Source organism: Prunus dulcis, chromosome 2 (genome assembly GCF_902201215.1).
Source record: "Prunus dulcis chromosome 2, ALMONDv2, whole genome shotgun sequence".
Taxonomy (NCBI): domain Eukaryota; kingdom Viridiplantae; phylum Streptophyta; class Magnoliopsida; order Rosales; family Rosaceae; genus Prunus; species Prunus dulcis.
The window spans coordinates 4,278,433-4,349,691 of NC_047651.1; the positions used below are offsets into that span (position 1 = coordinate 4,278,433).

Below are 71,259 nucleotides of genomic sequence, written 5' to 3' on the forward strand. Positions count from 1 at the left end.
TGGGACATGTGATACACTCTGCCGATGGCTCTGGCACGTCCACCTCGTCCCTGCTGCTGACTGCCACCTCTACTGGCAACACTGGTCTGGGCCCCACCACTAGACGAGGCTACTCTAAACTGGGTTCTGCCCTGTGTGCCTACCTCTCGAGGTGATGCAACTGTTGCTTCACCACCATGAAGCAACACCGGGCACTCTCGCAAGAAATGTCAAGGCTGACCATAGTGAAAACATCCTGTAGTACCCTGTCAGCAGGTCCTGGTGTGATATCTACCGCAAACTGTACACTGTGGGCTCCTCATCCTGCCAGCTACTGATGGTGGCTGCCTACCAGAACCTCTGACTGAACTGCTCGCAGGTCGGCCCCCCGAACTACCACTCTGGTTGGAGCTTCCACTCGAACTAATTCCTGGTCGAAAGCCTCCATAACTACGACCACTAGATGAACCAGAACTGTAGCTACCTCTCTTGGATGTCCCCTGACTGGGACCACCCATCTCAAACTGTCTTCTAAGAGGTTCACCTCGGGCTCTGACCATCATCTGACTGCTTTCTATCAGCGAGGCTGACATCACCAAGTCTCCGAAATTAGTCAGCCGCTGACTAATCACAATGTCTCTGATGGAGGCCTTCAATCCTCTAGTAAACAGCTGGCACTTCGTACTTTCATCCTCTACCAGTGGAATGCAATACTTTGACAACTCGTTGAACTTCTTCTCATATTCCAGTACTGTCATCGACCCCTGTTCCAACTGCAAGAACTCTTTCATCTTCAAATTCTGATACGCCTGGGGGTAGTACTGGCTGTTAAATGCTGCTCGAAAAACTGGCATCGTGATGGCTGATGGATCTCGAAAAACTGGCATCGTGATGGCTAAAGTTACTCTGCGATCTTGTGGAACGGCCATCACCTCCATGATCCGTTCCATCCTCTCTATCCATTCTTCGGCCACTGCTGGATCACCATCTTTTTTAAAATTTGTGGCCCCTATTCTCTTTGCCTGGTCGGCATATCCCAGAGACGGGTCTCTGGACTGCCCCGTCCGGGATAGGGCCTGTGTAAACAACTCCAGGGTCTACTGAAGGTTAGGATCTCCCATCATCGTGGGCATGGGAGGTGCGGGCCCTGAGGGGCCTCCAACGAATGACTGCTCAACCGGTTCCTACACCGGTTCAGGGATGGGAAAGTCCTCTGGTTCGGGAGAGGGATTCTGTCCCCTTACTCGGGACGACTGTCTCGTCCCTCTACGGAAACCACCACGTTTCGGGCCCATAATCAACTGTAACAAGAAATAAGGGTTCAGTAACAGGAAATAGGGTCTACAGGAAGTGAAACCTATGCTCTGATACCAAGTTGACAGGACCCGATCCAAATTTCGCTTTGGAATTCGAGCCAAGTCCTGTGCGTGTCCGACACCTGGCAAATGTCGGGCACAAATGACCTTTTTACCATTCTCACTTCAATTTTTTTTTTTCAAATTTCCCTTGGACTTCTGCCGAAAATTCGGCAGAGTCTCCCCTGTATTTTGACCAAACCCAAAATCTTCCACCTGTTAAACAATCAAATAAAATCCACATCAACTGCCAGAATATCTCAGTCAAACACTATTCAACTCGGTATCTCAGTTTCAACTAGATATCAGAGCGTTTTCTACCAATTCACAGAACTTTAAGAAATTTACATTGACGTCCTACACTTTGTGGTGGTGTTGCAGAAGATGGGAAGATGGCCCGAGTGGTTTCCTTCGTACTTCTAAGGCCTGGGGGCGAAAAACAGGTTAAAGTTGTGAGTGGACAAAAATAATGTTCTTAAAAGCAATTTAGAACCTAATAACCCCCGTTTTGAAATAAATAGGGATAGAAAATCTATGGTTCGATTATAATTCAACTCGAGATATTCAAATAAACATAAATAAATATATTTATATAAATGCTCGTATAACTGAACAAAGATATATGGGTATAACACATGCATGAGTATCGAAGAAACTGATATAAAATGAGTGAAAAGAACAACTGCATTAAAGAGCTTAAAAATCCTTTAAAACTACTACCTAATTGTACCCCTTGTAAAATCCGTCAAATCCCCTGGCAGGTCTCGGCGACACAAAGTCTAACCGAGCCGCAAACTGGTGGAATCAGGGGACTATGGTCAGCCTGATCCGCTGGCAGGTCCCGATGACACCAAGTCGACTCGAGCCGCTCTGGCAAGATACAGGGGACCGTAGTCAGCCTGATCCGCAATCTTGGCAGGTCTCGGGGACACAGAGTCAGCCGAGCCGCAATCCTGGCAGGTCTCGGGACACCAAGTCCGCCGAGCCGCAAATCCTGGCACTCACGGTCCGAGCGTCCCCGAAACTCGTGAGGCAAAGTCAAGTGCACTGACGTAACTGAAATCAGACCGGATGTCCGTAGACATCGGTCCAACTGTGGGTAATCACCAAAAATAAGTGGGTACACGGTGGTTCTAGAATAACTATCTTTGATAAAATCTGATAATCTTCTGTATTCTGGTAAATCTGAGCTAAATTACTATTTCTGTATCAAAAATCTCAATCTGTTGCTCGTCTAAGTTTTATAAAAATAAAGATATTTCACAATATAATTCATGCTATAACACTTATTCAAGATCAAATATAAAATATAATTATAAAATCTTTTAGAAAAGAAAGGTCCACTCACTGATGGTCCGAGTTAGATGGGCCCTTCGAAGGTCCTTCCTGTGGGTCGACCGGACCTCTGGTGTCTGATTAACCATAAATAATAAATTAATAAACTGCTGAATAAAAGAATTAAATTAAACACCCTGTCCCTGGCTCCTAGAAGTGCGTGCACTCATTTCAAGTCACTCCTATGCCCACATTAGCCTTTCAGAAAAATAGAACGATCTTGGAAGACCCGACGCTTAACTAAGCGATAAGCTGCCAGATTGGCCGATCTGGGACCCGTGGGGTCCACGATCTCCGATGGCCAATCTGGGCTTCTCTGAAGGTTCCTCATAGAGAAGGAACCATGTTCCGCGAATTTGGTCCGAAACGGACGGTCGGATTAGCCAAAATCGCGTTATCGCTTAAAATCCAAACCCTAGCCCCGGGGTTCGCGATTTCGGAGTATCCGGGACTCCGATTCGCAATCCGTCGAATCCTACACGATCCTGAAATCATGTAGTACGACATATCCAAAATTGAGTGCGATCCAACGATTCGACGACACTGCACCCAAGGTTCGTGCAATATGGAAAATCCGTTCGGGGCTCAAACGGACTCCGAATCGAGATCCGTGAAATCTTACGCGCTCCTGACAGCACAAGGATCACAAAACTACACAGAGTCACTTCACCACTCTCGCCCACGCGCCACCACACGCGCGGGCAGATTGGGTGTCCAAAGCGATTATGGGTTGCCGGAAAATCTCGGAACCAAGACTCCAAACTCCTATCCTAGGTAAAACACCCCATTTGGAGTCACTTTTGTTCTTGGACATACCCCAAAAAGTGGCCAAAAATGGCCGATCACGGCGGCCGAAGTTTGGCCAAATTTTCAAGTTGAAAATCGAGTGTTCTAGAGCCCAAATCGATCGAAACCCATACATCCATGAGTTAGAACAGGAAAAATAGCTGAGAAAACATACCTTACTCGATCGATTTGGTGGAGAATTGAGGGAGAACGAAGAGCTCAAAGTTTGAACTGAAAAACGGCGGAAAATGGCGGATTCCGGCGAGTTCCAGCCACGGCAAAGGCTGCGAAGGCACGAGGAAGGACGGCGGGTGAGTGGAGGTCAGTTTGGCACCGGTGTCGGAGATCGGCTCGGCCTGTGGTGGCTGGGGCGACGTCGAGAAGGGAGGGAGGTCGGGCGCTGGCGCGATCGGGAGGAGAGAGAGAGAGGAGAAAGAAATGAGGAGAGAGAAGGGAGAAAAGGGATAAAATCTGACTTTTTGTCCAAATTACCATTTTACCCTTCGCGATATTTTGATCGTATTTTCTTTGTTACAACTCTGATTCGGGTCTACTCCGTGTCTACGGACTCGTTTCGCCGTGCTCTACGCAACAATACAAGCGGAATTGCCAAATTCTTTCTCGATCAAAAAGTCAACTTTTTCCCTATTAAAATATGTGAGGGCAAAATTGTCTTTTGGATAGAATAAAGAAATCCTAATTTCTAGATATTTTGGTTTGGGTCCTTACATATATAGCTTGAGGCAGTATATATCCAAAGATTTGATTTCTTTTTCTTGAGAGATAGAGGGATACCTTCTTGAAAATGCAATGGAGGATGGATGAATGACCTACATTTAGAGAAGAGGATGACATGGCTTTGTTGAGGTTCTCATGACTAAGGAAAATTTGTGTATATAATGGGAAATTTGACTTGTTCTTTGTTAAACTATAATATAATGTAAGAATGTCCTTAAAAAAACTTCCAATATGTGCAGGTAGCACAAATAGTACTCCCCCTTGGTATCCAAGTTAAATATTCCATTAACATCAAAAATCTAGTTAATGATATTTTTCTTCTCAATATCGGAAGATTTTATAATTTGAATAGTTTATAATTTGAATCTCTCCTCTCCATTGGCTAAAAATATAAATTTTTTTTATTTAAGTTCCCTTCTATTGAGGGACACCCTTTGAAGCCCACTACAAATTTTATTTCAACGACATGAACAGTCTATTGTTCTAGTCTTCATTCATAGATATTCCTTGCAAAAATTAAACAAATCGAATATCATTAAGACATCTAATTGTGACCAACCAAATAGACGAACATAGTGTTTTAAGAAAGCACTAAAATGACAATCATTAATTGATCGGTCAAATGAATTTAAATTTAAGTTATTTTTTGCATAAATGATCTTTAAACGAATATCTACAAGATAGATGGTTTAGATTATTGAAATACAATGTGAGTGGGCCCTACAAAGGTGTATCTCAAATAAGGCATGCCGTTGTGGTATAACTCAGTTGGTTGAGCTCTCACCTCCACCCATTTGGGCAGAGGTTTGAAACCCCAGACACCCAATAAATATTTATGTAAACTCCACCTCCAATCGCTTGTCCAAAAAAAAAAAAAAAAAAGGCCTTGAAGTACATAAACAACCTCCAAGTTTTCTCTATAGGCCACCAAAGAAGCAAAAACCTAATGGTGATGTTGGACTTTCTAGTACTAATCGAGCATGATTTCTATTATATTAGTACCCAAAAAAGTGATAAAAGTCTTTGAGTTGATTTAGTAGCACAAAGAATGCAAAAAACAAAACAAAACAAAAAAACTTAGACCAGACATTAGAAAAAACCCCATTTAGTAACAAATTTCATTTCATATTCTATTGTATCTATTTATCTTTTTTGTTTTTATGTATTTTTGAGGAGGTGACAGAGGGCTAGGCGAATGTTTAGAATTTTTTAATTAAAAAAATTAATATAAGAATAGAATGAGAACTTTGAAATATGGGATACGCTCTCTGAAAAAAATTTAAGAGATGCATGTTGTAAACACGAAAATTCATGCGACAAATGAGACTAGAATACGTGTATAAAATAAATATTTGTATTGATTGAATTTTAAAGTTACAATCTATAGGGGTATTTTTTTACAAAGAAAATCATTTGATTTGATTTCCAAGAGTGTATGATTCAAGGGTGGCAAGCCACTTGATCTTTAATCAGAATTTGAGATTGGGTTGAGGGCAGTGCAGCTTGATCTCGAGTACGTCAGGACCACGATTAGTGTTACGTGGTGGATAGCCTTCGACTTTGGCGGTGAATGAACGATCACATGAATTCACTGGTTATAAGGTTGGATTTGCTGGTCATTAGGTCAAGCCTAGGGATCATCAAGTCAAGTTAGAGTTGGGTTGGGTCTGGTGATCGCTAGGTCAGATCAGGGGGTCACTAGGTTGGCCCAAAATGTCACTCTTTTGGCCTCATGGTTATGACGGAGTCTGAGGCCTTGGGAGCACGAATTCATGTCCTAGTGTTAGCGTGAGAAAGTCTAGTAGTTAGAGCAACTCCACCCATTTACCCTTAGCCATGGCAAGGGTGGAGCTAGGGCAGCCACTATTCACGTGAATAGTGGTTGCCCTTGCAAATAGTATTTTGTGTTTCCACCCATTGCCATGGCTAAGGACAAAAGCAAATAGTATTTTGTGTTTCCACCCATTGCCATGGCTAAGGGCAATTACTATTCATTTTTTTGTTTTTCCCCCTATTTTTTAATGAAAATAATTAATTTGGGTAATATTTTCAGATAAGATTTCCGGGTTCCTACGTGTCAAGACTATTCATAATCAGATAAAATTTTCGGATAAGATTTTTGGATTCAAATTTCGGATGAATTTCAAAGTTCAAATTTCAGATAAATTTTTGGGTTCAAATTTCGAATGAATTTGGGTTCAAATTTCAGATAAATTTGGGTTCAAATTTCAGATAAATTTGGGTTCAAATTTCGGATGAATTTCAAAATTCAAATTTCATACAAATTAGGGTTCAAATTTGGGATGAATTTCAAATTTCAGATAAGATTTTCATCCAATAAAATCAAGCCACGTGGCATGTCTATCTTGCCAAATTTTTCTATAAAACCAGAGGCTCAGCTCATACCTCTCACACCACATCTTTCTATATTTTCATTTATCAGAGTTTAGAATTCATACTTTATTCATTCTCAATGGAAGAATTTAGGAGATGCTTGGAGAGGCAAGAGCGAGAAACAAATGAGAGAAACCGTAGAGCAGATGAAATCAATGAGTTGCAGAGACAAGTCGATGAGCAAGTTCTCATAGCAGTGGCTTTGCAAGATGAAGAGAACCAAGGTCGCCGCCGTGGTTCACAAGTCGGCCGCCGCCGGAATGTGAAAAGACATAGGCATTCTTGGGGTAAGAATCTTTTGGAAGATTATTTTATCCCAACTTCTTTGTATTATGATGTTGATTTTCGAAGGCGATTTAGAATGCAACCTCATTTGTTCAATAAAGTCATGCATGATATTTGCAATTATGATGCATACTTTGTTCAAAAGTGTGATGCTATTGGGGTTTTGGGGTTTCTTCCGGAGCAAAAGCTTACAGCTGTTATACGAATGTTGGCGTATGGAGCATCTGCTGATCAGGTGGATGAGATTGCCCGGATGGGGAAGTCCACTACGTTGGAGGCTTTGGTAAGATTTTGTCAAGCAGTTGAAACTCTGTACACTAGGGACTACCTGCGTAGACCTACTCCTAGGGACCTCCAACGGCTTCTACAAAAAGCTGAAGCTCGAGGATTTCCAGGAATGATTGGTAGCATCGACTGCATGCACTGGCAATGGAAGAATTGCCCAACTGCCTGGCAAGGTGATTATGGAAATAGAAAAGGCCAAAAAAGTATCATTCTTAAAGCCGTTGCTGGCTTCGACACATGGGTTTGGCATGCCTTCTTTGGAGTTGCAGGATCACAAAATGACCTCAACGTGCAAGTCAATTGACAGGACCCGATCCCAATTCCATTTTGGAATTCGAACCAAGCCCTGTGCGTGTCCGACACCTAGCAACTGTCGGGCACAAATGACAATTTTACCCTTCCTGCTACGGTTATTCTTAAAATTTTCTTTGGACTCCTGCCGAAAATTCGGCAGAGTCTCCCCTGTATTTTGACCAAACCCAAATTCTTCCACCTGTTAAACAAACAAATAACTCCTCACCAACTGCCAGAATAGTCAATCTCACATTCACCAGTTCAAGTTTTCCACTAAAATTAGATATCAGAGCATTTTCTACTACTTTACAAGATTTCAAGAACTTTTACGATAAAATCCTACGTTTCTTGGCGGTGCGGAAGCTGGGAGTGGCCCGGTGGTGGATGCCTGCACGCTTCTACAGCCTGGGGGCGAAAAACAAGTCGAAAATGTGAGTGGACAAAAATAATGTTCTCAAACCAGTTTATAAACATAATAACCCCCGTAGTCAAAATAATTATGTATGTAAACCTAAAGTTCATCGGTAGTCAAATATATAAAGCATGTAAATCAACAGGTATATGTATATGTATATATATATATACAGATATGAAACGGGCACGAACATCAAGAAAACTGATATAAAATTTTCTGAAAACAATAATTTCATAAAACACTGAAATTCCTTTAAAATTACCACCTAGAAGTACCCCTGTAATCCGTCAATTCCCCTGGCAGGTCTCGGGCGACACGCAGTCTATCCGAGCCGCAAACTGGCAGGATACAGGGGACTATGGTCAGCCTGATCTGCCGGCATGTCTCGATGACACCAAGTCAGCTCGAGCCGCTCTGGCAGAATGCAGGGGACCGTAGTCAGCCTGATCCGCAATCCTGGCAGGTCTCGGGGACACAGAGTCAGCCGAGCAGCAAATCCTGGCAGGTCTCGGGACACCAAGTCTGCCGAGCAGCAAATCCTGGCACTCACGGTCCGAGCGTCCCCGAAACTCGTGAGGCAAAGTCAAGTGCACTGACTGAACTGTAAACAGACTGGATGTCCGTAGACATCGGTCCGTCTGAGGGTAATCACCAAATAAAAATGGGTACGTGGTGGTTCTAAAATAAAATACTATCAGAAAAGTCTAATCAATAACTGCAGTCTAGAATCAAGCTGCTATCTCATCTGACATAAGCCTCAAACTCTGTTTTTCTATATCTGTTATGTGTAACTAAGCAGCAGAAACTTATAGAAATGTTACTGTACTAATCATGCTAGGAAAGCATTCCATAAAACTTATTCAAAATCAAATAATGAAATTTGCTCATATAAACTCATTTATAAAACTTAATTATATAAAATCAATATGCAAACTCATTTATATAAATCTTTTATATAATTCATTTATATAAAATCATTTATGAAAGAAAGTCCACTCACTGTTGGTCCGAGATAGCTGGACCCTTCGAAGGTCCCTCCTGTGGGTCGACTGGACCTCTGGTGCCTGATTATCCATCAATAATAAATTAATAAACTGCTGAATAAAAGAATTACATTAAACACCCTGCCCCCGGCTCCTAGACATACGTGCACTCGTTTTAAAGTTACTCCTATGCCCACATTAGGTTTTCAGACACTTAGATCGGTTTTGGAAGACCCGAAGCTTACTAAGCGATAAACCACCAGACCGGCCGATCCGGGACTCGTGGGGTCCACGATCTCCGATGGCCAATCTGGGCTTCCCTGAAGGTTTCTCATAGAGAAGGAACCATGTTCCGCGAATTTGGTCCGAAACGGACGGTCGGATTGGCCAAAATCACGTTATCGCTTAAAATCCAAACTCTAGCCCCAGGGTTCACGATTTCGGAGTATCCGGGACTCCGATTCGCAATCCGTCAAATCCTACACGATCCTGAGATCATGTAGAACGACATATCCAAAATTGAGTGCGATCCAACGATTTTACGACAATGCACCCAAGGATTGCGCGATATGAAAAATCCGTTCGGGGCCCAAACGGACTCCGAATCGAGATCCGCGAAATCCTACGCGCTCGTGACGACACGAGGATCGCAAAACTACACAGAATCAGTCCAGCACCCTTGCCCACGGGCCACCACACGCACGGGCAGATTTGGGTGTCCAAAGCAATTATGGGTTGCCGGAAAAACTCGAAACCAAGACTCCAAATTCCTATCCTAGGTAAAACACCCCATTTGGAGTCACTTTTGTTCTTGGACATACCCCAAAAAGTGGCCAGAAATGGCCGATCACGGCTGCCGAAGTTTCGGCCAATTTTCAAGTTGAAATCGAACGTTCTAGAGCCAAAATCGATCGAAACCCATACATCCATCAGTTAGAACACGAAAAATAACTGAGAAACCATACCTTACTCGATCGATTTGGTGGAGAATTGAGGGAGAACAAGGAGCTCAAAGTTCGAACTGGAAAATCGGCAAAAATGGCAGATTCCGGCGAGCTCCGGCCACGGCAAGGGCTGCGACGGGTCGGGGAAGGACGGCGGTTGAGTGGTGGTCAGTTTGGTACCAACGGCGGAGATCGGCTCGACCTGTGGCGGCCGGGGCGACGTCGAGAAGGAGGAGAGGTCGGGCTGGAGCGCGCGATCGGGAGGAGAGAGAGAGGAGAGAGAAATGAGGAGAGAGAAGGGAGAAAGAGATAAAAATCTGACTTTTTAACCAAATTACCATTTTGCCCTTCGCGGTATTTTGATCGTATTTTCTTCGTTACAACTCTGATTCTGGTCTACTCCGTGTATACGGACTCGTTTCGTCGTGCTCTACGCAACGGCGCAAGTGGAATTGCCAAATTCTTTCCCGATCAAAAAGTCAACTTTTCTCTATTAAATAATGTGAGGGCAAAATTGTCTTTTTGCTAGAAGATATTAATCATTCTTTTGAGATATTTTGTTACTTTTTAGATATTTTGTTTTGGGTTATTACATCAATCTCCTGTCTTCAACGATGTATTGAGTGGCCAGGGCCCCAATGTCACCTATCAAGTCAACAATACAATATACCAGACGGGATATTATCCAGCTGACGGCATCTGCCCGAGGTGGACAACTTTTGTCAAATCCATTCCGAATCCCCGATCCCAGAAGCAAAAATTATTTACTACCTATCAAGAGGGATACAGAAAAGATGTCGAAAGGTGTTTTGGCATCATTCAAGCTCGGTGGTTGATTATTCGAGGTGCGGCCCGTATGTTTGATGAGGAGATCCTCAGAAGCATTATGATGACTTGCATCATCCTCCATAATATGATTGTGGAGGATGAGTACGATTATGATGCTTTAGAGGTCTACGAACCGGATCCAATGAACACGGCCTTGACACGGATATATGAAAGACCCATGGGGCCAAGTGGAGAACCGTTTGAGCTGGAACCGTTGGTGAGGGATGGTCATTTGATGACCCGAATGATAGATCGATATACAGAGATGCAATCTTCGTATATTCATGAAATGCGTCAAGTTCACTTGATGGAGCATCTATGGGCAGTGAAAGGCAATGAAGATGAACGATGGAGCATAGATGCTTTGGTTATGTTTTATTTAGTTTTGGTTAGGTTGTGTTGTATTTTTATTTATTATGGTTTGGTTGTGGTTTGTTATTATTATTGTGCCTTGTTTGTATTTTTTTTTATTTTAATTTTGTTTTGTTTGAAGTATGGAATATGTTGAATAAAAAGGTAATTTATTGAATGCTTTGTTTATTAAATAAAGAAATCTAATACAAGTCATTAAAAATTACTACTACTAAAATAAAATACATGAATTACAACAACTTTAATAGAAAACATGAAAAATACAAATACATAAAAGGTATGCTAACTAATTTAATGGTTTCCATCATTTAACCAATCCGTGTTGCTAGGCCCATCATCCCGGAAAAGTCTTCTTCTCATAACATCCCTTCGTTCTAGCTTCCAAAATTGTTTTGTTTCAGGGGACATATGACTTGTATCCATCGCCATGGTTTCCCGATCCGTCTTGTCCATATCTTTTTTGCTCAAATACTCCCTTTCTCGTGCATACTCAGCTTGAAGGGCCAACTCGTTATCTTGGCGTTTTTGCTCCATTTCTATTCTTATGTCGTTTTGCCTTCCAATTTCCTCCAAAAATTGTGAATTATTATTGCTTGATTTACCCGCTTTCTTTGCCTTTGCGGCCTTTCGGCCAATGAGCATCGGCTCCTTTTCGATGGGTGAGTCTTGACTCATAGGAGAATCGAGAAGTGAATCCGATGTCATTGAATCATGGAGTGGCGTCTCGTTTAACACAACCTCCAGACCCGTCGGAATAATTATGAAGCGTTTGCAATATTTTACCACCTCCCAACATTCATGATGGTTGAAACTTTTTTTGCCACCCCCGGTTGCACCGAACCACATTTGTGTTTGAATCATCTATTTAAAAATTTGGAAATGCAATAAATAGTTAAAATATATTGGATATGCAAGTAACAAAAAAATAATAATAGAAATGCAATTAACCTTACAAATAAATTAGAAGTGCAAGAAAATTAAGAAACAAGTGGAAATGCAAGAAATATTAACAACATATTGAAAATGCAAGAAATATTAACAAAATATTGAAAATGCAAGAAATATTAACAAAATATTTAAATTGCAAGAAATATTAACAAAATATTGAAAATGCAAGCAATATTAACAAAATATATATATTAGGAGATTAAACTTAATAAAACAAAAATTATAAAATACTTACCTCGTTAGTACGATTTTCCCCGCTTCTATAGTTGTCCATCGCTTTTGCTAGGGCAGCTCTCCATTTTTCCAACTCTTTATTGAGAATTTTCCACCTACTGGATAATGCCATCTCCGTACGAGTAGACCCCGGAATTTTTTCACAAAATTCGGCATGAATTTTTTTCCACATATGAAAAAATTTCATCTCATTGCCGGACACGGGACAATGACAAATTTGGAGCCAAGCCTCACACAAGGAAACATCTTCCATGGTGCTCCAAGCCCCTCCGGTTTCGATAGAAGAAGCCATAAAAATATGAAATCAAAATACTAGATGAAAAAGAGGAAAATGTTGAGTAAATAGTGAATAATAGTAGAAGTATAATGAAATGTATGAGGATTGGTGTTGAAAGTGAAGGGTATTTATAGGTATTTATAGAAAAAAAAATCAGAATTTTTTAGAATTTTAAAAAAAAATTTACGATTTTTTTTCATATTTTTATTGCCCAAAAAAACTCAGCCGTAGGATGGATTCGGAAATGCTGATCGGAGGGCTTGGGAGGCGACACGTGGCTTCTTCCCGTTGGAGCTGACGTCAGCGATCGATGACTGGAGCTCGGGCTCGTCTCGCCTTCGGGCTGGCCCTAGTTGGTGGGTCCCACACCCCCCCGGGCCTGAGCTACGTGGTGGAACGCCATTTTTTTTTTTCCCCTCGCCTCGGGCTGGGCCCTTCCGCTAGACCTGCTCTTATTAAGGGGTGGAGGGGAAACAAGTGGGTTATGTTGCTCAAGTGGCGAATTCGAGATCATAATTTCAATTTTGACTTAGTTAAATTATAATAGAAATTTGAAGTAACACCTATTTATGAGAAGTTCAGAAGTACGATTTTTCTTAGAGTCAAATTATGAATATGCTAACAAGATTTATTATTTGTTAAAAAAAATGCCAATAACTTTATTTGAAGAGATTTAAATACAATTGAAGCTTTTAAAAAAATTATTATTTTATTTATAGAGTAAAAATTAAATTTTAATATACATTATTAGAAAAAAAAATTACTTGAATTTAAGATATAAATATAAAAATATTATGTATTATTTTTCTTTGAAACAAATATAATTTAATAGATGAGCTTAAAACGGGCAAACCTTTTAGACTTTGGGCCCGCATGGCCCACGACGATTATCGTGCCATCTTAGCCTATTGGACTGAATTATCTCATTTCCGCCGGTCCAAATATGCGGGTCGCACCGTGTTGAGCCTTCCTTTCTTAGCCCGGTCCGTTTGACTCTCCCAAGTGTGATGCATTGTGGTGACGCAAGATTGGTAAAGGACAGCTGAAATTTGATTGTTAGAGTTATTGTTTTATTTAAAAACATTCAAAAACCCATTTTATCATTCTTAGGGTTTAAAGGGTTTAAGGCTGCTTCAAAGTGACGAAACGCATTTCAGTCCCGCCTTTCTCTCAAGTTACTCCATGGCAAAGAACGGTACCGAATACGAACCCACATTCACAGATGACGATGATGAAGAATCCGAAGAGCTCCAAGACTGGAACGATTGGGATGCAAAAGAAGAAGAAGAAGAAGAGGGCCCAGACTTCCTGTGTTTCTTCTGTGACTTCAGGTACAGTTCGTGCGATGACTTCTTCGACCACTGCAGTTCGACCCACCATTTCGATTTTCGCGCCATTCGGAAAGCGCTGGGTCTGAATTTCTACGGCTCCTTCAAGCTCATTAACTTCGTTCGCTCTCAGGTCAGTGACTGAGCTGAGATATAAAGAAAGGAAATGAAAAAGAGATCAAATTTCAATAGAAAAATGGAGTGTTTTTTTTACTGTAATTTCATATGGAAGTGGTGATGGGATGAGAGTTGTTTGAGTAATTCTTTTCTCTTTCGTTTTCTTTTTTCGTCAGAAAGTTTTTTAGAATTCAATTTCATCATATAGTTTCTTCGGCTGAAAATGCTAAGAAATGTCCAAAATGGAAAATTTGGTACTTTATCTACAATAAAATAATTTAAATGATTTCGGTTGTTAGGATATGAATTAAAAACGGGTGAGAAAGAACAATCTTTGAATCCTTATTCTCTACAGTGATGGCTTAAGAGGATCGGCAACACGAAATGCCCAAACAAATAGTAGTAGTTTGCTGAGTTTGTATTGATTGTTGCGTTTAATATATTATCTTAAAAGAATTTTTATTCTTTTGTTAAGTTTATTATTTTTCTTTCATTTGTTGCTATGTGGTGTCTACTTTTTGTTTTCCGGCTGCATGATGGCTTATTGTTCTGTCTTAGGAATTTGAATGTTAATTTGCAGAGCAAAATGTTTTCCTTCATGTTATAGTTTTGGAGTTATTAGTTTCTTATTTTCTGTTGATAATTTAGGAAACACAAATGACAAGAGATAGAGAGCTTTTGTTGAACTGAAGTAAATTCTCATTGACTGAAACACAGCTTAAATAACAGGTACAAAATAATTGACTCAGATAAAGAAGGAACAACTAAACATCCCACTACTACCAATACTAACAGAGGTCTCCCACTACTACCAATACTAACAGACTTATCCCACAACTAGAACACCCCTATTGAATAGGTAGAACCCAACTGATTTCCTAAAACATAGGAACCAACGTTTATTGAATTACAAATAACATAAATAATTTCTAACATTTCCGCTTGTTTAATTTGTTTCCAGGTTGTGGAAAATAGATGTTGGAGTTGCGGGCTAACTTGTCAGTCCAACCAAGATCTACAGAATCATTTGCATGAAACAGTCAATTTCAAAGACGTTACACCTCTGTGGGATAATGATGAATATCTTAAACCTTTCTTGCAAGATGATTCGGTATTGTATAGTTTTGGTGAAGATGAAGAAGGTGAAGATGACTACACTGCAGTAGTTGACAAGGAGGAACTTATGAGTGATTTGAGGCATTTTGAAGAGATATGCATTGATCATGATATTCACGTGGAAAAGATTGCGATTGATTTTGATACCTCTTATGAAAGTGGGAAAAGCAATGTTGCTTCATCATCCAATGGCTACTCAAACAATGAGGATTCTCCCGGGAAGGTGACTATCAATGGTATGGATTCAGGAGAACATGTTGAGTCAGCTGGCAGAAAGACAAAAGAAAATAAACTAAGAGCATATATTCCAAATCATGGTTCAAAGGATGTCAAGAATATCAATGATGATTATTTTGGCGCTTACAGTTCATTTGGCATTCACAGAGAGATGATCAGTGATAAGGTATTCAATTAATCTTGAGGTTATTGGCAGAAGAAAGTTTGAACTGAAAACGTGTAACTATTTTGGTATTTTGTTGTTATTTAGACTCGTGTATTGTCATTGTGCAGGTAAGAATGGATGCTTATAGACAAGCTATTTTAAAGAATCCCTCTCTCCTAAAGAGTGCTGTCGTGATGGATGTAGGTTGTGGCACAGGTATACTAAGGTGAGACCACATGCTAGTTGCTTTCTTATGAAAGTAACAATTACTTGGTTCTTTGTGATTCTTTACTTATTATGGATCTGATCCCAGTGCCAATTGACAATATTGTGAAAAACACTCTGATGTTCACTTCCTGTATCCATGTTGTAACATTTCTAGTAGTTTTACTTTTCGAAATTGTTGTTATTGTTGAGCTTGGAATGTTCACTTTGTATGTTCGTGTGTGCACGGATCATGTGAAAACCTTTTGATAATTTCATCATGATATTAATTGGAGTACCATGGGAATGTTAGCAAGAAAGAGGGATGACTTTGGTTGGAAGGTACTTATTAATTCATGGAAAATGAGGACCTTGTCCCGTGTAAGGGGAAAGCATGTCTTTGTATTTGTTAATACTTCTGTAATTTGGTAGAACATTATAATTTTATATTGGATTCATTTAAAAGCAAAAAGAAAATTGACATGAGATTATTCCTTAAAGCTTGTTTTGTCACTAGGGATGTTATGGATTTTTATTAATGCTCTGTCTTTGTTTGTTCTATTGAGGTGATAATGTTTCTTGATTTACTGTATTGCTCATGAATCTTGTTAATGATATGATTTTTTGTTGCATTTGAACACTAGTAATGACTGGAAACTCTAACTTCTTTGATTTGGTCAGTTGAACATGTACTTTAGGAAAAACTTTAACATGGAATAATAATTGCTAGGACCGTCTCCTTAGGCAATATTTAAAAAGTGAAGGAAAGAAGAAAAGGGGCAGAAACCTTGGAAAAGGAAAAAGTTTTGTGGCCCTGTCAATAACATATGTAAGTTTGACTTTGTAGGATACTTTTTTTTTTATCGTATGTGTTTATCTAATGAAAATGGGTTGCAGAGCCCTGTATTGGCTTGGCTCTTGCAGCTGATGTAGAGATTGTTTTAAATGTTCCCAGGATCCAATCTAAAGTATCTCTGGAGACAGATTATATTAGAAGGTTTTTGCATTTTAATGTATATGAATACTATGGTTTCAGTTTAAACACTTCAAATTATTGAGTAGTTGAAAGATGCTAGTGACTGTATGGCTTGTTAACTAGCTACTGTTACTTTGTATTATCAATCAATTCAACATTGATGTGGTTGAGCCATTTACTTGTTGTCTTGCATACTTGCATAGAATTGCCAACTTTTCCTAAGGAAAAATACGACTGTCAGTCAATAGCCAGCCTACAGATATTAATTTCAGCCTTCAAATATTAATCTGTAAAAGCTGTAATTATGATGTTTATTATCAATGTTGCATTACTGGACAACGTATAATGCTTCTCTAATTTTTTTTCTTCTTCTCCTGATAGTCTCTTTGCAGCCCAAGCAGGGGCTTCAAAAGTATTTGCTGTTGAAGCAAGCGAGAAGATGGCTGCTGTGGCAACTCAGGTAAATTTTGCCCTCTTAAATCTGCTTCTACATGTCCTATCAGAGTTTGTTGCAAGTACATCATTGGTATATTTAATTGCAGATAGCGAAAGATAATGGTCTTTTGTGGAGTAACAGCCCTGGTGATAGTACTAACCATGGCACTGGGGTAATAGAAGTGGTTCAAGGTATGGTTGAGGAGCTTGATAAATCCAGACTAATTCAACCTCATAGCGTTGATGTGTTAGTGAGTGAATGGATGGGGTATTGCCTACTTTATGAGACAATGCTCAGTTCAGTGCTTTTTGCACGGGATCAGTGGTTGAAACCTGGTGGTGCCATTCTCCCTGACACAGCAACTATTGTGAGTTCTCTCTAGCCTCCTGTCTCTGAAGTCCTTCTCATTCTTCTTCAAATGTGGCTCTTAGGGTTGCTTTTTCCTTTTGTTTTCCTTTACATTGCTTTTAATCTTTTCCTTTTTTTTTGGGTTAGTTTGTTGCAGGATTTGGAAAAGGAGCTACTAGTCTTCCATTTTGGGAAAATGTGTATGGTTTCAACATGTCCTGTGTTGGCAAGGAGCTTTTTGAAGGTGCTTCCAAAATCCCTTTTGTAGATTCCGTGGATGATCATGGTTTAGTGACCAGTGCTGCTGTTCTCCAGGTTGGTGTTATGCTGTTATTAAATTTTGAGATATGCACATAATCTATTGGGTCTTCAATTGGTGTTGGATACATGACTTTGTGATGGGGATCAGTCCCTCTTTGTGTGCTCCACCCACTCCATGATACTCAATTTTTCTTCGTGCTCATCTTTTTTGTCGTGTTCATTATATTCATGTCTGTTGTATGATGAAGCATCTTTTGATAAGGAAAGGAAGGTTTGATGCCTATAATAAGATACCAAAACTAGAAAGAGAATCTGACTACTTATTCAAAGACAACCATAAATAATTGATAAATCACATTGGAACTCCATGTTCTAAGTTTGGATTATTTTCTGGATCTGAATTATTTATTATTTTTTTGCAATTTCAAATTATTCTCAATTGGTTGGCATTCTTAGTTTTCGTTTTAAATTTGTGCACTGTTGTCTGCGACAAATTACTAGCTTTTATCTTGTCACACATTGTTAGTATGACTATAAATGAAGAAAGAAAATGCAGAATATGGCAGTGGCTAGCACCCAAGCCTTGATGATAATCATAGATCAAAACTTAAGTATACAAGATTTAGGATAAACATAGGTAAGAGGGAAAAATCCACCTAAAGATTTAGTTTTTATTTATGCTGAATATTTAATCTAGAGAAATCTTTGCTCTTGTGATTTTTTTTAGCATCCAAATTTGGATCATCTCATGAATGTACAAGGCTGAGATATTATTATTATTTTTTTAATTTGAGCTTCAATTTTTGGGAATATATGAAGTTAAAGATTTTACGTCAAATAGAATGTGGTGTGGACTGTATAAGAATACCAGTGACTCAATCACATGGACAATGATTTTCCTCGCTTTTGTTTCGCAGAGCTTTGACTTGGTGACAATGAAGCCGGATGAAGTCGATTTTACTGCAAATGTTGAGTTGGAACCAAACTTGGGTGGTGCAGCCGGCAGCTTAACTGATTTGAAATCTGAAACAACCTGGTGTTTTGGAGTTGTGTTGTGGTTTGAGACTGGTTTTACCAGCAGGTTCTGCAAAGAAATGCCAGCTGTTCTGTCCACATCCCCATATACTCCCAAAACGCACTGGTTGCAAACAATCTTGACATTCAAGGAACCAATTGCTGTGACATCAGGAAAATCTAACATTGACAAATCAGCAGCGGTTGGCACTGAAGCTTGTCCTGCTGTGAGGATTCCTCTGCGCATAAGCATTGCTCGGGCTTCTCAACATCGTAACATTGACATTTCCTTAGAAACTGCTGGAGTTGATGCTCACAGTCGGAAACGAAACTGGCCTGTGCAAATTTTTAATCTAGGTTAGCGTAATGATCAAAATTTGGAATCCTGATTGCCCGTGCTGGAGTTGATCCTGATTGTGGGAAACACAGTTGGCCTGTGCAACATAGTAGTCGACATTAGTCTAATGATCCAGACCTATGATCAGCCCACTTGAAATCTTCCGTTTTGGCTGCTATGGTGGATTAGGTTTCCATCATTGGATTGTTTAACTTTGATTTTTCTTCTGGAGATTTTTGTAGCTTGTATTATGGTTTGCATATCTTGTTCAATAGTGTAAAACAGACAATCAGTTATGCCTTAACATTTGAGCTCTTCTAAAGGGATACGGTTTCAATTCGCTTCAGTGTATCCTGCCTGCAGCCTTGCTGTTGGTTTTATGTTGTAGTGAACTTCGTTAGCAGTTAACTAGAATATTTAGGATAATTCCTTGATTTATAATCTATAATCTATTTTCAATGTAATAAGTGCCAGTTTGGCATTACTTATTTGGGGTGATAAGTGATTTTTAAAAAATTTTGATAAGCCCAACCCGTTTGGTAAATTGTGAGAAAATCATTTATTATTAAAAATTGCTGTGAGAGAAAGCTATAAGGGAAAACAGCTAATGATGTGCTTTCATTTTCTGATTATGCAGGAATCAGTTTTGAAGAGGCGCTGAGTTTAATGATTATGCCGCAATCATTTTCTAATTACACGTAAAATCAATACCAACAACACTTTTGATAAAAATTTTACCAAACCCCAAACCGCTTTCTCTCACAGTTGATTTCTCTCACAGCAAATCTGACAGCGATTATTTTCACAGCACAGCAATGCCAAACTGGCCCTAAGTATGAAACAATTTAGCAAACACTTTTATGGAAAGAGTTACCTCGAGTCAAAAGCCTTGAAAGTTCTCTGCCGCCGGAGTTCCCAATGATTAAGAGCTTCTTTAATGAGTTGTAAATGAGTTTTTTTAGCAAATATTTAGAGGGAAGTTAAGAAATAGCAAGAAGGCATTTTTTGTTTCGGTAATTTACCACTTTTATCCTCCATGTAGTTTGAATTCCAAGTAATTCAAGGACATTCCTCAATTTCTGTTTACATGAAGGAGCATTTCAGTCCAATCTTACAATCCCTCCCAACCACTCCACAACCACATTCTCCCATCCCTCTTTCCCCTCCCGACCCAACACACTCCCCACCCTATAGCCACCCCCCAACCACCTTCTCCCCTCCAACCTCCCCTTCCCAACCCAACATTTTGCTCCCTCGCTCCACAACCACCTTTTCCCCTATCTCTTTCTATTATCAAACTCCTACCCCAATTCCATGCATTGCCCAAACCTCTTCTCATGAACCCAAATTCCCAAAAACAGAAGGCAAGAGATTAAGACTAAAAAGTCGCACAACTTTTTATTCAAGATTGGAGGTTAGGAACTTTGAGACTTGAAAGTAGAAAATTTGATCAAATGAAAACTACAGAAACCTTAAGACCCCGTTTGGTTCATGGGAAAGGAGGCTTGGGAATGGGAATTCAATTGCTTTCCCATATTTGGTAAGTCCATGCATAGGAAATGGTTGTCTGACACATGGGAAAGTAAGAGGGAAAGTGAAGCCTTCCTCTTAACTTGGGTTTTGTTTTCCCTCATCATGGGAAAGTTTGGGAAAACGAGCCAACATTAATGCACAATTTTCATGACTATTTTGTCCCTATGAACAATTTATAATTACAACGTATCATTAAATGCATTCTTTTTTTATTTGATTTAATATGGGTATAATTGGAAAATTATACAAACTTCATTTTCCATTTCTACTCAAAACAAACATGAGAAATGAAACAAAGTGAAATCTCCTGGTTACTTTCCCGACATTACCAAACGTGGGAAAGGAATCTTTCATTCCCATTCCTTGGGAAATGACATGGAAAATGATTTCCTCTCAAATCCATTCGGTGAACCAAACAGGATGGTAAAGTACAGGGACAAAAATGACTTTTAACCTTGAGAAAACTTAACTTCAATATACAACTCCTAAAATAAAAAGGGTTTTATGTGCTCTAGTATAAATTAGAAAGAAACATGTCTTGACATAAATTTTTTCAAGTGGGTGGGTTGTTGGAAGAAGAGTGGGTTGTGGGAAGAGGTGAGCGTTTGAGTATAATTAAAAACTTAATAAAACAAATAAAATAAATAAACTTATTATTGTGTAAACATTACACTTAGTTTTGGGACACACACCACAAATGAATGGGCCTCTTTAAGAAAAAAATTGGATTCTAACAATAGTTTTTCTACAATTCTAATAGTATTTTTAATTTTTTTTTTCTCAATATATGTATTGACCAATCTAATTTCTTGACAAATGATTATGAACTAATTGGGAAGCGACTTTGAGATTGGTTAGATTTCCTCATCCAAACACACGATAAAGTATTTTATTTTTTTTCTTCTAAGATTTGGCAGAGTATTCCAGGATTTATTTTATAATTTTGGACTGGAAGAGCTAGTTATTTATTTATATTTTCTGTTGAAGTAAAATATAGTTTATTTAAATGCAACTTTGGAGGATGAAATGAAACTGCCACATAGAAACTGGTTTATCTAAAAGAGGTCCCACCTTAAATACCCAAAGATTTTCAAGTAAGTCATTGTCAAGCAATCCACATGGCCTCAGAAAAGTAAGCAAATCCAACGGTGGAGAACCCCACTCAACTCTGATTTTTCCTCTGCTGTGCACTCACACAAAATATCTAGGGGCGCGCCAAACACCTAACGGACCTCACTGCAGATAACACGTGGCACCTTCTGATGCAATGCGTTTGTCAGTCGTTTCTTACTTACGTGGGGCCCAATCCTCCCCTCAATACTTTCCGTCTTCACAACTGCGCCCAAGTATTATATAAAAGACCACCTTATTTTTCACAACTCCACCTTCTCGCTCTCTCTCTAATCTAACCAGGTCCTATTTCTCTCTCGATTTTTTATTTTTATTTTTATTTTTTGGGTGAATTTGTTTTTGGGTTTGATTGAATATGTTTTTGGGGTTATTTTAATTGTTGTTTTAATTGTATATTGGGGGTGTGATATGTGCAGGTGGGAATTGTAGAGGAAGATCTGATGTACTTACTGGGGGATCTCAACTATACAAAAGATCATGATGGCCCTTGAACAAACAGGTTCGATATTTTTTGTTCAAAGGGAAAATTGATTAAACTTGTACTCTTTGCAAAATTTGATCTCACAGTTACTGGTTTAATTCACAGTAAGATTGTTATGGTCGGTTTCTTTTGGATGGCGAATTATGTTATAAGTTTTTATTTTATGTTGGGTTTTAATCTTTTTGTATTTTTTGAGTGTTTGGGAGCAGTATGTTTGGTGTTATGTAATGTAATTTAGCTCGATTAGATGCAATAGGGGTGCAAGAGGGTAAAGGAGAAGTCTTTTGATGATGAGGTATGCTATCTGTTGGGACCGTGTAGATGATTGTAGCCTCTATATCCATTGGGAGATGAATGTGGTAGCAGATTGTGTAGGGGATGTGGGTTTTTGATTGCAGTGTAGAATTGAGATGCCAAGGCTGTGCTGTGCTTGAAAAAAATTTAGGATCAAAGAAACCGGAAACTTTTCATCTTATCTTTCATATATGAAAAAGAAATCTTTAGGTGTAGGTTTCTTCAATTTCAGTTGTAATTGTACAATTCAGTTGTCTATCTTAAATTCCAATGTGGGGGAGAATTTTGAGTTAAAGCCTTTAATACATTAAAGTGTAACTGTACTATCTTACAGAGGATCCTGCCATTTATTTATTTGATATTTTCAGTGTATTAAGATTGTTTATTAAAGAATGAGCAGTATAACTGGTGACTCTACAAAATAACTTGAAACTTCATTGATCCCTCGAAGCTCCTGTACATGTTGAATGTGAACTACTTTCTTTTGAAAGTATTTTGAAAGTTTGAAGATAAGGTGGAAATTGCTAAATTCTGATTACAATCAGTTAATGCTCATTAGAAGAAGTAGCTGATGTCCTCCAATAGCAGAAAATTAACCATGGTCCTATATGCTGCAATGTGTTGTCCAACTAGCCAATGGGAAAACAGGCCTTTACTGTTTCTGTTTAGGACTAGAAATCCCACCAACTGCAGCTAAGGTCCTGTTTTGGAGTGCTTTTGAAAGGGCTTTAGCGCTTTTTGACAAACAAAAACCGCTTCTGACTGCATTTGGTAGAACAATTTAAAAGTGATTGTGGGTTATAAAAGCACTTTTTGGAGAAGCACTTGAATTTTTAGCAAAATTTTTGATGTTCTTCTAACAAAAGCGCTTCTAACAATAATGCTTATGAGCAGATTACTTTCTATAGAAGCAGTCCCAAACGGGCCCTCGTAGCATCTTATTATTAGCATGTGTCCTGTTGTGCATTAGTTTGTTTACTTAGATTCTGTAATCAAATTGCACCCATTTTTAGTTACACCATCTTAAAGTTATATGATATTAGTGGGGGAAGGTGGAGATCAACATGGAGAAATATTGCATACATAGGGAGATTTTCTCTTGCCAAACTTTTTGGCATGTTTTTCAATCTTTACCATTAATCAGGTAGAGTCTTGTTTAAATGTGCTGTCCAAATTGGCATTCTGGTAACATGGTATGCCATGTATTTTGCTAGAAAATATTACTATATATGTTATAATTTGCTCCTGGCCATTTATTTTCATCTATACATTTTACTGAAAATTTGTATCTAGCTTAGGAAGTACTCACTACTTTTCTTCTATCTTTCTCTTGACCAATGTGTAGTAGCCACCCAGGCCTTGCCTTTCAAGATTTTAATAACCATTTCACTTTTCCCTATATTTGGGCCAGTTGGTTTTGACATAGTCCTTTTTCAGCCCTGTTAAGTGAAAGTTCAGTAACTCAGAAAAAAGAATTGCAGCCGAAATACCCAGGAAGTGGTTGAGAGATTCCTTATAGCAAATGTTGCTTATTCCCTTTATTGAACAGAAGTGTGATAATCCTATGGGTGGGTTCATGAGGACGGGAAAGAGAAGCCTCCATCATTTAGCTGCTTACTATTAATTTAAAAACACAAAAGGAAATGGATGCAAATTGATTTTTAATCTTTTTTTTTTTTTTTTTTTTTCCCTTCTCTTTTTTTTGAAAAATCCAGGAACTGCAATTTAGAGACTTAGAGAAACCATGGAATATAGTGCCCTGAGAAGTCCCACTCTCAATATGATCGCTCCAATTGATTGCTTCCCTCAGGTGTGGGTTCCACCATGCAGTCGATGTACGATTTATTTATAAAAAATAAAAAAAAAATAAAAAAAGATAAACAGAAATGAAAGAAAATTAATGTTTATGCCCTTTCTTTAGTTTAATTAAGAAACCTAGGGTTCAGGGTTTAGGGATTTAGAAAGCTTTGTATATCCCTGAGTCCTGCCCAATATGATCACTCCGATAGATTGCTTTATGCTCTGCCTTCATGTGTTTTTTTTCCCTTCATTTTTCTACTTTATTTTGTTCAAGTTCTCCACAACAAACAAAATTTGCCATTGTAGAACACTCCAGTTTCTATGAAAACCAAACTCCTTTGATGGGCAAATTTTTTCTGTAGAAGTATACCCGGCCAGAAAATTTAATACTGAAACTAGGTGTAACATAGGAAATACCAAGGAGCAAGAAAAGGAAAGGGTAGACTTCATGGGAGATTGAGTTGTTTTTTCCAAACACAATCCCCCTCCCTTTCCCTTATCTGTTTTCCAGACATTGAAAGTTGGAAGTTAGCGAACCTAATTTTCTCCTTTTTTCCTGCAACTTGTGCAGTTTGAATTCTTCTCATTTTGTCAGGCAATGAGTAAAAGTTGTTCTTGGCATTTGCCAAAGGTAGCTCAAAATTTTACAGTTTCCGTCTAAAATGAAAAGGCAAAGGAGTTTGAGGCAATGAGGTATAACATGTTCTATGTTCTAATTGAAGATTTAGCATTTGATAGAGTGGATCAAAACTCATAAGAATAGGTTTCTCACGGCCTTATTCCAACATATTGGACATTCTGTTCTTGGGTTTGTTGATGGTGATTGGTCACCAAATTAACCTATTGCATCAAACACATGATTTGCAATTTCTCCTTTTTTTTTTGGGATTTAAAAATAAAATAAAATACTAGAGTCACTTTGTATTGGACTTATACATCATTTCTACCACTTATGTGCACAAAAATGTATAACATGTCTAATTTACATTATATATGCTTTAATTCTGTGGGTAATGCACGTTCTTCTGGAAACTCTTAAAAACTCTTGTTTATTCTTTGGTGTTTGATCTATCATGGTTTATGCCAGTGTGGAATGTTCAATAACTTGGTATTTGTGTTTCTTCTAAGTTTATTTCTTTCCTGTTGCAGAAAATATGCAAAGGAACTGCGAGGCTTCCTTAAAATGCCTCCACAACAAGGGATTCCCTTACAACCTCCAATGTAATGGGAATCCCATTGAAGGATTTGCAGAGCATAAAGATGATATTAGTACTCACCCAGGTGGGGATGTTGCTGAGCCAGACCGTCCTGTGGGCGGTGAATTTCTTGAACCTCCAACTGAATGTCACAACAAACCTACCTACCATCATGATTTTGGATACTGGTCAACCTTCCATTTTGACTCCCAAAAGGTGCAACAGTGCCAGATAAATGCTTTTGAGAGCCAGTTTCATCCCTTTCCTGTGGAAAATCGATTTAACTATGTCCCACTCAATATGTTTGCTCAAAGTTACCCAAATGAGTTCCAGTTCCAAGATTTTCAGTATTTTGTGGTAATAGACTTTGAGGCTACCTGCGATAAGGATAGAAATCCCCATCCTCAAGAGATAATCGAGTTTCCATCTGTGATAGTGAGTAGTGTGACAGGCCAACTGGAAGCATGTTTTCAGACTTATGTGCGGCCAACCTGCAACCAGCTCCTGAGTGATTTCTGCAAGGATCTGACAGGAATCCAGCAAATTCAGGTTCGTCCTACACTTGACTTGCTTTTATTCATCCTTTGGAAGGAAACACTTTGTAGATTGCTTAGTATACTCAATGTTGCTACATTTGTGACTGTCAAAAATGGAAATGTTGGTTGAGTATTTTTATGGCCTTTTGTCGGTTCAATAAGTACTGTAAAACTGTAGTTCCATCTATGCTTGGTAGAACTGTTATTGTCCTTAATTTCAACCTCAGTTGGGGTACTTAATGACATGCGCTATGATCCTTCTCCAGTTTTTTGGTTTAATGTTGTGGGTTGTACAATGTAGAAGGTTGGTGGCTCTTTATAATATTATATGCTACGGGCACGGCATGATTTTGCTTAATATTGGTTGAGATGGATTTTCCTGTTTTCATGCCAATTTGTTTTGTTCTGTTTTGTTTGTTTCTTTTTTTGGTATTTAGTTACACATACAAGTTCAAGCCTGGAAGAAGTTGGGTCATAACAAATTGCTGATTACTTTGAACCTTATAGTCATTGTGAAGATAAATCCTATAGGTTCATCTACTGCATAAGTGTTGGATCATCTAATTGGTGATAGAGGATAGATTGTAGTTCTCACCGTAGCTGCATGGCCAGATTATATGCAACGATGTTTGGAAATGTGCATCCTTTAGCTGCAAAAGACTTGAGCACATGTGTCTGTAGGTACTGCGTGGTTGGGGACTGAAACAGAGTAACTGGCATGGAGGGTACATGGAGATTTACAAAAAATGTGATGAGCGTTATGTTCTACAGCTTAATTGGGTTTAAATATAACTAGAAGGGCTAAGGGTTGTCTTCTTGTTATTGGTGGTCTTTCTAGAGGTGCTGGGAAAGTTGAATTTTGCTGATAAAGTTCACGTAAGAAAAACAAAAATAGTAAATTTGTGTCTTTTTTAGTAGCTCGTGTGGAGTAAATGGTTCAAAATCAAAATGAGTGAATTTTTTATATATTTTATATATACAGCCAAAACACACCTTAAATCTATTATTGGTTTCAAATTTGATTTTCTATCCAAAAAGCTGTGATAAACAGCTTGTAAGAAGGATTGTATCTTTCTGCTTCCTGATTGCTGTCTCTAGCTGAAGATTCTTCTCTTCAGAATAACAAGACAGGAAGGGGAAGCTGCTTTTTCTCATAGGATTTGGGACTACTCTTCTGAAGTCATTTGTAATCCTATTCAGCATGACAATAAAAACCTATGTATTAATTTTTATTTAGGTAGGGGTCCATTGGTTGGTGCAAAGTACAATAGCATATTGTAACACAGGACTCTAGCTTCATCTAGTCACTTAAAAAAAAAAAAAAAAAAAAACTATAGAAAGGATACAGATCACTTCTCTTTAGACCTACTTCACTCTGACTAGCACCGGTCTTGTTTGTTGGTTCTTTATGCATATTGTAGCTTAATTAATATTTTGAATCGCTCTTCTTGGACCATGTTTTAGTGTGTCTAGCATTGGGCTATGGGTTTTGAGTTTTTAATTTTTGTGCAAGTGTACATCATTTTTACTCTCCCACCCAACAGTGTGCGAGCCTTGACATAATGGTACAATTGCTCCATTGGGTTCTGTAAGGGAAATAGTCTCCAGAAGTGGGGTATGGAGGGTTCGCATGGAGTCTCATTAACTGGGCTACATTTTTTTCTTACCCAACGAAACTGGAAAATGTCTTGTGTACTTGCCTTTCTCTTTCTTCTTTTGTTAATTTGTAGTTTCGTACGATTTCCCGAGTTTTCAGCTTTTGATTACTCCATTGACTTGAGCTTTTTGTTATCGCTTCTCATCTTAAATTTTGTGGAGGAGCTGTTCTTTCAGTTTATAGAAGAATATTTCTTTGACTGTGACATGTTTAATTAAATTTTTGTGAAAAAGGCATGCTTTATCTCTTGCTTGGGTGCACCGTGCACTTATGGTTTTACTGGTGCTTATACCAGAAAGTGAATTTGGTGATGTCCTGGATGAGATTGGAAAATGGTCAGGTGGTAGGAAAAAAGTATATTCCTTAGACCATTCTGAAAAACTTGACATGATATGTTAGTTGATGTGGTATTAAGACCGGTGGTTAATTATAGATTCTGTGGTATTAAGACCTGTGGAACTAAGCACATTTTCTCATTTTCAGTGTTAAAGGATGCGGGGGTTTCCATTTTAAAGATAATAATAAATAAATGGTTTCACGTTAATTTTGAGGATTTCTTATGTTTCTCCCTCCCAAAGGTAAAATGCAGGAATACCCCTCCAGCATAGAGATTTTGTGGGTTTGGTTCTGAAAGTGAAGTTTGTATGAAGTTATAGTTAGTTATTGTTCAGGACAATTGTGGTTTATATTTTCATTTGTACAAGTGTATTGTACTGGCACAGTATGTGTGTAAAGTAGTGCCAGTACAACACACTTGTACAACACATATTACTGAGTGAATCAAGTGTTGTACTGGCAGGTTAATCACTAGTCTTTGAATGCTGGATGTAATGCTATGAAAATTTGCAACTTTATTTGGTGATAGAACAGAACAAGATTAGATTGTGTTGTTCATGTACACTTTATATGTGTCTACGAATGGTTTCTGGTGTTCTTTCTCTCTCAGTAATATGAATCTTGCTCTTTCTTTATTTATTGTGAGCCTTTAAATTCATTTGTTGCTGAATTGGGTATTATTGGCAGGTGGATAGAGGAGTTACCTTAAGCGAGGCCCTTCTTAGGCATGACAAATGGCTTGAGAAGAAGGGAATAAAGAACACCAACTTTGCTGTTGTGACATGGTCAAACTGGGACTGTCGGGTTATGTTGGAATCTGAGTGTCGATTCAAGAAAATTCGAAAGCCTCCTTATTTTAACAGGTGAGAAATGCACAGATAAAATAAGCTATTGTTCGTTGGACTTAATTGTGTAATAAATAGAATACTACATTTATTTAGGATATGATTTCCCCACTCCCCTTTTATCCACTTACACTCCCTTTTTCTTTTTAATACTTTTTAATCAATTTTGTTCCTTCTCTTTCCTATTCTACTCTTACCCTACATTAATTTCTTTTTACTTCACTTTTATTTTAGTTATTTTTCTTTATACTTAATTTTCCAACTTGCACTCCATTTTCAGTATTTTTTTTTTTCCATTAATCGAGTAAGAAATTAAGTTTTGTTTTCCCCTTTAATACTGAAAATGGATTGTAAGTTAGAAAATTAAGTATAAAGAAAAAGAAATAATATAAAACTGGAGTAAAAAAGAAATTAATGTAGGGTAAGGATAGAATAGGAAGGAGAAAGAACAAAATTGATTAAAAGGTATTAAAAAGCAAAAGGGAGTGTAAGTGGAGAAAATGGGAGTGGAGAATTCAGCTCCCCTTTAACATATACGGAAATCATATCATATAAATGTTCTCATATTGTCCTCATATTGTCCTCTTGATCTTCTCTTGATAGATGGATCAACCTAAAGGTTCCTTTCCGGGAGGTTTTCGGTGGTGTTAGGTGCAACCTGAAGGAGGCAGTTCAAATGGCAGGCTTGGCATGGCAGGGCCGTGCTCACTGTGGCCTGGATGATGCGAAAAACACTGCTCGCCTACTCTCTCTGCTTATGCGTAGGGGCTTCAGATTCGCCATTACAAACTCTTTGGTGTGGCAGACTGCTGATCGCCCATTGACATTGAAGCAATCCTCAGAGCACCTGTCACTGCCACATCACCCCCTGAAACTGAAGGATATGAGTATTCCTCTGTTCCAGTATCATCACCCAATCTGTTTCTGTGGGGTGAAGAGCAGCAGAGGTATGGTTCGGAAGCCAGGTCCAAAGCAAGGGAGCTTCTTCTTTGGCTGTGGGAACTGGACCGCCACTAGAGGTGCCCGCTGCCATTACTTTGAATGGTCTTCTCCATGATTGAAAGTAAGAAAGGATTCACGATCTTTCAAGATCTTATCCTAAGCTTTTTCTAAAAATATCTTCTGTAAAAAAGAGAAAAAGGAAAAAAAGAGAAAGGATGGAAGTAGGGATTGTCTCCTAGCGGAAGCAAACATGCTTTTAGCTGCTTGGTGAGGTTTCTGTTTCAACCCTGAATAGATATAAATAGTTGGCTCAATTGCTAAATTATGTCTGCCAAACATTTAAGTACTCTGAAGGGAGAGCTTCAACCTGTAAAGCTGACTTGATGTTGACAGGAGAACAATTTGGGAGTGAGGAATTGGGTAGTCATTTAGGAGGATGATGCTTCTGCATGCTTAGAGGTCAAGGCATGCTAAATTATCTTAAATAAACTATGAAATAGGGAGACTTGGTTTTCTTAATGAAATTTCTAATGGGAATCAGTAGAGTTGATGTGCCCAGTTTGCTTGCTATTCTTAATTCCGAATGGTTTTGAATTGCCCATGGATTGATTGGCATAGTTGATGTAAAATCCAAAGAAACTTGGCCATTCCCTTGCAACTTACGTTTGGTTTCTCTCTTTTCTTTTCGACATTATTACGTGCATTGAATTATTTTTTTTATTTTTTTTATTTTTTATGAAAGAAACAAAACAAAATTACAAAGATCCCTAGTGTTCCCAATACGTCAAATATCATTTTAACCTGCCACAATGGAAGAAAAATTAGAAAATCAGACACAAGGTTATGAATAACTTGTTTTAGTTTAATTTGGTTGGTCAAAGTAAATCATGTTTTAGCTGCAATTTCAGTTTAAATAACAGATGCATGGTCGATAGGAAAAGCTCCACCAATTGTCGCATTACCTTGCAAATCTCTTATAACAAAATCTATCTGTCCAGTTCTTTTACCAAACCCATCAAAATGTAACTTATAAAATTGTGATCAAGGAGGCAGCGGTAGATCAGCTGAGGAAACACCATCGATCGAAACCCACTAGAATGAATTCAGATCCTTGGTGTTTAAATACATCCAAAATTACGACATTTACTTCAGATCTTATTATTTATTACTAATTTTTAAACGAAACGGTACAGAACTCATTCAACGGTACATAACTCATTCAAGAGCGAAACCAAACTCCAATAATTTTGTTTTCATCATTTCATGTCGACTTGGCAATTTGACATCCTTTGGAGATGCTTTTGGAGAATCGGGATACAATTACTTGAACCATAGAAAGGCAAGGAAAAAGGGAAAAACAAAATTTTCATTAAATTAGCTAAGGATTCTCCTACCACCTAACATGGGAAAGGGGGCCTGTGGTGGCCATTCTACATAACTTGGCCGCTCATCATTCAGCACCCCGTGTCATAAACAGAAGAAAATGTATACAACTATGAAGAATATAAAAAACAACTGGATTTACATACACAGAAAAGCTATAACTATACAGCCGTCAGATTATAAGTCAGGTTGCTCAGTTTTCACTGGTGCTTCTAATGACCCATTTTGATTTTGAAGGTAGAGGCTGTTGGCCACCATAGAATCACTGACCAACCCCACATCGACATTGTCGAAGTTGAGAGTGCCTCTCAGCTTTCGCGTACTGAAAAAAATCAAAAAAATGCAATACAAAATGCATCAGAAACATTCATTTGGTAAACCTTAGTAAAATATTAATAATATCATCCATAAACTAATAATAATAGTATAATATACCCATTCAAGCGGTTGTTAATGGCAGTGAGATCTTTTGAAGGGCTTTGATACGCATGGGTGCTCTCTCCAACACAAGCATAATAGCTTTTTGAGCTATGCGAGATCAAAGCATCCATCTGTGGACAGTTCAAAATATCAAATTTGCCTGAGTTAAACGATTGCCTATAACATGTCACTGAGCTTCACTAAACCCCCATAGCAAGTAACAAAATTGCAATGTTTGACCCATCAAAGACTGTTGAGATTCAAGATTAAAGTAATAGAAAACTAGTTATGTTAAATAAATTGGTGACCAAAACATAGTACCATAACTTTGCGTTAAAAATGACTTCTTTGATTCTAAGAGGCAATTCATATATGTGAATCAACATGTTAGTGGTAAAAGTAAACAAAACAATTAAATAAAGGAAAAGCCATGATTCTAGAGAACTAAACAACTAAAGAAGTACCTTAGATGATCGCAATGGAGAGACATAAACATTGTGTGCTGCAGATACTTTCTTTGGAGACATATCAGGGAGAGTTGGAAAAGTGGACACTTTAGGTGATCCTGGACATTGAGCTAATTCACCAGTAAAAAATACAAAGATGAGCTTATTAGGGAAGGGTGGAGATGAATATTCCAAAAGAAACAGAAAATAAATTGTGGCAGTTACACATAAGTTTTAACAATCACATACCATCATTGTTATTATTTGCTTCAGGAACTACGTTAGCTCTTGTGGTTGTTGGACCAGCAGATCCTAGCTCAACAAGCAGAGATTTCACAGAAGGAATGAATATTTCATTGTAAAATGTAATGACATCGACGTGTTCCTGTGCTGGCCTCTGTTTCCAAAACATGAGAAGGGTTGGGATCTATCCAGAAAACCAACAGTCATACAGCAAAGTTTAGGCAACATACCCCATTGCGGCGTGCTGGAGGCCAATCAACATACACACTTCGAAAAACTAGGGATTTACATTGTGGTTGCTTTCTATAGTTATGTATGATTTCCCTAAATGTCAGAGTAAGTTGAGAAATCTACAACCAGAAAACAGTGGATGTGTAAGAAAAGAAGAAAATTATTTAAATCCCATAAAACTGTCAGAAGTAATATCACACCTTCGCAACTCCATAAAAACAACAAAGAATAATCTGGTCGATATGGCGGTTAAAAAAGAGAGATGTCCGCTGAACAAGGATTTGTTGAAAGAGACGATAAACATTCTCTCTGATCTGCTGAGACAGTTGCATCCTTTCAACCATACCATTGATTCTGACAGCCGCCAGCTTGACTATCTAAAGACAAGAAATGTACTACGTATAAAGCAGAGGATAAATTGTAACGAAGCAGAATTATGAGGTCAAGTGACTACACATGCCAAACAAAAAGATCTTCATTGGGATATGAACAATATCTACAACACACACCCTCTTCAATCAGGCAGATCCTCTGATTATTTACAGGAAAAATAAAAAGAAAACTATTTTGCTGGAAAAGAGCCTCGCACCTTGCTAAAGAAAATACTAATTCCAGTTTCTGCACATGTTTCCCCTCCACCTCCTGGATTTGGCCGAGTTGGACTGCACACAGGAATTTCAGAAGTATAATACCAATAAGAGAACAAATGGAGCAGTATGTGTCAAGATTTCATAGACGGACCAGCGGCCCACTACCAACTGGTCTAACACCAATATTGTCCCCAACTTAACCAAATGCACATGCAGGTGTGGAACTATTCACTTATTTATTTTATTTTATTTGGTCAAGTTTCTGATGTGGGACTTTACATTCTTCAACAGTAAGTTGCTACAAAGAAATAGATTTACTAGTTCCTGGGACAGCGAGACTGATACCTGGCAAATGCAGACTGTAAAGGAGGCGGTGGCAGTTTTGACTTAAGGTTACTTAAGGCCAGAAGACGATCTTTCACAGGCGATGTAAAGGAATTCCGCTCCAATAATACACTTCTATAATCCGTGCAGAGTCTCTTTGGAGACCTGATATCTCCATTCTGACCTGAAAATTAAGAATAAAAAGATGAACTCACCACTTCGGCACATTACTAAATTGTCTGCCACTAAGTTGATGTAAATCCATTTCCAATGTCCATGGACTTACGTGGGCCATATTAAATAGAGGGACCCCCATTAGAACTTCAGATTTAAGAAGAGGGGTATAAATACAGATAAATATACGTGTATATATAAAGTAAATACCTGGTGAATTCTCATGCTTCTGTAAAGAAGGTACCGGAGGCAGCCCTCCACATGAGAAGTTAATTTGCATGGCAATTTCATCCAAAGATGGCATAGGCTCTGCTAATAACATAAGACGATTTATTTCTGCTGAGAGAGCTGGTCTTGCAACAGTCAAAGAATTATACATCGAGGAACCCTTTTCCCATACCATGCTCTCCAAAAGCCGTTCTTCCAATGAATTCAAATGTCGTCTTAATTCTCTTGGGAGAGATTCCTCATGTCTAATGAAGCTCTCTATCACCTTGCTAAGATCAAAAGCTGTAATACCTGTCCTCTCCAATACTGCTGGAAACAACATTGTGACAGTCTTATGTGTTGCCAGGACTAACTCTGCAGAGCAGGCTAGCATGCATCTATGGAACCTCTCATTCGTTAATAAAGAGGTCAAATTCGTTGCATGCAGTATTTGAGCCTCTGCCCTACACATTGCCTCCAAAACTCTATAATAAAGTTTGAGTGCTTCCAATCTCCGTTGTTCTGCCCAGATGTTGTCCATGAGGTTAGCACCTTGCAGGCTACCAGTTACACATCGTTCTCCCAAAGAAATACTGGGAAATATAGCCTCCAATATTACTTGTGCCCTGCGTATCACATCATTGGTAACGTCCCTATCACATGATGCCAGGAATCCCTCCAGCTCAGTTGAGGGTTTCGATGGGAGTGGAGAAATAAATGTCCGAAGCCACTTTGCAGTTGTCATTGCAGTGCTCACAGGGGTAGCTACCATCTTTGAATTAGCACCACCATTAACATGAGATGCAGGAGAGCGATGGGGAGAGAGTGGACTTGTAATTGTCTTTGTTGGGGAGGCAATGGAATCAACTTTCCTCTGTCATAACAGAATATATGAAACTATCAACAAATGCGCTCTACACAAAATGGAAGCAATGGAAGAAACAAAGAAGAACATTCAAAATAAAAAATGCATGGACCTGAATGGTGCAATTTATTAAAAGCATACCTTCACACCAGATAAATTCATGGATCCTCCAGAAATGCTCCTTGAACCAAGTAAGCTATCTTCTTCGTTGATGAAGACTCTCTCATCAAGTTCACCCTTACTCCGAATTGCATCATCATAATCTTTTTCTAGAATATCTAAACTGGATGACAATGATGGCTCCTCCATAAGACCTTCAAAGTAGGTCAAACCATCTGCATTAAACAGGAACAGATCTCAGAATCATTGATAAATGACAAAGGAACCTGTGATTTGTGTACAAAGGAGAAAATTGTCAATCAAACCTGGATCCATATTCTCTAGATTTTCATGTACACACTCAGACGCTGAACAGGGCTTCTTCTTCAGAATGTCTGCTATTAAAGCATTAGCCATTTCCATTGTATTTCTCAACTCATCTTCTGAGGTGTCATAAATGTTGCAAAGGGATGCAAGCAGGTCCACACCTTTGCCGCCTTTCTTCACTGAATTGGACATTAACCAAATCAGCTCCAACGAAGAATGCCAAAACGGAAACCCACCCCAAAAGATAAAGGGAAAAAGCATGGGGGAGATGAACAAAAGCCAAAGAAAATTTGAAAAATTAAACATCCCTCCTTTAAAATGAAATGAAAACATACAATACAAAGTGCTAAATAAACCAAATGAAAGTATTACCAAAGTGTGTTGAATCATGGATGCTGAATTTTCTGAAGCGAACAGGAACATGAATAATTAAAATTGCCTGTAAAAGGGAAAACCAAGTGGTAAGAGAAAATACACGTTAATGTAGGAAGCCAAAAAGCATATATGTATGTACATAAATATATACATATATATATACATAATATAACATAATGTTTTCACACTTCTTAAGCAACCTATCTCTTGTTTACTGTAAAATTGAAATTAATATTATGTTTGACATTTCAAGTAACTGACTGCCATCCTAATATCACTAACTAATATAAGTAATACAGTAATGCAACTGACCAAAATGGCAACCAATCCATTTGCGCAAGTCAACAGGTCCTTAAATCGGCTGAATACGTGTACACGAAGGGCCAAAAACAGCAACCATCCAAAACGATGATACTCCGACACATAGCCAGTGCCACTGGCAACAGCTGACTGCTTATCGGCATTTGCATCACTTGTCAAGAAGAATTCTCGGTATGCACGTTTGTAGTACCTTGAAGCATTAAAAATTTATGATAAGACTCTATCAGCTTAAAACCTCTCACATAACGAAAGCAATTCATACTGAACAAAGTGCAATGAAACACATTTATTACACGTACAACGAAACATCAAACATGACCTCCGCCTAAAATGATGCAGCACCATGCATACATGACCTCTGCCTAAAATGATGCAGCACCATGCATAGTTCGCAAAATATATGAATGAAATTATGCTGCATATGTCCCTTGGATCATCTCAATGTGATTACTAATCTGGTCTGAATTAAATGGAAATCAAACTAATGGTAACTTTTCGTCCATATAATGTTAATTTTGTGCTAAATATCAATGTGGAGCATGCAAAAACATGGATTGCCAGACTGCATAGGAAACACACCCCTGTAGGGTCTTAGTGATTTCAGCATATCTATTAAAAGTTCATGAAACTGCAATTAGATAGACAGAAGATCAAAAGGAGTCCTCCATAGGGGTGTTGCATGATGTACAACAGGTTTCAACCATGTAGTCAACTATCCTAAAGATCAAACCACACCACTTTAGTGTACTTTCCTTTTATTCATTTCCTATTGTTTTAACTCTTTTTTCGCTAGGTCAGGAAAAGCTTAGAAGCATGAAAATGAATCCAAAGGGCAGGAAAATAGATTGAAAGGTAGACAATAAGTTTAATGCAACCCAGATTTCTAAATATATGTAATCATCATGTTACAGAGCAGAAAAATCATAAATGCTCAGGAAAACCCTAAACCTTAAGTTTTTAAAGTATAAGAAGTCCATACTGCTCACCAGTCACAACTCAATGTGTTTTCTAGAAATAAAGAATAAAGCTTAATAAACCACTAAAGCAGCGTTCCTAGCATCAAGTTAAATCTTCACTATTCAAATTAATTTCATGTGCCTATAGCATTCAGTGACAACAGTTAATGGTAGCATGAATTAATTCATAAGGCTCATCACTAAACTGGAAGCGTAGTATTTCACAACATAACATAAAAACCAGGTTGTTTTTAACACCATATACTTATAAGGATGAGATCAACAAATTAGTTCTGGTGCTATTAGTCAACCTTAAAGAATTAAGTGAAGATATCAAAGAAGTTGCATTACATATTTCTTTTATCGTCCCTTTTGTAATGAACATTATTGCTAATCAATTTCACAGTCCAGCCACCCATTTCCACTACAGCCTAATAAACGTTTTGCCATGTCAAGCCACTACCATTAATTTCCATATCTGACATCACCACACATGCAATACCACATTATTAGTTTCATCCTAAGTATAGAGATCTTACACAAGATAATGCAAAATTTTAAGAGAGGAAAAATTCTTAAACCATCAGACATAATAATACATCAGGCACAATGGTGCAGAAGAAAGGACACTCACTTGCTTAACAGGCTCAAGTACACAAAATTTGCCTGCAACTCTTTTGCCTAATAAATTAAGAAGTCAAACTCATGAGCAAAGGATCAAGTAACTTCCTGGAAACAGAAAGTCCAAAGAAATAACAACACAGTCTTTACAAGCATAAGCTAACTCTCTGACAAGTCAATACCTCAAGTTTGTTTTCCCAATCTATGCCATAAAGATTACTCAAAATCGGGCCAGCCTTAACAACAAACTGAGGAAGCTCCTTGAAAAAATCTACAATGCTGTAAAACACCCCAAAAAAAGAAGAAGATAAGATGACAAGAATTGACGAGAAGCTAATTGTAAGCTAAAGCGAAAAAACAGATTGGCAAACAACATACTTCAGCTTCACAGCTCTCAAAATTTGGAAGAGAGAAAAACCATTATCATCAGAGCTCAGCTGAGAATTGTCTGAATTCTTCTCACTCAATGTTTTCACGGAGTACAAAACAAAGGCAAACCAGAACCTTTCTGCTTCTTCAGGCTGTACAGAAAATGCATTTAAGTTACAACGAGTTCAGATTTAAGCAAGTCTTCCAGCAAAACTATCCAAAAAGATATCACCTCAGACCTTATTTCAACATAACACAGATAATGGCTATACAATGGGAAAATGATTAAAACACATACTGTTCCATTTCCAATAGCCGAAGCATTTGATATTAATAGATGTTTCGTTTCTTTGAACAGCTTCATAGCTTGCGTGTAAGGATTCTCATCCAACGACAATCCATTCTGAAATTAGAAACCATATATATTCACAGGAACTAAAATCAAGAAATGACAATGGAAACAAAGAAAGAAATTCTAAAAGTAAACGAAAGTATAGTTTATAAACTAAACGTTACAAACAAAATGACATTTATAATAAGAAACAACAAAAGGATAAATTCGATTACAGTAAAAAGGGTAAAAAGTGGCAACCTTGCACAAATCAGTAAATCGAGCTCCGACGGGGTCTGAATCTCTGCTTTCGGAATTTGAGCTGTTGGAAGCTGAAATTTCAGGGTTCGTATCTTCCATCTTCACCATAGCAGGTGGACTCATCTAAACCCTAGCTGAACCAAGCCAAAAATCAAAATTACCACCAAAAAAAAAAAAAAGTTCATTTCAAGGGACAATTTCTTATAAAAACAAAAGAAAATTGAAAGGTTTTTACGTGAATTACAGGATGCAAGTAAATGAATTGCAAAACCCCACTATTAAAAACACCCAAAATCCCCACATCCATGCCCAGAAAATAACGAAAAAATTTCCAAAACCCAAACCCAAATTCTCACTGTGCCCGACCCGTTTAGCAAGTGATTTTGTTTATCTCTCTCTTCGGAAAAATTCAAGCCAAGTTTATACTCCAAAAAGCAAAAAAAAGTAACATTTCAAAGAACAAACAGCCAACAAGCACAAAAAGCATGACAAAAAGAAAACGAGACCCAAAAATTGCATCTTTTAAAAGAAAAAAAGAAAAAAGAAAAAGCATAAGGAGTTGCTTTCGAGGTGAAACCCGTGGAGATCTATCTATCTGATCTCTTACCCTGAGCTCTAAGACAGCAGTAGATCTGTCAATGTAACACACAAAACGATGGCGTTCCAAAGCAGAGCCCTCTCTCTCTCTCTCTCTCTCTCTCTCTCTCTCTCTCTTCTCTCTGTGATTTCGAACCCTATCTATCTTCTCTTCCTTTCTCTCTCTAATTGGTTTTGGTTTTAGGCCTCTTTTTGGGGGAAAACCGGCATGAGGTCGCGCGGGAAAAACAACATGCCATGCCATCATGAATCACATACATACACACATCCGCAGCCAATGGCATTCGGCCACGTAATCCAGGTTAGGTGTTTTTTACCGCCAAAATTTCTCACCGTTACGACTGACGAGATTCGCTGCGCGGAATGTAATTGAACCTTTCCTCTGCCGTTACGGCACGGTGACGAAAGTGTTTACTGTTAGGTACATTGACGTATAGTCCTCTCGGTTAAAACGAAACGGCCCACGGCCCACATGTGGGAGGGGCGGCGCCCACTGGGGTTTTGTCGTCTTCCGGCATCTGAATGTCGTTTTCTTCCCTTCAGGGCCCACTCAACAGCCGCATTGCTTTAAGTTTTTTGGGACATTATTGATTCAGCCCATACCGAGGGTGTATTCATAGGACAAAAGTTTTAGTAATTGGACAATAACACCCCTCTTTTTTATTTATAAGCGCCGCCCCGGCCCCGCTGGGGTGGGTGATTACTTTCAATATAGAGGTGTTCTAACCATATTCGGCTAAAAATGCTAGAGACACTAAAATATTTTCTTAGTCTCTAAGTAACCATACCCGGCTAAAAATGTACTTCAAATATAAATCTCTATATTCTACCATATTTATGCTAGCTAAGTAAATAATAGTAAAATGAGATCAAATTTTGGTAATGACTTTTATGCCTAGTTGTTGATTATTTTTTAGCTGAGAGAAATGCTTGAATATATAGTAGGCGTGTAGTATTTTTCTTATACTCATAACTTAATCATATGATTTCTAGTATCTTCTGTTACATACTTCAATGTTTCTCTAACTAAACCTTGAAGAAAATATGAGTTTTAGATTTTTTCTTAAGTATAATTTTTTTTCTTTACTAATTAGTGTTTGAGATAAACAGTATTTCTGTTTTGGTTTTAATACCAAGAAATTGTATTTTGTTTTGGATTTGGCCAAAGTGGAGACCCAAATTCATTGACCCACCTTACATTAGTCACTGAAGGGACAATTATACCCTTTTTATTTAAAACCCTGACCTAAATTCATTGCTCTCTCTCTCTCTCTCTCTCTCTCTCTCTCTCTCTCTCTCTCCGCATCAACGACGACCACATCGCCATGATCTGCGATCATGGATCCAAGATCGAGAGGTCGATATGCGATGGAATTCTCAAACTGCTTGACCCGCGGCTCATCCCTTTGACATTCACTGGCGACTCCAAGGTCTTCTAGCTCAAGATGAAAGACATTGTGATTGCTATCTTGCTGAGTTCAAGATTGATTGACTTGTGGCTCATCCCTTCGAATAACAAAGATTAGAACATCCAAGGTTCCAATCTCCAGTTTTCGTGTAATGTTTTTTTGTTAATTGCTCAGATCTTGTGATATTATTTTCATATCAGACTTCACATCAATGTCAAGCCCTGATAATCTTATGACTTGTGTTTTTCTCTCTCTTTGTGAAGCTTATGAAAATTTGTTATTTTAAGAAATATTGAACTGATATGGATGCACATTTAACTAGTGATGTTACTTTTGTATAATTTTTTATTTCTATAGAATTTCAGTCTTGTTTATGGTTGGTGTTTTCTATCCCTTCCACATGTTCACCTCACACCTTTTAATGAGATTATCCTTTTCTTTAGCCAGTAATGGCTAGTCATTGCTCTGATAAGTAGGGCTCTTAAAGTGTATCTTCGGGTACAGTTATATATGAACTATCACTTCCTCTCCCAATTTGCTGTCATTTCTTTTAAGTGAAAGTGGCTTCTCAATTGGTCATTTGTTTCTATGAATTGCTTATTAATTTTTTATGTAACCTTCATGTTAGATTTTGCACGTTTGAATTTTCAAGGCTTTTACGTTGCAGTCTTGGAGAAAGATGATTGTTGATATCTGTAGCATCAACAAGGTAGTACTGAAATGAAGCTGTTTGTAGGGAGTCGATTTTCCAGTTTTCGTGTAATGTTTTTTTTTGTTAGTTGCTCAATTCTTGTGATATTAATTTCATATCAGACTTCACATCAATGTTTTGATCTATTGTTTAAATCTCCACCTTGCATCCTTACTATTTTAGTCGTTGATATCTATTGTCAATGGTATTGCAAAACTTTTTGGTTTAGCTTTTTGGTGCATGGGTTTGAACTTTTTGATTTGGAAATGGTATTGCAAAACTACATTGTACAGGTTCTGCATTGTAGTTTTACACAAACTGCATTGCAGTTTTGAAAACTGTATTTCAGTTTTCATTTAATTACAAATTGATTTTTGTTCTTTCCTTGGCCTTCAGCCTCACCAGTTTGAAGAGTAGAGGCTACCCAGATGAGGAATTGAGTGGGCAAGAGAAGAGTAGAACTACCCAAGAGCAAGGGAACTCAAAATTGGACTTTCGGAAACTGCATTGTAGTTTTCATTTAATTACAATTGGATTTTTGCTCGTCCTTGGCCTTCAACCTCACCAATTTGAAGAGTAGAGGTTACCCAGATGAGGAATTGGGTGGGCAAGAGAAGAGTAGAACTACCCAAGAGCAAGATAACTCAAAATTGGACTTTTGGAAACTGCATTGCAGTTTTCATTTAATTACAATTGGATTTTTGCTCTTTCCTTGGCCTTCAACCTCACCAATTTGAAGAGTAGAGGCTACCCGTATGAGGAATGAGGTGGGCAAGAAAAGAGTAAAACTACCCCAAGAGCAAGGGAACTCAAAATTGGACTTTTGGAAACTGGAAACTGCATTGTAGTTTTCATTTTAATTACAATTTGATTTTTATTCTTTCCTTAGCCTTCAACCTCACCAATTTGAAAAGTAGAGGCTACCCAGATGAGGAATTGGGTGGGAAAGAGAAGAGTAGAACTACCCAAGAGCAAGGGAACTCAAAATTGGACTTTTGGAAACTGGAAACTGCATTGCAGTTTTCATTTAATTACAATTGTTTTTGTAGTTGTTTTTTTTTTCAAAAACATAATTGATATCTACATTGTATTTTTGTTGCAGTTTCTGTTTTTATTTGCAGTTTTTGTGTGAATAAGTGTTGAAATGATTTTTTTATTTTAAATATCGTTGATTATTGATATAAATATTGTATAACTGAATAAATATTACAAAATCAAGTTTGGTGTAGTAGTTTGTGAGTGAGCCTTCCTCCTTTGAGGGTCAAGGTTCGAGTCCATTCAATGACACAAAATCTTTTTTTTAAAAGGTGAATAAAGGGCAACAGAGTTCGTCCCCTGCAGACGGTGGCAGGCTGGCGACGGGCGGTGGTGGTGGCAGGCCGGCGACGGACGGTGGACATGTGGCATAGTATGCTTACCTTAGAAGGAGTGGCGTTGTGTGTAATTTTGATATTTTTTAATGATATTTTTGATGTGAAAAGAAACCAAAAGGCAAAAACAGTACTGAAACTAATATCAAAACACATTTAACTTCATGAGCAGTTATAACATTCCCATAAACCCTAGCAAAAAGCACTCTGAAATTGAATTGGGGAACCAGAAACTGTAATGCAGTTTCTGGTCAAAATTTGCTACAAACAACCAGAAATCAAAAGGCAAAAACAGTACTGAAACCGTCGTCGGTGTAAAACCTAAAATCGAAGAGAGTACTGATTCATTTTCTTACGGTTTAGCTTCGATCGTCGTCGGTGGTCGTTGCTCGTCGTCGTTGGTCGTCGTCGCCGTTGCTCATATTCTTTGTTTCTGGTCGTCCCCGTTGCTGCTCATCGGCTTTGTTTTTGGAGAATAGTTTGTAGGTTTGCAGTGGGATATGAAAGGTCGCGCGAAACCAGTTTTTGAAGTGATTAAATTTGAGTAGTGTCGTTTTGTGTTGTGTTTTGTGGGAATGTTATGTCGTTTTGACAGTTTTAAGTTTTGGTTTATAGTTAAATAAACTGTATTTGACAGTTAAGCACAATGGCACATGTAGTAATTTTAGGGTTGTTGGATGTCCTTTTGGTAAAATTAGGTGGCTTTGGTTTTATATTAATTAAGCAAAATTAATTATCTTTCTTCCAAATTAGTTAAGTTTTTTATAGGTTAAAACTAAAGAGCCCATTTTTTTATCGGACTCATTAGCCTCTTTTTCTTTTTCCTCTAAATTCATGCTTAGATCTTGACATCTTAAATTAATAATTCTAAAATTTATTACTATTGCCTCCTACTCATGCTTTAACTCTTCATATTTTGTCTGCAAAAAAAAAAAAAAAAAAAATTGTTTTGCTCTTCCATAATTATAATTATAGGCTAAAAACTCTTGCTCAAGGGCTTTGATTAGTTTCTCATGCCCTTTTATCATGCTATCACTATTATTTCTAATATTCTAGATATTGCAATCTTCAGTTAGTGACCCTCTTAGAAGAGGAAATAATACAACACATTCATCCCATGTCTACCACATCAAATTCGGATTACGTAATTTGGTAGTCATAGGACATTCTGAAAATCGCTTTATTAGGCAACAAATCTTGAAAGTTTCACAGTTTCAACCACACTCAAGGGATTTGCAAAGAACAGAAAACAAATGGTTGGAGAGGCTTTTCCCTCTGCTTTCGTCCAGCCGCTGCGTGGTGAGATTGCTTCATGGGAGGGAGTTCATCGACTTGTTCAGAAGAAAAGGCACTTTCCTTATTGTTCAATTTTTCTGAAAGGCTATGAGTTCAAAGAAGGAAATCTAGTTTTACCTTGGGTGGCAGAAGGGTGAACTCCACAAGCGGAGAGTGGGCTGTCTCTGTGTTTGGGGAATTTTGTTTTCGATTGGAAGGGGAAGAATCACATTAAAAAAAATTCTTAAAAGAGCGTTTATTTATTTATTTTGCCTTTCCAGATTACAAAAGCACTTCCATAAAATCACGCGATTGCACTTTCAGTTAATTATAGTTTTGGGACCTTTGCATATAAATAACACAAATCACGCCAATTTCGAGGACAGAAACGTTAACCAAAACTGTATCAAGTCTAAAACCTTTGCATTCTCATTCCGAAGAGTATATATGAACACTAGAATAATGATGACAAATATGAAGATGTGATCATGTGAACGCACCCAATCAGGCAAGATCCTTCAAAAGAACAAGAAAAACTTCAAAATTGCCACGACACGCAAACCCAGTCGGTTCAACATGAGGACCACCTCCGAACTCTTTTCCATGTACTACTGGTTCAATTTGTAAACGCAGGACACAACAAAAAATCTGATAACTTAGGTCTTTCCTCTAACTAAAGAGTTTCTGAGTTCCCTTTCGCCAGACACCTTGGACAGGCAATCCTCCAGCTGAGTTACTGCTCCCATCTAATCGCTCATTACCAGCATCTGGCTGCGGATCAGAATTTCTGAGATCTAAATGCACTGCAGCAGATCCATCACCCAGTCGGACCCTATGAAACTTTGAGGATTTCTTACGCTGCTTACTCCCTCCACCGCCATCCCCTAAATTTGGATTAGATCCACTACCATTTGTCTGGGAATCCTTTTCGCCCCTTAGTTGCACTAGAGGTTGACTGCGGGAGTTTAATTCCTCTTGGTGCTCATTAACTAACAGCTTTGATTTTTCTTTGGCAGCACGGTACCCATCCTTTGGCAACACCTCCACCGCTTCTTCAGAAGGCCTGTAGTTTGATTGAAGTTCCCGTACAGAGCTAAGAAAGCTATCTGCTAGTGTGTTCTTAGAATTGCTGTTTTCAGCCTCTGAAATCTTCCCTTTACCTTTCTTAGAACTATTACCCTCTTTCAAACGGACACTGCCCTGAGACCATCCATCACCTTGTGCAATATTGTTTCGAATACTAGCATTGTAGGCATCGATCAGCTCTTTCTGCTTCTTAACATCAGGGCAGAGTCTAGCCAAGTCAAGGACAAGATGCAACAAGCCAAACTGCCGCACAAAATCTAAATATATTTCTGTGGCGACTAAACCTTGACGATACTGTCCAGATATGTCTTTAAAGGTAGTGTATTTTTCTTCGTCAAATTCAAGAGTGGCACGAATCTTTTCCACCAAAGACTTATTAGCAGTTTGAACATCCCCCACTTTCAATACAGCCTGGCTAGTTGTGGGCAACTTACGCACTGGTGCTGCAGAAACTGGAGGAAAATCTGAAACCGAAGGTTGAACAGATCCATTTTCAACCAAATTCGGAGCTGATGTAGAGTGGCTGATCCTACCAGACTTGGTTTTGCTTGAATCCCACAAAGAACCAGATGATGATAACCCATGTACTTTTGTCTGTCTCGTCTCAAGAACTTGAGCCTGAGCGGAACTTGCATAACTAGATGGTCTGGATCCATTGTTCTGACCAGAACCGCGCAAAACTGTTGTTTGTCTAGTCTCAACTTGACCCTGAGCAGAACTTGCATAACTAGATGGTTTGGGCCCATTGTTCTGACCAGAACCACCAGATATTATAGGTGAAACATTTGTTGTAGGCCAAGCCTGAGCTGAACTAGTAGGTTGTACAACAGGCCCACGCCTTGCTGCTGGCCAAGCCTGACCAGAACTATTAACAGCCACCTTGCGGTTGCTCTTGCGCCGAAGATGTGCTGCCATGGTGTTATTAGGCAAACCATCTGAGTCAGATCTGGGGTTTGATTGACTGCTGCTAGGTGCCACTGAGAGGGGAGGAAAGGAAGATTCCTCCAAAGGTGCATTACTAGAACTATGCCCCAAGGCTTGACGATACCTTGAAGATGTTTCGATATCCGTTGTACTTAATGATTCAAATGGGTCAATGATTGGATCAATATCGCTTATATCTCCAAGATGTGGAGCAACTTGCCCACTGAAGGATGAAGGATCATGGAATGTATTTTCAGCATGAGCTGTCTCCAAACTTGCTTGAATAGCCATAGAAAGTTGGTTTTCAGAAGAATCACGACGAAAAGTCCGACCTCTTCCACCTCTTCCACGTCGATGATCTTGCTCACTTGTTCGTTGATACCGGCAGCTGGTTGGTATCTGTTACAAAATAAAAATAATAATTATATGAGATAAAAGAAAATTCACAAAACAAAACAAATATATAAATAAAAAAGATGCGAGAAGTACTCAGCCTAGCTGTAAAATGGAAAATGCAAGACAAGAAGAAAAAAAATAGAATATTTACCTGCAAAGCAGCATTACGCTTAGAACGAGACAAACGCCCTCCATGTTCAATCGTATTATGCCTCTGAAAAATAAAAAATAAAGCAAAGTCAAAATACTTAAATGCTACAAGATGCAGGAACACAGAAAATATCTCACGTTCTAAAAATTCACCTTCATTTCTGCCTCAGATTGAAAGACAACAAACTTTTTGGCGAGGCAGGACTCATCTTCACATAGGAAATGACCATGGCGGAAGTGCATCTATGACATGAAAAAAAAAAAAAAAATATTTCAAAACTCATACAGGGCACCACAAACAAAATAAATAACAAAATCACCAATAACTTGCCTCCAGGTCATCGTAATTCTTATAATATTCATACTGTCCAGGATGCTGCCTGCATTGATCAGCACAGGATCTCATATGAGCTTAAACTTATTCTACATTACAATGAAAACACAGCATTTATTTCAGTAAAAGACAGCTTACTTACCTTTGGCATATATGACAAGTATAGTGTTCAGTAGACATGTGGGAGTACAGTTCATTATCTCCGTAGAATGGGGTTCGGCAAAACTCACACATAGGATGTCCCATGAAGCCACCTCTTTCACTCTCAGTTCCATCCACTTCAGAGTCACCCGAGTTTATATGCTGATTCAATTGTGCTCTAGTATACAATTTTTGTTCACAAATAAACACCTGTGTAGTGCATAAGAAGCCAATGGATTACAATAGAACAAAAGCTCTGCTTAAAGTGTAAATATACGATAAATCTCAAGTCTCATAGCAGTCATGTATATGGATTCTACCTTCCTCCCTTCCAAACATAAAGAGCACATGAACAACCTATGTTTGTGAAATAAATGGCCCTTCAGCTGTTCAACGTTCCGAATCTTCCCCCGACGCTTCGGGCCGTCATTTGATTGCTCCTCCGTCTTGTCACATTCGCTGCATGAAAGCTTGCACATTGCCTTGATCATCTTGTAGTGGTCCACGTCATCAAAAAACGCTTGTGTGTCCTCATGGTACCAATATGATCCCACACGACCCTCCCTTACTTCAGATGGCAAGACTGAGAAGTCACTAATCATCCTTGTATAATCTCCTAGAGCCTGCAAAGATAGAAAAAGCACACCATATCACCAATCTATCATAAAGAAACCAGAAGCAGAGAAGAAGACAGTGTAAAACATCAATGGAACGGCGGAAAGGGGTAACATCCTCAAAGCCAGAAGAAAGAACATTCAGATTCTCCAAAACACAAAAAGTAAATTACTTTCGAGCTGCTACGTGTGCTAAAATCGCAAATTTCAATTATTATTTGAAATTTCAACACAGACTCGTAAATTGAAAAAATAATAAAAACTCGAGATAAAGAAAAAGCCCTTACCTTGGTGACGAAAACGGCGTCGGACTCGGTCTTGCAGATGCAGCATCGGCGATCCTGGCAGATGAAGCGGAGACGAACGACGCAGGTGGAGCACACCTCGCGATGTCCACAAGCCCCGTAAGCGACCCATTCGAGAGCATCGGCACACACAGCGCAGCTATCATCCATGGCTATCGTTTGCTCTCTGTGTGACTCTGGGATTGGAGAACTGAAACCCTAAATCGGTGGTTGAAGACGGAGGAGAGGGGATCTTTGGGTTTTTGAACGGAGAAAATAAAACAGATTGAATTTGATATTTTGGGTATCAAATTGAGAAGGGATGCAAAGATTGAGTCGGTGGAGAAATTGCAAAGGTTTTGTATTGCCGAAGAGCCTTGAAGGCGGATGCTATACAACTCCGCAAAGAAGTTGGAATGTGGAGAATCCTGAATGAAATAGTGAGGGGGCAATTCCGTAATAAAGTAGGACTTCATCGTCTAGGTAGGAGAATTTGGAAAGGTTTTTTCGTTTTGTTTCCCCTTTCTATTAAAATTTGCGCAAACGAAAAAACCCGTTTTTAATTATATTTTATTATAATTTTACATAAATAAGGTAAAGGTACCGGTGAAAACACAGAAATAAGAAAAATATTGTATGATTAATGAAAATTATTAACTGCTGTAAGGAAGCTTCAAATATCTTGGCAAATTAAATATTATTTTTAAACTTTTCAATGCTATAAAATTCGTACCCATACTCATTGAAGAGTATTTGTTTTGTCACGGGTAAATTGTTTTTTTTGTTTTTTTTGTTTTTTACACACGTAGACATCATGGGGATTTGAACTTATGATTACCTGGAAGCACGTCAAAGCTCAATGGGGCACGCTAAATGCCTTATTCAATCCAGCCAACACCTTATTGTTGGAAAAATGCCTTTCATAATATCACAAATGCCTCTAGTTGATTAAAAAAATACTAAGAAAGAAAACACTTTATTAAGTGAGGATTATATAATAAATTGACAATCTTATGAATAAATAAAATTTGAAAACAGGGAGAAAAAAAAGAAGAAGAAGAAGATAACATTAGTTACACTGTTAAGCAAAAAACACACAACCAAATTCTATATAAAGAGAATTTCCCAGTAAAAGAAATCAATATAGGCTGGGATATAGAATTATTTATACTAACATCCCCTTAAGTTTTTAACTTTTTCACAAAACTCCCTAAAGTTTTGGAAATTACACGAACACCCTCCGAGGTTTCAAATTGTTTTCATAAAATCCCTTTTCGTTGATTGTTCATCCAAAACTTGATGATTTCATTTTAAAAAATGTGTGCAAATGACAAAATCAACCCCAATAAATGTATGTGCAATTTAATCTCAAAGACTAACTTTGTCATTTTGATTTTTATATATAATCATAAATATTTAGATGAAAAATCAACGAAAAGGGGTTTTGTGAAAACAATTTAAAACCTGAGGAGGTGTTTGTGTAATTTCCAAAACCACAGGGGTTTTGTCAAAAATCGGAAAACCTGATAAGGGTGTTAGTGTAAATAACTCCTATAATATATATATATATATATATAGCAAAAGACTTTTATTGTTAATTGTCTAATAACTCAAATTTTCCCTCATTAAAAAAAAAAAATCAAAACACAACTACTTTATTTTAAAATGAAAAATACATAGAACAATATATATTTAAAATAAGAAAGAAAATAGCTTGCACGTCCAAAAAAAATAAATAAATAAAAACTTAATCTGATTTCTGTTATTATTTTGCTTTGTTTCTTAGGGTTGTTATACTGACTGATCACAACTTATGTCCTTTTTAAGTCTCAACAAATGCTAACTTAGTAGTCAACATGACTTTTCTTGGAGAGCTTTTCATTTGCAAGGTTTCTTTCCAATGCCAAATAAGGGTGCTTTGGGCTCCCATCTTCTTCAATGTTCTTACACATCTCCACTCAACTCACACACTTTAATCCCTTTGGTACCTTGCACCCCCTCTAGGGTCAATGTTTACGTTGACCACTGGTCTTACTGGTCACAATTTCTATTATTTATCTCAAGGGAAAGATTGACATTAAAAAATAAAAAGAAATAATGAATGTCAATAGACCTAAGTGGATGATACAAAAATATCCGGTTAAATATGATAATATTTGAATTGTTTGGGCTTGATTCTAAAAGCCCCTTTCTAAATAACTCTTGATATTTTATGCTTCTTCCGGGATTTGTGATTACAATTAAAATAAATAAAGCAAAGTAACGTCACCTTTGTTCTTTCTCTTTTTCTTTTTTTGGATAAAGTTGTTTTTTCTTTTGCTTTGCTTCAGGGGCAAGGGGAAATAAAGTCCTCGGAACAACACGAAACATAAATGTAGTGTGTGTACTATATTTGATCAAGTAATTAGAAGCAAATTTAAGTAAGACAAAGAATCCCATATTGGAATATTATAAGATGTGTAGACTCCCTCTCACCTATAAAAGGAGACCGCTCTCCACTTAGGAAGGGATCCTTAGATTATGCTTGATCTTTAGTCATGGGCTTCTCCCTTTTTCCCTACATCTTTGGGCCCAACCCCTTATATGAATGAAAATACATATTGTTATAATAATGAGAAAATACTTTTCCGTGGATGTAGCCCATTCATTAAGGGTGAACCATATATACATTGTCTTCTATATATTTATCGTTTGCCCAAATCTTCACACACATGCTAAAGGTCCTTACTTTCACACATCACCCATCATACCTCATCTCTAAGTTGGACTCACTCTTGGCCGTCCATTGATAAGTCCATAAATTTACACATTTATGTACTCTATATACTTAGTTTTTGTAGGAGAATTTGATTTTAAAAGGACTTATAACTTTATTTTCTTAATTTTCAACTTTCTAGAGCAAGTAATTTGTTTTCAACGAAAATACGACTTTTTTGCTGGAGTTTTTGTACAAGACCAATTGAAGATGAAAGCTAAGATCTTGAAGATGATTGTGAAATTTTTCTAGAATTTTCAGAGCAGCCAATGAGAGCAGTCTTTGAAGTTAAGTCAGCATAAGGTGCAATCCCGTCAAAACTGTGCTGCTATGGAAGATTGATTATTTGAAGACTTTCTTGATTTTTCTCAAGGCGTGCGGTATATGGCTTGAAAGATAAGACAAAGACCTACAATTTACATATTTATCCCTAATTTTCTTGCAGGAGGAACAACCCCAAACGTGCATGCAAAGTAACTGACGTATTATCCCAATCCAAGTAGGAAGATGAGTCAATTACTTACCAATTTTGGATTTATGTTTTAATTAGGTTTTTCTTTATTGTTGGACTGTTGTAAAACCCAGCTAGGGTAGGAACAGACATGTGGTGTTTTTTATTTAAGCATGAGAAACAACCCATTTGGGAGTTACACACGCAAAGACTAGGAGAAATTAGAGATGCCGAAAGAGTACCGCAATTGGCTAAGTTTTATTGTTTCTTCCTTATGTTTTTGTTTATGTCGAATTCTATGATTATGTGTAACTATTGATTGTCATTTGATGTTGAATTCTTAATCATTGTGCTTAATAACTTGGTTGATTATCTTGATGCTTGATCACCATCTAGACTTTTAATTGAGTTAATCAGATGCAAATTAGAGTAAATACCATACTTAATTTGACCCTTGCTTCTTGTGATTAGGATTTGTAATTCGTCTAGAGTACATGCTTGTTGGAGGTTTTCACAGATCTTAATGAGTTTCTATGTGTTGATATTTCACCTAAATACCATAGGCGAATTGCATGTAGGAATATATGAGTTAGCCTAAATACCAAGGGTAATTCATGAAAAAAGAAAACTAAGCGGCGACATCAAATGGTTAGTTAATAGGTAGGTGAATAAGATGCTAGATCGGATTACTAGTGGTGAATTCATTATCCTAGTGCTTTTATCAATTTGAATTTCTCATCCTTGTGTTTCGTGACTTTCTATTTGTTTTGTTTTTTTAATTTCGTTGTTAATTAAATCATTCTTTCAAAAATCCCTTTTGTGTTTACGTGAGTATGCTACCTGTTCAATTTCTTGTTTATATAATTAGAGTAGTTAAAGTATTTTGTGAAGTAAATTAGGTTAGACTAGTTGGAAGTTGAACTCAATCCTCGTGTGAATGACCTCGTATTTGCCATACTAAATTATGATTGACCTTGTGCATTTGTGAGTATAATTTGTGTTTAGACTAATCTTTATAATCTCCATTTTTCAGGAGGTAAAGTGCCGAAAACCCCCCTGAACTATAATGCTTGTCAAAATGTCCACCATAAATTATTTTTCAGCCAATTTAGCCCTTATAATAAATTTTATCGCCAAATTAACACCTACCGTCAAGTTTCTACACTTCCATCCAATTCTCTGTCAATTATAAGGGTAAGTTTGTTATTTTACAAAGTATAATATTAAAAAAATTAAAAAAATGTAAAAACAAAAACAAACAAAACCCAGCTGCCTCAAGCTCTTTACCTGACAATGGCTGCCCCTTCTCTCCCCTCCGCTCTTGACCTCGAAGGCTACGGCCAATCCCGTGGCCTTAGGGCCTTCATCCCCGGCGTCCATCTCGCAGTCCAAGACTGCCTCGCTTTCTTCATGGAGCCGGAAGCTTTTCAAGGTGTGATTTTGGTGGCACCCATATGTAAAATTTCTGATAAGGTGAAACCAGGTGCCCAATTCCTCAAATTTTGACGTTCATGGCCAAATTCTTTCCTAGCTTTGCCTTAGGAGCCTGAAATTTGTCTTCACCTCAACAACTACAACAAGAACAAAGCTAGAGTGATGATGATGAGGTGGGGCTGTTGTTGGCTTTCAAACAATCTTCTGTTCAATCTTATCCCCAAAATCTCACAGCCTACACTTTCAAACCTCACAGCCTTGTCGTGTCTCCAAAATCTCTAATTGCAAGGCAATTCATTCTCTGGTGCTCTTCACTCTGTCTCCAATATAATCTCATGTAGACTTGAGACTCTGGACTTGTCTTCCAACAACATTGCTTTGGTTCTTCTCTGCTTCAGTTTTAGTTTTTTTTTTTTTTGGCAATTCAATTTTTAATTCAACAGTTAAGCATGTGCCTGACATGTGACTTTTTTTAATAGAGATTTGGATGGAAATTGTTAAGAGCTAACGGCAGGGGCGATATTGGCCAACAAATTTAATATGAGTGCTAAATTGGCTGAAAAATTAATCCGGAGTGGAGATTTCAACAAGCGTGATAGTTCAGGGGGTATTCGGCAGTTTACCCTTTTTCAGGTTGTCTAAAATTCACCACATCCATTTTTGAACATCAGGTTTGCATCGTCTGTGGGAAACGACATGAAAGAATTCTGTCATTCTCCCCTTCTTCAGTGACCTTCGGCACCCTCACAATCAGCATCACCTAACTTGCCGTTCTGCAATACCATGCTGGAGCAATTGTGAATGCTAAGCAACAATTGCAAAAGATGACATTTCAAGGGAAGCCCACTTGGCCCACTTCCATGAGATAAGTGGCATGTTCATAACCTTCTACATTATTTAATATTAGAAGAGAGAACCATCCGAGGCATCAAGGAAAAGCCAACCAAAATGTGGCTATCACTTTGCATGGCTTGCATGACCAAGAGTGAAACCACCATCTCAACAAAATTCAAAGTGTCAAACAATAATACCACCATTTCAAGTCCAAGAGGAAGCCCATGTAATTGGCCGTATGTCAAATTATGAGCCCTTACCATTCGGCACCCCTTTGAAGAGCAAAAAATATGGGGACTCAAGCTTTTTCTACAAGCCTTTGTCATTCAACGTGTGTGATGCCTTCGGCACCTAGTCATCATTCGGTGTGTGTGATAAGCCTATATTTTATGCCTCATTTACTTATTTATTTTGTTGATTTTCTTGGATTAAATTGGTTGTTTTAACTTGTTTTGTGAGATTTGTGAAGGAATTGTCAAATTAGAGAAATTGAGGTAAAAAGGAGTAAGAAGATGAAGATTGGATATTAATTAAAAAGAAGCCAAGTCATTTCTTTTGTCGCAAGGAGTGTTGTCAAATTTTCTAGTTCAAGATGGTTCAAGTTTTACCAAGTCAAACAAGGAGAAATAAAGAAGACCCTATATTATAAGGAATCCTATTTTTATAATAATTGTAATTATACCTTAGATAGGTAGGATTTCTAGGAGTATTATAAATAAGGAGTTTCAAATTCCTACATATTCATACTCATAGTCAACCATGCGCTACCTTGGCATTCTACTTGGGGAATTCGGTGCCTTCCATATCTTCATCGACCATCATGTTTCTCAACAAGTCTTTCATGAACTAATTTCTTTTACTAGGGCTACGATGTAGCTTAACTATGTAATAGATTCATATTTTGCATATATAATCTATCTCTATTTGCATTGTTTTCGTGTGAAATTGGTTAGTTTAATGTGTTTAGTGAGGATTTTGTAAGCAACTGTTCCTAGTAAAGGGTTGGAGCAAAAATTATAATTTTGGAAGCTTAAGGGGTCGAAATGGGTGGAATTATTAACTCAACGAAATCTCAAGAACTCGCTCTGTCATTTCATTGAACACATGGAGTGCATCTATGCAAGTACCAATTTATACCCATAACTGCTCTCTGTGATCAGCACCAGAAAGATAAAATTAGAGAAATTTACCATTATTTTGGAGCCAAAATCATGCGAAGACCAGTGGAGGTGCTAGTTGATGTGCTTTTGCAGCTGCCTATTTCTTGAAGAAGTTGCTGTCATCACTTGTCAACGTTGGAGAAGACCTATTTTGCGCTTGCTGAGAAGTTGTCGCAAAATGAAGTATTGGCATTTGTTGAAGCAGTGGCTGGGCTTTATTAATCAGATTCAATATTGCATGGCTCGGCTTTAGATTTCGTGAGATTCAATATTACATGGCTAGGCTTTCTTTGCCGCATCCCTTTTTCTCTCAGCCAATAGGAGAAGTGCAACCTTAGAGTTGCAAAAGAATTAAAATAGCCTCAGTAGCACTTTCCTCTCCTAAAAAGCCACTTTCCTAATTCCATCTATGACTTAGAGATTCTATTTCTAAGTCCCAGACACATCTTTCGTCTTTGGCAAATGGGTTTTGGCTGTTTCAAATATTCATATTATTTCTTTACTTCCTAAAACAATATATTTTCCTTATTTCTGGAGGATTTCCTTGGCCTATAAATACAAAAATTTAAGCTAAAAGCCAATACCATCTTCTATCATATACAACTTTCATAAACCCAAAAATATATCAGAAAGAGCCAAGAGTTTGCTACTGCAATGCTTTTGGAGCATACGAAGGTGTTGATGTCGAGAATCTAGAGATCAAATCCATCTGACAAATCGGTTTTATGACAACAATTCTTTTCTTTAACTCACTACAACAAAAACGAGATGCGACAACGCAAAAAGCGACAACTTACAGTTTGAACGTTGTTGAATACTATTTTCAACAAGGTTCATTTGGCGTCTATTATCATATCCTATTACTAAATATCATTTTACAATGTGCAAATATGATGTGGTTAAAACTTGATTCTTAGCGTAGCCAATTCGATTCTCGAATTGAAATTCGGTCGGTTTTCTGCTTCCGTGTTTGGCCACTTCCGGTCAGTTTTTGGGGTAGGTCCAAGAACAAAAGTGGTTCCAAATATGGTGTTATACCTAGGGTAGGAGTTTGGAGCCGTGGTTTTGACATTTTCTGGCGATGCGTAATCGCTTTGGACACCCAACGCTGCCGGCCCGTGCGGCAGTGCGTGAGCGAAGGTAGTGTAGTGGCACTATATCTTGACGCGATCCGTAGGTTGTCACGAGCGCGTAGGAATTCACGGATCTCAATTTGGATACCGTTTGAGCCTCGAACGGATTTTTCATATTGTGCGATTTCCGGGTTCAATACTGTTGAGCCGTTGGATAGTAATCAATTTCAGATATGTTACTCTAGATAATTTCAGAATCGTGTAGGATTCAACGGATTGTGAATCAGAGTCCCAGATACTCCGATATCACGAACCCTAGGGCTAGGGTTTAGAAATTATGCGATTGCACGATCGTGGTCAATCCGATCGTCCGATTCAGACCAGACTTGCAGGATATGGTTATTTTAATGTGAGGAACTTATAGGAACTCTTGGATTGGTAATTGGAGGTCGTGGACCCCATGAGGTTCTGTATTGACCAATATGGAAGTTTATCACTTAGTGAGTCTCAGGTCTTTTAAGACAGTTCTAACCATCCGAAATGCTTAAGTGGGCATAAGAATAACTTTAAAGTTAGTGCACGCACTTCTAGGAGCCGGGGGTCAAGATTTTAATTAAATATTTATACCAAGCAGTTTTATTAATTAAATATTCATGGTGGTTTAATCAGGCACCCGGGGTCAGGCAGACTCGCAGAAGGGACTTTCAGGAGGTCCAGCTAGCTCGGACCAAGAGTGAGTGGACTTTTCTTTTATAAATGATTTTATGCAAATGAATTTCATTATTTGATCTTGAATAAGTTTTATTGATTATGGTTTTCCTAGCATGATTTGTTGAAGTTAAATATCTTTATTATTTGTTGCCTAGTTGAAAATGCCAAAAAGATATGGAAAGTAATGATTGAGATATTTATCAGATAAAATGACAGCAGAGTTCTAGATTTAACAAAAATTCAGTTATTCATCAGACCTTTCAGAAATTTTATATTTTCTTAAGCCACCTTAGGTACCCAGTTATATAAACAGGTTGCCTTCGGTATATGTTGCCTTCAGATATGACGATGTCCACGGACATCCAGTTTGCCTTCAGTTTTGTCAGCGCGCTTGACATCTGCCTCACGAGTTTCGATGACGTCCGGACCGTGAGAGCCAGGAATGCGGATCAGGCTGACTACGGTCCCCTGAATATGATTGGCATTTTGTGGCTCGGGTTGACTTTGTGTCACCGAGACCTGCCAGGGGAATTGACGGATTATCAGGAATTGACGGATTATCGGGAATTGACGGATATTAGGAATTGACAGAATTAAAGGGGTACACCTAGGTGGTAGTTTTAAATTGATTTCAATGCTTTTATGAGAGTTTTATTGACCTTGAATATGATTGGCATATACGTATATAAATATGTGAATGCATTGATTTTAGTACGAATATAATGAAGAGGAAAATTCAGTTTTTGCATAACTGTTTTACAGTGGGGTTAGTATGTTCATATGCTATTTTCTTGACCTTTATTTTTGTCCACTCATATTTTTGAATGTTTTGCGCCCCCAGGTAGTAGACGTGCACAGGAATCCACCACCGGGCTGTTTTCCCATCTTCCGCGCCTTTTCTTTGATGTAGAAGTTTTGTTTTGTAAAAGGATTAACTCCTCTGTAAATTCTTAGTAGTTGCTCTGATATTTTGCTCTAGATTGAGAACTGAACTGTTATAATGTATATTTATGTATGCTGGTAGTTGGTTGAATATATATATATATATATATTCTTGTCTTGGCAGGTGTAAATGTTTAGTATTGAGCCAGTTACAAGGGAAACTCTGCCGGTTTTTCGGTAGAAGTTAACCTTGTTATTTTATCATATTTTGTATAGAGGGGCAAATAGGTCATTTGCGACCAACATTCGCCAGGTGTCGGACACGCACAGAGTCCGGCTCGGATTCCAAAGTAGAATTTGGATCGAGTCCTGTCAACATTTCATACTAGAGTGCTTTATTGGCCTTGTGGGTCTCACCCGCCCACCCAATTTGAAGTCAACCCACAAATCTTATTGTGTTGTACGCATTAGTAGAATATGAAATAATAGGTAAAAAGTCACTTTTGCTCCTTGTAGTTCATCACTTTTATCATTGTGGTCTCTATTGTTTCAATTTTATCAATTTTATCCTTGTAATTTTCAATTCAAGCAATTTAAGGACAATCCTCAATTTCTGTCAAATTTTTAAAACTTCCATTACATGTGGAAGGGCAATTCAGTCAAATTATTAAAAAAAATTAATTCCTTTTAAAAATAAAAAATTTAATAATAAAAAAATATATTCTTCCCCCTCCTCTAACATCAGACCACAACAACCCACCACCCACCACCCCACCCAACAAGCCATTGCCTAGCATCCAACCCATACCACCCTCCCACCACAAAACTTCTCAATAAACCCCACCTCTCTCTCTCTCTCTCTCTTTTCTCCCAAACCCAGCCCTTGGTGGAATGCAAATGAAAGTTGCTTCACAGCCATTACTGTTCCATCAGAAAGTGTATTGTGTACCCTATATACATAAATACAATTCAGTGACATGAAAGGGAATAAAAAGAAAATATATCTTTGCTTCTCTCTCTCAACTTATTTTTGTAAGAAGTCAAAGTTTCTTTGCTTCTCTCTCTCTCAACTTATTTTTGTAAGAAGTCAAAGTGATTACTTTAAAGTAGTAGATAATGATGAAAAATAGATTTCACCTTATAAACCGGTCCATATCCTCCCTCTCTTAGCTTATTTGAAGGATTAAAATCTTCTATTGTTGCTCTCAACTCAGCATAACTGAAAGTATTTGGTCGTGCTCCCAAAAAAAAAGTATTTAGTTGGGGGAAGAGAGGAAGAGACAAGGAGAAAGAGAGAGAGAGAGAGAGAGAGAGAGAGAGAGAAGCTTTGCAAAAGGGGACACGGGACTGTTGGGGTGGATGTGGCTAGGGGAGGTTGACAGTTACCCTTTTTTGACATAAATTGAGGATTTTTCTTGAATTGTTTAAATTAAAAAATACAAGGACAAATTTGATCAAATTGAAACGACATGATCCAAAATGATAGAAGTGAAAAACTATAGGGGCAAAAAATGAGTTTTTGAAAAAACCATAATATAGTATGTAGTGTTATGGCTATGAATATCCAAGAGGGTTTGGGAGAGAGGTTTTGGTTTTTCCTTTCTTCCTAAATATCCAACTTGAAACCCTTAAGGAGGTATGGTGATATGGCTATGAATATATAGAGACATTTTGTCACATATGTGTTCCAAAATGCCCCCTTTGTGCCGCACCCTCCCTATCCTTGGCCTTTTTAGGCTACATTGGTCAAACACATTAGTCTCTTAATGTGTCACACTATGCCTAAGTTCATAAGGTCTATTTCTATAAATATTTAAGTCACATAGGACCAAAACTAAAGTTCCATGACTTTAACTAATCATTAAAATAATTTAATTGCTTTAATTGATTTAATGACTTAATAAATTAAATCACTATCTTGTCTAACAAGTGTTGGTCCTAGTCAACCTTATGTCAAGTCTCGGGTCAATGGTTTGACCCTTGACTTTGACTTTTGACCTTGACTTTGACTTTGACTTTGACTTTGACCGAGCCACAAAATCATTTATTCTCTTTTCAATTCTCAATCCATACCTTTTTGATGTGCAATCATATATGTTCTAATTAGTGAGGCCTTCTACTTTTAAACCGAATGTGAATTGTATATCTTTATACAATTCTCCCTATTGGCGAAGGCTAATTGTTATTAGTCCTCACAGTGCTTCCACAAACCATGAGTGACACCTAGCAGTATGTCATAGCTACCCAAGCTAAATAGAATTCATTTTGAGAACCTAGTCAGTTTGTGATTACAATGCAATTTGATCCTTCTCTATTACAATACCCTTGGTTATGTATCTTGGAATATGGTTAACTTGTGTCAATTCCCTAACATGACATCTTTAGGTTCTATGATTCACTTGGATGTAATTGTAAACATTCTTGTCTCAATAATCATCTTGTACTTTTGCCAAAGATTCAATGAATCATATCTTTAGAGTATTCTCTCTTCTTACTTAGAGTAGAGATTCCTTGTTGTACATTCACTTGCCTCTGTGCATATGCTGAGTGTCTTGAAGAACACCTTTAAGTACATTCTCTTGACACGACTACATAGTATTCTAAAAAACAAACTGACAGGACCCGAATCAAATTCCGCTTTGGAATTCGAGTCGAACCTTGTACGTGTCCGACACTTGGCAAATGTCGGGCACAAAAGACCTATTTGCCCTTTTTCTTAAAATTTTGACCTTGACTTCTACCGAAATTTTGACAGAGTCTCCCCTGTAATTTGCTCAATCCCAAAATCTTCTCCTGTCAGAATGAGCAAAATATCTACACAACCAACTACCAGCACTTCAATGAACATGCCAAAAGTTCCATTCTCACTCTAGGGCAATGTATCAGAACAATTTTGATAGTGTACGGATTACTTAATTATTTTACATACCAACATTTTTGAGCCAGAAGGCGCGGAAGTCACGATGGCCCGTTGGTGGGTGTCTTGTGCACGCTACAGCCTGGGGGCGCAAAACAGTTGAAAGTGTGAGTGGACCAAAAATAAAGGTTCATAAAATATCTAAGAATATACTAACCCCCTATTGTAAGAATAGTGAAATAAATCTAAATACGTATTCTACATTTAAAGCATACTAACTCAAGGCATTATATGTAAATCATATTCGAACTCCATAATGCTCGCATAAAAGCAATGAAATCCATTACAGTTGCGTAAAACTGAATATTTAAACTATTTTTGAAACATATTAAAATCAGTGCAGTTACATATTTATAGAAACATATGTAATCGCTTTCAAAAGCAATAAAACTTGCACGAAAGCATTGAAAACCAAATTCGCATAAGAGCACTGAAATCAAACCTGCATATAAGCAATGTACTCAAAACTTGAATCAAAGCACTGCAATTAATCAAAACTACCACTCGGATGTACCCCTGTAATTCCGTCAATTCCCCTAGCAGGTCTCGGCGACACAAAGTCTATCCGAGCCTCAAACTGGCAGGATACAGGGGACTATAGTCAGCCTGATCCGCTGGCAGGTCTCGATGACACAAAGTCGACTCGAGCCGCTCTGGCAGGATTCAGGGGACCGTAGTCAGCCTGATCCGCAATCCTGGCAGGTGTCGGGGACACGAAGTCAGCGAGCCTCAAATCCTGGCAGGTCTCGGGACACCAAGTCTGCCGAGCCGCAAATCCTGGCACTCACGGTCCGAGCGTCCCCGAAACTCGTGAGGCAATGTCAAGTGCACTGACAGAACTGTAAATAGACTGGATGTCTGTAGACATCGGTCCATCTGAGGGTAATCACCAAAATCGGGTACATGGTGGTCTTAAACTAATTTACTGTAAGAAAGGCTGATAAATAACTATAATCTCAATTATGCTGCTATTTCTGTTATATAAATCTCAAACTCTGTTTCTATAACTTTTTAGTATGTGCAAGTAAGCAGCATAGAATTATAGAAATATTACTGCACTAATCATGCTCGGAAACATTTAATAAAACTTATTCAAGATCAAATAAGAAATTTAATGATATAAACTCAATTATAAAAACTCATTTAAATAGAATCCATATAAAATCATTTATATAAACTCATTTATATAAAAAGGTCCACTCACTCCTGGTCTGAGCTCGCTAGACCTCCTGAAGGTCTCTCCTGTGGGTCTGCCTGGTCCCGGTGCCTGGGTAAACCATCATGAATATTCAATTAATAAAACTGCTCGGTATAACTTTTTAAGTAAAACCCTGACCCCCGACTTCTAGAAATGCGTGCACTAACATTAAAGTCATTTTCCTGCCCACTTAGGTATTTCAGATATTTACAATCGGCCGAAAAGACCCAAGACTTTATTAAGCGATAAACTTCCACCTTGGTCGAGAAGGAACCCCGTGGGGTCCACGACCTCCAATGACCAATCTGAGAGTTCCTTTAAGTTCCTCACGTTTAAGGAACCATGTCTTGCAAGTTTGGCCTGAAACTGACGATCGGGTTGACCACGATCGTGAAATCATAAAATTTCCAAACCCTAGCCCCAGGGATCGTGATTTCGGAGTATCCGGGACTCCGATTCATGATCCGTCGACTCCTACACGATTATGAAATTATCTGGAATAACATATCTAAAATTGAGCTCGATCCAACGGTTCGGTAATATTGAACCTGGAAATCGCACAATATGGAAAATCCGTTCGGGGCTCAAACGGAATCCAAATTGAGATCCGCAAAATCCTACGCGCTCGTGACAACATAAGGATCGCAACAAGACACAATGGCACTACACCACCCTCACCCAAGTGCCCCAGCACGTGCTGGCAGTGATGGGTGTCTAAAGCAATTTCGACTCTCCGGAAAAACTTCAAACCATGGCTCCAAACTCATATCCTAGGTAAAACACCATATTTGGAGCCACTTTTGTTCTTGAACCTACCCCAAAAAGTGGCTGGAAGTGGCCGAAAACGGCGGCCGAAAATTGACTGAAACTTCAAGCTCAAAAATTGGATGGCTACACTACGAATCGATCTAATCCAACCCAACAGGCAGCTAGAACAGCTCGAGATGTTCAAGATCCATACCTGGGTCGACGAAAATGGTGGCCGGAGGAGGGAGATCGGCAGCCTGGAAGTTCCGGTGAGTTTCCGTCGTTCTTTCGCAAATTTCGGCCGGCACAGATTGTCGACGGGCAGGAGATCGGTCGGCGAAGAAAGAGGACACGATGGCGGTTCGAACTCCACCGGTCCCGTGGCCGGTGGTGCCCTGAGGCGGCCCCAGCGAGCTCTGGAAGGCGGCGGCCCGTTTTCGCGCGAGAGAGAGAGGGCTGATCGGTTTTTATAGATCCAACTTCGTAATATTTACGGTTATGCCACCGAGACTCTTTTGACCATAACTCTTTCGTTACAACTCCGATCAAAAAGTCACCTTTTTCTTAATAAAATATTACGATGGCAAAATTGTCTTTTCACAGAATAAAATATTCCTTAATTATGAATTTTTGGTTTGGGATATTACACAAACAGCTCATACACAAGACAACTATGATGTCTTAGGTGTAAGGACTAATTTACATGATCATAACTTAGAATTCCTTGTTTTACACTTGTGAATAAGACTTCCATACAAGAATTTTTTAGTTAATTGCATTCGGTGGACTCCATCTCTATAGAGCACATGCACACTTGTCTTAGTGTCTCTACACGAATCACTTGAGACTAGTCATCCTCATGATTGAGCAGACATAGCATGTACCAGTCTTCATGGCTCAACATTGTCCAATTGGTGATCCTATGACCAGGAACCTTGATGGAGAGGTCTCATGAATCTAACTTCTTTAGACTCATTTTCATTCATATCTTTATCCATGGACTTGTTACTTTATGTAGATTATGTATCTTTGAGTAAAATTAACGCCCCTTTAATTATATTGATTATATTATATCCTTAGCATATTTCATTTATATTGGCTTCTAGGGCATATATCTAACACTTGGACCAAGTTGATCAGTCTGAGGAGCTGTCTAACCAAGTTGTTTTGGTCGTCTACTTTTTGAGTAAGCTGGTCGACTCTATGACTAAAGTCTACTTGGTTGCTTGGATTTGGATGAGAGAATTGTATGAGGCCCAATTGCTTGCGAGCTAGGGTTTCGTTGGACGTGTATATGAGAGCATACGCCAAGTGTGGTGGCAAAGGAAGGAATTGACGTATCTGTTCCAAAATCGGGTCATGGTCAGCTCCAGCGCCAAGATAGTAGGTTTCGCCATGTTTAGCCGTGGCACCATAGTGGTGGATATCTGATCTAGCCATGAAGCTGAGAGGATGGTGGTTGCCAGAATCGGCAGTTGGTCTTTGCAGCTGTACTGTGATGCTGGCTGCTGGACCAAGAGATGGGACAACTGTTTCAGTAGTGAAGACTCGCGTTAACAAGGTGTAGCTGGCTGCAGGATCGAGAAGTGGGGCTACTGCATGCAGAGAAACTGCTCCGGTCTTGGCAGCGGAGTGGTGGAGCCGCTGTAGAGGATGGAATCGAGATGGCAGCCTTGGTTTGGCAGGGGAACATGGCTGCTAGCTCATCGCCACTCCATCATGATGGCCTGGATCCATCGTGGATTGAGTCGTCGTGGTAGTCTTGCTTCGTGTGCTCTTGCTTCAAACCATGGTTGTTTGGAAGGCTTCCGTTAAGTGATAAATGGGAGGAAATGGATTCCTTTGATTCGAGAGCACTGCTTTGAGTATATTTCATTGCTCTCAATAGAAGCACCAAAATGTTTGAGCAAAATTCTCACAGGAGAATATTCGCAAGAGATTTTCTCCTTTTGAGCTTCCTTCTCTATTTTCTTCCTCGAGGCCCTCTGATGCATAAGTTAGTCAAATAATCTTGAGAAAGATGAGGACATAACATAAAGATCAGAGTTTTCTCTACAGTACGAGAGAACCAGGTGGCCGGAGCCTTGTGTGGTGGAGCTTAGCCGTGTGAGGAGAGAGAGAGAGAGAGAGAGAGAGAGAGAGTGAGTGAGTGATTTCTATAGGGTTTCAGAATTACCTCATGTGTGTTGTGTAGCCATGTATTTATAGACTTCTTACTTGGCTAGGGTTTGAACAATAATCTTTATTTAATCAGGATTATTCTTGCCCAAAAAGGAGAGAGAGTGATTTCTATAGGGTTTCAGAATTACCTCATGTGTGTTGTGTAGCCATGTATTTATAGACTTCTTACTTGGCTAGGGTTTGAACAATAATCATTATTTAATCAGGATTATTCTTGCCTAAAAAGATGATAGGAATTAATCAAAGATATTTGTTTGAAATTAGTTCCTTGATTTAGAGAGATATTCATATCTTAAATGAAAGATAATTATGGTAATTATTTGACCTAAGGAATATTACTTTTCCACGTGTCACCTTCTTATTGGTAGCCGAAATATGTGTTCCCACATATTGGTTGATAAAGCGAGCAACATGTTTCATGAATTTTATCATATGAACTAGAGATTATTCAGGGGGCTCAAAATTCTGTATCAAGTTGGTCTCCCCTTGGGATATATATATATACAGTCCCCTGCTATTGAGGGATCCCTCAAATAAATTATTTGAGGGACACTCTTTGGGGCACCCTACAATTTTTTTTTTCAAAGATCCAAACCATCCATTTTTTAGGTCTTCACTCATAGGTCGTCCTTGCAAAAATTAGACAAATTGAAAAATGTTTAGACATCTAATTGTCCTACAAAATCAATAAACACGGTGCTTCAAGAAAGTACTAAAATTTCAATAATTTAATTGAGTGATCAAATAATATCGGATTCAAGTGATTTTTTATAGAGATGATCGTTAAATGAATATTTACAAAATAGACAGTTTGGATTAGTGAAATACAATACGGAGTACGCCCTACAAGCAGTAGCGAAGCCAGGATTTCATGTGTGTGAGGGCCTCTCACAAAATATAAACAATAAAAAATTTGAACTCACAAGACAAACTAAAACATCAAAATTCATATTGTGTATTCATTACAATAATAATTGTCCTCGACGAGTTTTCATATTTTGAAATCATTGCATAACAACCTCATCATCTATACTATTAAAAATGTCTCTCCCAATGTACGCAACGAAGCAATCATTCATCCATAAATTGAAAGACTTATTAAAATCTATTATAAAAAAAAATTAAAATTTCACGAACTAAAAAAATAATAAATAAAGAGAAAAAGAAAAAAGAAAAAAGAGAACTACTAAAAAAAAATTTAATTAAATAAATTAACCTAATTAAAACTTGATAGTTTAATTGGAGTTTGAGAGAAAAACTCATAGGCAGTGCATTGAGAAAGTCTGCTTTGCTGCTTGTGTATTCTCCAAGAAAGGAGAAAAATGGGTTAGGATTTTATCGATTTTTGTAAAAGAGTAAATATATAATAATAAGAGCTATAAGCCTTTGGGAAAAGGAGAGGAAAGTTATGGTGGCAATGGCCCTTCCTCTCTGCACATCCACGTCTCCAAAACTTGCATAAATATCGGCTTTCTACTACTCGAATTGAAAATGTCGTTGGATGCAGGCTTTTCTACTATTTTGGTAGAATCAGATGCTCAAGCTGTTATTCATCAGTAGACAAAAGAAGAGGAGGACTAGGCTTCTGATGGCAATCTTGTTAATGAAGTTAAGGGGTGTCTTAATCAATTTCAAAAGATTGATATTCTCCCTTGTTCATATCCCTAGATTATATTCTCACCCACCCACCCAATCCTAGTATTATATTGTGTTCTACGAGTATTAGTAGATATGAAAATATAATAACACAAATTGAAATAAACAAATACAAAAACAGTAATGTAGTACGTAGTGTTTCTTTGTTTTCATCCTTCCCTGTGTTTCCAATATCAAAAAGCTTTCATAATTCCAGACCTGTGTTTCTTTGTTTGCAAACGTTGGAATATTACTTCATTCAAATCCCTTGCAGAGAAGAGAAAATGGCTGGAGCTTTGATTGGAGAGGCCTTCATCTCTGCTTCCATCCAGGTGTTGTGTGACAGACTTACTTCACGGGAGTTCATTGACTTATTTCGGCAGAAGAAACTGGATCAACCTCTCCTCATGAAACTGAAGGTGACACTGTTGACCTTGAACGCAGTGCTCAATGATGCAGAGGAGAAGCAAATAGAGAACCCGGCTGTGAGAGAGTGGCTTGACGAGCTCAAGCATGCTGTCTTTGATGCGGAGGACTTACTGGATGAGATCAACTATGAAGCTTTGCGATGCAAGCTCGAAGGTGAAGGTCAAATCGACAATTTAACCAATAAGGTGTGGAACTTCCTCTCTACTTCTCATAACCATTTTTATCAGAGCATGAATGTTAAGATACAAGAGTTGTTACAAAGATTAGAAGACTTTGTACAGCTGAAAAGTGCTCTTGGTCTGAGAGAAGAAGTTGGGAGGAAGGTTTCACAAAAAACTCCAACAACTTCCTTGGTTCATGAACCTTGTGTGTATGGTAGAGATGAAGTCAAAGAAAATTTATTAGTGGGTGTGACAGTATCCAATTCCTGCCAGAAGAGGGTTTGCCGCCATCTCTTTCTTTCCTGAGAATCTCCCAATGTTCTGCTCTGGAGAAAAGGTATCAGAATAAGGCTGGAGAAGATTGGGCCAAGATATCTCACATTCCTTGCATCAGGATAAATGATGAGGTCACTATATGATATGAGCTCTCAAAACTCTCTCACACAGACGAAGCACTGTTTTTGGATATTTCACTCTCAACTCTGAAATCAAAGTCAGGTATGTACTTCAAATCATTCCTTGAGCTGCAAAGTTCTATTCGATGAGACTTAAGATGTTGTATGTATACTTGCAGACTTGAGAAATTTTCCCATGTTCCAAGGTCAAAGCAACTTGTGTAGGCAACCATGCATGATTTCAGAGTTCAAGCTGATGGTGTAATCACAGATTCTTTTAGGATCCTATTACCATCAAATTTTTTTATTCCAAATCTGGATGGGCAGGATCAGACCAAGCAACATACACTGCATGCTTCATGTCATCAGCATTTCAGACAGAAAATGGCCCTTGAATTGTCTTCTGAGCCAATGAGTTTTTCTAGTATCTGAAGTGCGAAAATTAACGAATTGATGTGTACAAAGAGTCTTGAACATTTTTTCTTGTTGAATGCTGGAAGTGCCTCTTATAAGTGGCTAAGTTGCAATATGTGGTGTCATCAAATGCTCTGCAAAGAGGTTCGTCATAAACTTTGTGCTTGAGATAGATTGTTTTGTCTGTGGATACCACTGGTTATTTATTGTATTTGAACACTCCATTGAGATATGGATTATTTTGTCTGCGTATTGTCACTTCTTGTTCTTCGCTTCATTTCTGTCGGTTGCTTACCTAAATATGCCCTTCAGCATTTCTTCTCCCTCTAATTGAAGGGAACAAGTACTTCCCGCCAGGAGAAGTAGAGTGAACGGCACTCCGGTAAGGAAGGTTTTCACCCCTGAAGGGAGAAGCACGAGGGAACAGTCCAGTCTGTCCAAAGTTGAGACTGGAATTGAACAAGGTTAGGTTAGCTGTATAATTCTGGGTAAATGCCTTTTTCTATAAACAATTGTAACTGTCTATATAGATTAATTTGTCAGCATTATTCTATGGTTCATTTAGAATCCTATTATCACCAAAATAAAAATAAAAATAAAATTCCTATTATTATTAATTTGCTGATTCCAATTTGGACCAGTAGGAGCAGAGCAGACCAAGCATGTTCATACATGGCATGGCTCAAGACATCATCATTTGAGACTGAAAATCAGCCTTCAACTGTCTGCTGAGTCAATAGACTTCTCTAGAGATCTCAAGTGCAAGGGAAAATTGATGGCTTAACAAAAAAGTGTTGGGAAAGATTGCGAAAAATCAAAGAGCTAATAAATAAATATGGCACTCCTAGGATCTGACTTCTCCCAGCCTTGTGTAAATAAAATGGACAAAAATTAACACTCTATATTCCACTAAGAAAAATAATGGGAATACAAAAAATAATCTCACCAAATACCGGTGGCTAAACTCTCTCTTGGTTTTTCTCTCAAGAGGATTTTCTCTCACACACAAGTGAGGTTTTCTTATCTCTCAAAACTCTCTATGTTTTGGTTTTCTAAAGGATGATTTGAACTGAAGAAAGGCAGCTGCTTTTATAGCCAACCTTCCTGACAAATTAGTGGCCTTGCATGCGAGAGAGTTTTTCTCATCTTCTCTTCCGTTCGTTTTCTTCAAAGTTTCCTGTCCTTTCTTTTATTTTATTTTAATATTTATTTTCCTTCTTTTTCTCTCCTCCACTAACGAGGGAAACCCATCAATCTCCCCCTCCCGACTTAGGTGGAGGGCTCCAGCAGTCCAGCTGCTATTCTGCAAAATTCGTACTTGTCCTTAGGTAAGGACTTTGTCATCATATCTGAACTATTGTCATCAGTATGGATTTTTTCAAGCTGTAATTGCTTTGACTCCAACACATCACGTATCCAGTGATATCGCACATCAATGTGCTTCGACCTCGAGTGAAAACTCGGATTCTTGCTCAAGTGGATCGCACTCTGACTATCGCAATGCAAAATGTATTTGTGCTGCTCTTGCCCTAATTCTTGTAGGAATCGCTTCATCCAAAGCATTTCTTTGCATGCTTCAGTAGCTGCAATAAACTCTGCCTCTGTAGTTGATAGAGCAACACATTTCTGTAACTTTGATTGCCATGAAACTGCTCTCCCTGAAAATGTAATCAGGTAACCTGAAGTAGATTTTCTGGAATCAAGATCTCCTGCCATGTCTGCATCTGTGTAGCCAATCAATTCAGGTTTTCCACCTCCAAAGCACAAACTCATTTTGGAAGTACCCCTGAGATATCTAAGAATCCACTTCACAGCATTCCAATGCTCTCTGCCTGGTTTAGACAGGAATCTGCTTACAACACCAACTGAGTGCGTTATGTCTGGCCTCGTGCAAATCATTGCATACATCAGACTACCAACAGCTGAGGAATATGGCACCATAGCCATGTTTTCTTTTTCTTTCTCACATGTGGGACTCTGCTTTGAACTAAGCTTGAAGTGACTAGGAAATGGAGTAGAAACTGGTTTTGCTTTATCCATGTTAAACCGCTTTAGTACCTTCCCGATATAACTTTCTTGTGATAACCTCAACTTCCGATTTTTTCTATCACGGGATATACTCATACCGAGGATTCGTTTTGCGGGTCCTAAGTCTTTCATAGCAAAAGACTTGCTCAACTCTTTCTTTAGCTTGCTAATCTTGTCACTGTTTTGTCCTACGATCAACATGTCATCGACATAGAGAAGAAGTATGATGAATTCACCATCATCAAATCTTTTCACAAATACACAATGGTCTGAAGTAGTCCTTCGATATCTGTGTTCAATCATGAAGGAATCAAACTTCTTGTACCATTGTCGAGGCGCCTGCTTGAGTCCATATAAGCTCTTTTTCAACCGACATACCAAATCTTCTTTTCCTTTGACTTTGAATCCTTCTGGCTGCTCCATGTAGATTTCTTCTTCAAGATCTCCGTGAAGAAAAGCTGTCTTCACATCTAGCTGTTCGATCTCGAGATTCAGGCTTGCAGCCAAACCGAGTACAACCCGTATGGATGACATCTTCACTACGGGTGAGAAAATCTCTTCAAAGTCAATTCCTTTCTTCTGACTGAAACCTTTCACAACTAGCCTTGCCTTAAACCTGGGCTTAGAGTTGTTTTCTTCCTTCTTCAGTCGATACACCCATTTGTTCTTGAGTGCTCTTCTACCTTTTGGTAGGTTCACTAGATCATATGTGTGGTTCTCATGCAGAGATTGCATCTCTTCATGCATGGCTTTCAACCACTCATCTTGTTGATCATGAGTCAATGCTTCTTTATAGCATTCTGGTTCTCCCCCGTCTGTTAGGAGAACGTAATCATCTGGAGAATATCTACTCGGAGGTCTCCGTACCCTGGTCGATCTTCTTGGTTGTAATTCGGCCGCTGGCTCTTCATCGGCTTGTACTTCTAGCCCCTCATCAGCTTCGTCATCTACTATACCATCAGTTGTATAATCATCACTCATGTCATCATCAACTGGTTCATTTATAATAGGATCACTAGCTAGATCATCAGTATCATTGAATTCATCTCGCCCGTCATTGTGCTCCAATGGAGAAGGAACTGGATCCAAGTTAGCTGGATATTCTCTAGGATTATTAGGTTTATCACCTCTTCGAATGTCTTCAATGTTCTGATCTTCAAAGAAGACAACATCTCTACTTCTAATAATCTTTCTAGCTACAGGATCCCATAACCTGTAACCGAATTCTTCATTCCCATATCCCACGAAGATACATTCTTTCGACTTTGCGTCGAGCTTGGATCTCTCGTCTTTAGGAATATGAACAAAAGCTCTACAACCAAAAACTTTCAGATGATTGTAGGAAACGTCTTTTCCCGACCAGAACTTGTTCGGGACATCACCATTCAAAGGTGCTGAAGGAGAAAGGTTGATTAGATCAACCGCAGTCATCAGGGCTTCACCCCAAAAACTTTTGGGCAGCTTGGCATGAGATAACATTGTTCTTATTCTTTCAACAATTGTTCTGTTCATTCTCTCAGCTATGCCATTATGCTGAGGAGTCTTCGAACAGATCTTTCATACCTGATTCCGTTACTTCTACAGTAGTTTCTAAACGCCCCCATATATTCTCCTCCATTATCGGTGCGAATACATTTGAAGCTTCTACCAGTCTCTCGTTCAACGCTAGCATGAAACTGCTTGAAAACTTCATACACTTGATCTTTTGTTCTAAGTGCGTAAGCCCATACCTTCCTGGAATGATCGTCAATGAAGGTAACAAAATATCTTGCACCACCAAGAGTACTAGTAGTCATAGGACCACAAACATCAGAGTACACAACATCCAATACATTGGGTTTTCTTTGTGCATGACCATGTTGAAATGAAGCTCTATGCTGCTTTCCAGCCAAGCAATGCGTGCATGATTTTAGAGGCATGCCTTTCTTCATCCCAGTCAGTGCCTCTCTTTTGGCTAGAATTTGCAGCCCTTTCTCGCTCATGTGACCGAGCCGTTTATGCAATAGCTCGATTGAGTCTTCTGCGAGAGCATTTACGTACCCATTACTAACTTTTGCATGTGTCATGTATAAGGTGTTCTCCTTCTTCCCTCGTGCTAGGACAAGAGAGTTCTTGCTGAGTTTCCATTTCCCTTCAGCAAAGACATTGATGTATCCTTCATCGTCAAGTAATCCAGTGGAGATTAGATTGAGACGCATGTCTGGAACATGTCTCACATCCTTGAGGACCAAGTGACAACTTGTGTTGGTTTCAAGGGAAATATCTCATCTTCCCACGATCTTGGACAATTTGTCATTTCCCATCCTCACATTACCAAA

The 71,259-nt window shown here is 38.3% G+C and overlaps 4 protein-coding genes across 9 annotated transcripts; 2 read left to right on the forward strand and 2 right to left on the reverse strand.

Annotated features, from left to right (window-relative positions):
• Nucleotides 1-13,535: 13,535 nt before the first annotated feature.
• On the forward strand, nt 13,536-19,379 carry LOC117620094 (probable protein arginine N-methyltransferase 3). Of its 2 annotated transcripts, none has more exons than XM_034350198.1 (7): nt 13,536-13,913; nt 14,859-15,416; nt 15,524-15,621; nt 16,957-17,035; nt 17,118-17,378; nt 17,507-17,674; nt 18,538-19,379. In XM_034350198.1, the coding sequence occupies exons 1-7, from the start codon at nt 13,635-13,637 to the stop codon at nt 18,994-18,996; spliced, it is 1,902 nt and encodes a 633-aa protein (XP_034206089.1). In that variant the 5' UTR covers nt 13,536-13,634; the 3' UTR covers nt 18,997-19,379. The 2 variants fall into 2 exon arrangements, with proteins under 2 accessions (XP_034206089.1, XP_034206090.1); XM_034350199.1 differs by having other exon boundaries at nt 13,552-13,913; nt 17,118-17,202; nt 17,517-17,674.
• A 2,456-nt stretch (nt 19,380-21,835) lies between these two features.
• LOC117617731 (cell death-related nuclease 4-like) lies at nt 21,836-30,398 on the forward strand. The gene is made up of 5 exons (XM_034347239.1): nt 21,836-21,917; nt 22,052-22,134; nt 25,360-25,955; nt 28,623-28,798; nt 29,384-30,398. Exons 2-5 carry the CDS (start codon nt 22,113-22,115, stop codon nt 29,835-29,837), a joined length of 1,248 nt encoding a protein of 415 aa, XP_034203130.1. The 5' UTR covers nt 21,836-21,917; nt 22,052-22,112; the 3' UTR covers nt 29,838-30,398.
• A 672-nt stretch (nt 30,399-31,070) lies between these two features.
• Nucleotides 31,071-39,051, reverse strand: LOC117617132 (retinoblastoma-related protein). Of its 5 annotated transcripts, none has more exons than XM_034346398.1 (19): nt 38,873-39,047; nt 38,266-38,395; nt 37,972-38,076; nt 37,683-37,825; nt 37,487-37,583; nt 37,318-37,364; nt 35,719-35,917; nt 35,404-35,470; nt 35,031-35,210; nt 34,747-34,940; nt 33,744-34,614; nt 33,381-33,543; nt 33,035-33,107; nt 32,646-32,822; nt 32,445-32,564; nt 32,221-32,368; nt 31,990-32,102; nt 31,541-31,656; nt 31,071-31,427 (listed from the first exon to the last, which is right to left on the reverse strand). In XM_034346398.1, exons 2-19 carry the CDS (start codon nt 38,386-38,388, stop codon nt 31,283-31,285), a joined length of 3,081 nt encoding a protein of 1,026 aa, XP_034202289.1. In that variant the 5' UTR covers nt 38,389-38,395; nt 38,873-39,047; the 3' UTR covers nt 31,071-31,282. The 5 variants fall into 5 exon arrangements, with proteins under 5 accessions (XP_034202289.1, XP_034202288.1, XP_034202290.1 ...); XM_034346397.1 differs by having other exon boundaries at nt 38,266-38,399; XM_034346399.1 differs by lacking the exon at nt 38,873-39,047 and adding an exon at nt 38,510-38,694 and having other exon boundaries at nt 38,266-38,399.
• A 4,947-nt stretch (nt 39,052-43,998) lies between these two features.
• LOC117617134 (E3 ubiquitin-protein ligase ZNF598-like) lies at nt 43,999-48,010 on the reverse strand. The gene is made up of 7 exons (XM_034346402.1): nt 47,540-48,010; nt 46,959-47,261; nt 46,640-46,848; nt 46,495-46,543; nt 46,317-46,406; nt 46,165-46,227; nt 43,999-46,016 (listed from the first exon to the last, which is right to left on the reverse strand). Exons 1-7 carry the CDS (start codon nt 47,705-47,707, stop codon nt 44,277-44,279), a joined length of 2,622 nt encoding a protein of 873 aa, XP_034202293.1. The 5' UTR covers nt 47,708-48,010; the 3' UTR covers nt 43,999-44,276.
• Nucleotides 48,011-71,259: the final 23,249 nt, after the last annotated feature.

What these genes read in the sequence shown, in the direction of transcription:
- LOC117620094 (XM_034350198.1), top strand. Translation starts at nt 13,635, where the DNA reads ATGGCAAAGAACGGTACCGAATACGAACCCACATTCACAGATGACGAT. An exon ending in TTAACTTCGTTCGCTCTCAG is followed by an intron (nt 13,914 to 14,858) that starts GTCAGTGACTGA and finishes ATTTGTTTCCAG; the next exon opens with GTTGTGGAAAATAGATGTTG. An exon ending in GAGAGATGATCAGTGATAAG is followed by an intron (nt 15,417 to 15,523) that starts GTATTCAATTAA and finishes GTCATTGTGCAG; the next exon opens with GTAAGAATGGATGCTTATAG.
- LOC117617731 (XM_034347239.1), top strand. Translation starts at nt 22,113, where the DNA reads ATGATGGCCCTTGAACAAACAG. An exon ending in CAGGAATCCAGCAAATTCAG is followed by an intron (nt 25,956 to 28,622) that starts GTTCGTCCTACA and finishes TATTATTGGCAG; the next exon opens with GTGGATAGAGGAGTTACCTT. An exon ending in AAGCCTCCTTATTTTAACAG is followed by an intron (nt 28,799 to 29,383) that starts GTGAGAAATGCA and finishes TTCTCTTGATAG; the next exon opens with ATGGATCAACCTAAAGGTTC.
- LOC117617132 (XM_034346398.1), bottom strand. Translation starts at nt 38,388, where the DNA reads ATGAGTCCACCTGCTATGGTGAAGATGGAAGATACGAACCCTGAAATT. An exon ending in TACTTGAGCCTGTTAAGCAA is followed by an intron (nt 35,918 to 37,317) that starts GTGAGTGTCCTT and finishes TAATGCTTCAAG; the next exon opens with GTACTACAAACGTGCATACC. An exon ending in GTTTTTATGGAGTTGCGAAG is followed by an intron (nt 32,565 to 32,645) that starts GTGTGATATTAC and finishes TTCTGGTTGTAG; the next exon opens with ATTTCTCAACTTACTCTGAC.
- LOC117617134 (XM_034346402.1), bottom strand. Translation starts at nt 47,707, where the DNA reads ATGGATGATAGCTGCGCTGTGTGTGCCGATGCTCTCGAATGGGTCGCT. An exon ending in TATGTTTGGAAGGGAGGAAG is followed by an intron (nt 46,849 to 46,958) that starts GTAGAATCCATA and finishes TGCACTACACAG; the next exon opens with GTGTTTATTTGTGAACAAAA. An exon ending in ACTTGTCATATATGCCAAAG is followed by an intron (nt 46,544 to 46,639) that starts GTAAGTAAGCTG and finishes TGATCAATGCAG; the next exon opens with GCAGCATCCTGGACAGTATG.